Source organism: Callithrix jacchus, chromosome X (assembly GCF_049354715.1).
Source record: "Callithrix jacchus isolate 240 chromosome X, calJac240_pri, whole genome shotgun sequence".
NCBI lineage: Eukaryota > Metazoa > Chordata > Mammalia > Primates > Cebidae > Callithrix > Callithrix jacchus.
Window position 1 is genome coordinate 48,317,506 of NC_133524.1, and position 68,404 is coordinate 48,385,909.

At 44.9% G+C, this 68,404-nt stretch overlaps 1 protein-coding gene, 1 non-coding gene and 1 pseudogene across 4 annotated transcripts; 2 read left to right on the top strand and 1 right to left on the bottom strand.

Moving 5' to 3' along the window:
* Positions 1-7,306: 7,306 nt before the first annotated feature.
* ZNF157 (zinc finger protein 157) lies at positions 7,307-50,700 on the top strand. Of its 2 annotated transcripts, none has more exons than XM_002762822.6 (5): positions 7,307-7,558; positions 12,308-12,494; positions 46,177-46,303; positions 46,577-46,672; positions 48,571-50,700. In XM_002762822.6, exons 1-5 carry the CDS (start codon positions 7,512-7,514, stop codon positions 49,794-49,796), a joined length of 1,683 nt encoding a protein of 560 aa, XP_002762868.2. In that variant the 5' UTR covers positions 7,307-7,511; the 3' UTR covers positions 49,797-50,700. The 2 variants fall into 2 exon arrangements, with proteins under 2 accessions (XP_002762868.2, XP_008987450.1); XM_008989202.5 differs by having other exon boundaries at positions 7,307-7,373.
* LOC118150834 (small nucleolar RNA SNORA11) lies at positions 28,071-28,199 on the top strand. Its single transcript, XR_004738965.1, has one exon. It is a non-coding gene; the product is annotated as a small nucleolar RNA SNORA11 (small nucleolar RNA).
* Positions 50,701-53,948: 3,248 nt separating the features above from the next.
* Positions 53,949-55,186, bottom strand: LOC100393041 (transcription initiation factor TFIID subunit 9-like; annotated as a pseudogene). The gene is made up of 2 exons (XR_013531608.1): positions 54,761-55,186; positions 53,949-54,444 (listed from the first exon to the last, which is right to left on the bottom strand). The product of XR_013531608.1 is annotated as a transcription initiation factor TFIID subunit 9-like (transcript).
* Between the last annotated feature and the right edge of the window lie 13,218 nt (positions 55,187-68,404).

Below are 68,404 nucleotides of genomic sequence, written 5' to 3' on the forward strand. Positions count from 1 at the left end.
CCTCCCATAGTGCTGGGATTACAGGGGTGAGCCACCGCACCTGGCCACAAAAGACACTCTTTAAATATATATATATATATATATATATGTTTTTAAGATGGGGTTTCACCATGTTGGTCAGGCTGGTCATGAACTCCCGACCTCAGGCGACCCGCCTGCCTTGGCCTCCAAAGTGCTTGGATTACAGATGTGAGCCACCACGCCTGGCCAAGACACTCTTATCATTCCGGATAGTCCAAGGGTTTTTGGAGCCATTTGTCCAGAAACTGGGGCAAAACCAAATATATGTACCACAATATCACTCAGTTCCAGCACCGTTAATGGCATGTTGTTGAGGCTGAGCATGGTGGCTCACCCCTGTAATTCTAACACTTTGGGAGGCTGAGACAGGAGGATTGCTTGAGCCCAGAAATTTGAGACAAGCCTGGGCAATGTGGCAAAACCCTGTCTCTATAAAAATTAGCTGGGGCGTGGTGACTTGCTCCGGTAGTAGCAGCTACTCAGGAGGCCGAGATGGGAGGATCACCTGAGCCTGGGAGGTCAGGGCTGCAGTGAGCTTTGGTCATGCCACTGCACTGCAGCCTGGGACACAGAGTAAAACCCTGTCTCAAAAAAATAGCATGTTGTCTACAACTGTGCCATCACATAAGGAGACCAAAATAGCCACATGGTTATTGAGTGCTTGAGGTTAACGAGGCCAGGTGCAGTGGTCATGCCTGTAATCTCAGCATTTTGGGAGATTGAAGCAGAAGGATTACTTGAATCCGGGAGATTGAGGCTGCAGTGAGCTATGATTGCACCACTGTCCTGCAGCCTGGGCGACAGAGCAAGACACTGTTTCAAAAATGAAAACAAAAAAACCCGAAAAACTATGAGGCTAATAAGATTGAGGAAGTGAATTTTTTTCCTTTCTTTTTTTTTTTTTTTTTAAGATGGGTTTTCACCATGTTGGTTAGGCTGGTCTTGAACTCCCGACCTCAGGTGATTCACCCGCTTTGGCCTCCAAAATGCTTGGATTACAGGTGTGAGCCCCCATGCCTGGCTGGAAGTGAATTTTAAGATGTATTCATTTTAGTTAATTTAACACTTAAATTAGATACATACCCACTATCTACCTACAAAAATAAAAAATGAAAAAATTAACACATACACACAATAAAATAGATTAATCAGTTATTGGAAAACTTTTAAAGTATATTTGGAATGACTTGTGAATTTGTCATTATTTGTTCACTTATTTATTTCTAGAGACAGGATCTTTCTTTGTTCCCCAGGCCAGAGTATGGTGGCACAATTATAACTCACTGCAGCCTGGAACCTCTGGCCATAAGCCATCTCCCCATCTCAGCCCCCTGAGTAGCTGGGACCACATGGGAACACCACAATGTGTTGGGGTCCGGCACGTCTGCCGGGGGGCTACCGACCTGTGGGAGTCCCCGAGACCTCCAACGTAGATGTCTCGTCCAACCTGAGGGAGAGAATGCATGGAAGTGAAAGAAAAAAGAAAAGCGGAGTCTGGAGGGCTGGCTTAGGCTATGTCCAAGCAGCAATTTTATTTTTGCAATATGTTCCATTATATACTTTTCTGAAGTTAATGTTGTTTATGCCAGATCAACATACTTAAGTTACAGTGAGCAAGTTACGCCCACTAAGTTACGCCCAGTAAGTAAGTTACGCCCAGCAAGCAAGTTATGCCCAGCAAGTACTTAACAATTGTAAATACTTAAGTCACAAGGTAAGCAAGTTACAGTTATGCCCAGTAAGTTATGGTAAGTTATAGTTACACCCAGTAAGTTATGGTAAGTTACCAAGTGTAAATACTTAAGTTAATATTTTACAATGGAGGTAACAAGGGTCCAAAATGAACACAATCAAGCAATAAACCATAAGGAGCCGAAAGTGGACACAATGCCTCCCAAGTCCTCATATCCATAAAGTAATGTCTGTTAATTATTTTGAATAGCGTAGTCCCTCTCTCAGTTCCTGCTTTCCCTCAGCTCGACTCCCCCAACCAGAGATCTGTGTCCGGGCTCAAGCTCACCGTATGGCAAGGCCCATTTCCTAGGGGCCTCACATGGGAGCGATCCCCACAGATCCCTCAACAATGACTAGCTAATTTAGTTTTTGTAGAGACAGGGTCTCACTATGTTGTCCAGGGTACTATGGAACTCCTAGCCTCAAGAAATCCTCCTTCCTTGGCCTTCCAAAATTCTAGGATTACAAGCATAAGCCACTGTGCCTAGCCACTTGTGAACATTTTTGGTTTTGTTTTTTGAGACGGAGTTTCACTTGCATTGCCCAGGTCGGAGTACAATGGCGCAATCTTGGCTCACTGTAACCTCTGCCTCCTGGGTTAAAGCGATTCTCCTGCCTCAGCCTCCTAAATAGCTGAGATTATAGGCATATGCCACTACGCCTGGCTAATTTTTGTATTTTTAGTAGACACAGGGTTTCTCCATGTTGGTCAGGCTAGTCTGGAACTCCTGACCTCAGGTGATCCAACCACCTTGGCCTCCCAAAATGCTGGGATTCCAGGTGTGTGCCACCGCACCCGGAATGTTAACCTGTTTTCAACTGTAAATTTTGTGAAATCTAAATACAAATCAAGTATTTCTGATAATTTAGCTTTCAAAATTGAGATGTGCTGTCAGTGTAAAATACACATCTGATTTCACAGTCTTATTACCACAAAAGAATGCTAAATATCTAGATAATTTTAAAAATTACGTTGAAATAAGAATGTTTGGATATGTAGTTCAAAGTATGTTATTAAAGTTAATTTAACTTATTATTTTTTCTTTTTGTGTCATCTCACTGCAGGCTTTCATGTTACATCTCCTCCCCGTCTTCCATCTGAGTTGGAAATTGAGGCTGCTGTTCTGTGTCAAAGTAATTTAGTCTCTCAGCCATTAAGATGTTTCATTCTTAATGATGTAATTTGAACCGCAAAATTATTTCGCCTAGTGATAGGAATGTTCGCATTTCATTGGCCATGGAGACTAAAGCCTGCCTCCCGAACAGAGCCATTGGCTAGCTGCGCCATCTGTCCAAAGCAACCTCGGGCTGTGCCCCCACCCACTTCCACTACCTCCAGCTGTGCCATCTACTTGCGCCCTTGTCACGCTATGTCCGTCCTGCCCCTTCCTTGCATTGGGCAATGGGGAATTCTGCTGATTTACGGATCAGGCAGCCTCATATTGACTGGGAGACCAGAGCCTGTTTCTTATATTCAGCCATTAGCTAAGTGCGCCTTCTGTCCACAGCTTTTCAAGCTAGGCTTTGACTGCCTCAGTTCACATGGCAACGGGGTTAGTTACTACCTAGTAACAGTTTACCATTACTGCCATAGGCTGAAGAGGCTAAAGCCCAACTTCTCGTGCAGTCATTGGCTAACTATTTGTAGCAACTCAGCTCCCTTCCACTCTGCACATAGCAAAAGGGGCTTCTCCCTAGTAACAGCCTGCTACTTCATCCCATTGGCCACCAGAAACCAGATCCCACCTCCCCGATGCAGCCACTGGTCAGCTGAACCATCTATCTACAACTCCCCCATTTGGTCTAGACAAGAAATCTCAAACTGCTGGTTTCTGTGAACTCTGCTGCCACCACTGCTCATCTGGCTGGACCTTGAACTTGGTCATCTGTTACCTAATCCACGTTAAGAATTCCCTTGTCAAAATCTAAAATCTGGGCCTCTGTTAACATTTTCATCACTTCTGGACCAACACGTCAAACCCCATCTTTTTTGTTTGTTTTGAGACAGAGTCTCCTTCTATTGCCTAGGCTGGATTGCAATAGTGAAATCTCGGGTCATTGCAACCTCCGCCTCCTGGGTTCAAGCGATTCTCCTGCCTCAGCCTCCCGAGTAGCTGGGGTTACAGGCGTGTGCCACCACACCCAGCTAATTTTTGTATTTTTGGTAGAGACGGGGTTTCATCATGTTGGCCTGGCTAGTCTCGAACTCCCGAGCTCAGGTGATCTGCCCACCTCGGCCTCCCAAAGTGCTGGGATTACAGGTGTGAGCCACCACGCCCGGCTTCCCAGTAGTATTAATTTAGTTTGACCTCAATCTAGTGCTCTGATAACTCTTCCACCATCAGTGCCTTTCTGGTATAGCTTAGCATTCAGCCTTTGACTATTCCTTCAGTGATGCCCTGCCGACCTGGAGCCTGAATCAGGGCTATTCATTTTTTCACCATCAATGCATACTAGGAGAGATCTGAAACTTCACCTCTGTGTACTCTTCCAACATTAATGACCTTGATAAAAACCACCAAGGTCACATCCATAGTCCAGAAAAAAATGGGTTTATTAACCTGCCGCAGCAAGGAAGACCACGCCCCATAGGAACTGTGCAGATGTCTCACCTAGGTAACTTAACTTGTTCCACTTTACCCAGGACTTTCCTGCTTTTAGCACTCAATGCTCTTGTCCCACTAAACCCCATTCCTGGGCAGTCAGGGATGGTTGATCACCTTAGTGTCAATGAACAAAGGAAGAAATGGCATTACTATAGGATATAGGAGTGGAGTTTAGGTAAAGTTTAAATGAAGCAGTGTTTTGACAAGCCCAAAGCAAAGGAGGTTGGTATGGAAAAGGATCAACATCAGGTTCAGGCTGTGAAGTAGGTCTAGGGTCCTTTATCTTTGGAAACAGAAAAAAAGCTGGGTGTGGTGACTCACACCTGTAATTCCAGCACTTTGGGAGGCCGAGGCGGGTGGATCACCTGAGGTTAGGAGTTCAAGACCAGCCTGGCCAACATGGTGAAACCCCATCACTACTAAAAGTACAAAAATTAGCCAAGTGTGGTGGCACATGCCTGTAATCCCAGCTACTTGGGAGGCTGAGGCAGGAAAGTCACATGAACACAGGAGGCGAGGTTGCAGTGAGCTGAGATCACACCATTGCACTCCAGCCTGGGTGACAGAGCAAGACTCCATCTCGAAAGAAGAAAAAGAAAGAAAGAAAGAGAGAAGAAAGAGGGAGGGAGGGAGGGAGGGAGGGAAGGAAGGAAAGAAGGAAGAGAAAGAAAGGCCATGTGCAGTGGCTCAGGACTGTAATCCTAGGACTTGAGGTGGGTGAATCCCTTGAGCCCAAGAGTTCAAGACAAGCCTGGGCAACATAGTAAGATCTTGTCTTTACAAAAAATGAACAAAGGTAGCTGGGCATGGTGGCGTGTGCCTGTAGTCTGTCAGCTATTTGGGAGGCTGAAGTGGGAGGATCACTTGAGACCAGGAGGTTGAGGCTGCAGTGAGCTGTGATCATGCCACTGCACTCTAGCCTGGGTGACAGAGTGAGATCCTATCTCAGAAAAAAAAGAAAAGAGAAAAGGAAGAAAAATAAACACTAAACACAGATGTGAAGTGTTGGCTCCAGATACCTATTAGCTGAAGCTCTGCACCTGGGTTAGAAATCAAGGCTATTTCTCTGTGTCAAAATAATTTAGATCCTTCAGGGAAGAGTAGAAGGTTTTATTCTTTTTTTTTTTGAGACAGAGTCTCGCTCTGTCACCCAAACTGGAGTGCTGCAGCACGATCTCAGCTCACTGCACTCTCTGCCTCCTGGGTTCAAGCGATTCTCCTGCCTCAGCCTCCCGGGCAGCTGGGATTACAGGCATGCACCACCATGCCCGGCTAATTTTTGTGTTTTTTAGTAGAGATGGAGTTTCACCATATTGGCTAGGCTGGTCTGGAACTCCTGACCTTGTGATCTGCCTGCCTCGGCCTCCCAAAGTGCTGGGATTACAGGCATGAGCCACCACCACCGATCTGGTTTTATTTTTATTGATATTATTTCAAACAGGAAAATTTCTGATAGTCTATGATTTTAGAGAACAAGGTTTCTCTGCAGGGCTAGGAGTAGGGTGAGGTGAGGGAGGCAATTGCCTCAAGTGTAAACTGTAGGGGTTACTAAAAAACTCAGTAATCAAGATCAACAACATTTTATTGATTGATTGATTGAGACAGTATCTCGCTCTGTTCCTCAGGCTGCAGTGCAGTGGTGTGATCGTGGCTCACTGCAGTCTGGACCTCCTAGGCTCAAGAGATCCTCTCACCTCCCCACCTCCTGAGTAGCTGGGACTACAGGCACGCGTCGCTGTGCGCAACTAATTTTGTTTATTTTTTGCAGTGATGAGGTCTCACTATGTTGCCCAGGCTGGTCTCAAGTGATCCGTCTACTTCGGCTTTCCGCAAAGTTCTGGGATTACAGGCGTGAACTATCACTTCCGGCCATGATCAATAACATTTTTTTGTCTGTTTGAGAGGGAGTCTCACTCCACCACCCAGGCTGGAGTGCAGTGATGTGATCTCGGCTCACTGCAACCTCCGCCTCCCAGGTTCAAGCTATTCTCCTGCCTCAGCCTCTTGAGTCGCTGGACTACAGGCGTGCGCCACTATGCCCAGCTAATTTTTATATTTTTTGTAGAGATGGGGGTTTCACCATGTTAGCCACGCTGGTCTCGAACTCCTGACCTCAGGTAGTCCACCCACTTCAGCCTCCCAAAGCATTGGGATTACAGATGTAAGCTACGGCACAAGGCTGTTTTCTTTTCTCTCTCTCTCCCTCTCTCTCTCTCTCTCTCTCTCTCTCTCTCTCTCTCTCTCTCTCTCTCTTCCCTCTCTCTCCTCTCTTTCTCTCTTTTTTGAGATGGAGTTTCGCTGTTGTTACCCAGACTGGAGTGCAATGGCGCAATCTCGGCTCACCGCAACATCCACCTCCTGGGTTCAAGCAATTCTCTGCCTCAGCCTCCTGAGTAGCTGGGATTACAGGCACACGCCACCGTGCCCAGCTAATTTTTGTATTGTTTTTTTTTTTGAGAGACGGGGGCTTCACCTTGTTGACCAGGATGGTCTCGATCTCTTGACCTCGTAATCCACCCGCCTCGGCCTCTTTCTTTTTTAAAGACAAGGTATCGTTCTGTTGTCACACTGACTCCTTTCCCCTCTTCTCCAGTGGTATCGCCCACGACGGGCACCTGTGCTAACCTGATTTCTCCCCCTCTTCCCAGTGGTATCGCCAAGGGGGGGATTGTACCACCCTGACTTCTTCCCCTCTTGCCCAGTGGTGTCTCCCTTGAACATCAGAACACGCCCTACTCTTCCCTGTGTAGGAGATGCACCTCTGCCACTTTAAACTTTGCCCAAAGTTAAAGAACTGAGTTCCAAAGATCAGCTTCTCCCAGAATCTTGCCCTCAGAAGGATTCTACCCGTGAACGTCCTCTCGCCCCCTCCTTCTGTGGAACAGCCCACTGTACGGAATGGGTGCTAAGATGGCGGCCCCCATGGAGATACGACTAGCGCAGCCATATTCTTCGTCTGACAACACCGCTGTTGGACCACGTCTCTGCCGATCCGTAACAGCGCTGTGTTCAGTGAGTAGACTACAACCTCTCAGTCCTAATGATCGTGTGCAAAATCAACAGCCCTAGAAGGTGCAGTGTCAGGGGTGAGGACAGGAAACGGAAATCCCCCTCAGAGGCCGTTTAAGTCTTCTTGGCGCGCGACGCTAAATGCAGTGCATGTTTTATGGCGTGATAGTCGCTCAGGTGATTTTAAGGTGATGGCTTTGTTGGCTTCGGGGGATGATGCACTGGCAGTTGTGGTGTCAATTGGTGGGGAAATACATAATCGAATGAATGGGAATCTATGAGTGTCAGGGATGAGGGCCTCTGGAGTAGTCAGGTTTTAGATTCCCTGCTGTGTCTTGATGTCCAGCCTTAATAGTGTGTGCTTTAGGTTTTTCCTTGATCAGGATTCCCAGAGGTTTGCTAATTTTATTAGCCTTCCCAAAAAAACAACTTTTCATCTTGTTGCTCCTCTGATCACAGGTCTCTTCTGATGTACCTTCGTTTTCTCTTTCTTTAATTTCTGCTCTTATCTGTACTATTTTCTCTTTAACTTCTTAAATTGGTTGTTAATTCGTTAATGCTCAGCCTTTGTTAAAAAAAATTAAGAGCATGCGTTTTCCCTTAACGATCTCTTTAGCTGCAATCAAGAATATTTTGCATACACCATCTTTTTAGTTTGTTTTTAATTTTTTTTTTTTCTTGAGACGGAGTTTTGCTCTGTCGCCCAGGCTGGAGTGCAGCGGTGCGATCTCAGCTCACTGCATCCTTCGCCTAACAATTTCAAGCGATTCTTGTTCCTGGGCCTCCCCAGTCACTGGGATTACAAGTGAGCGCCACCACACTCAACTAATTTTTATGTTTTTAGTGTAGACGGGATTTCGCCGTGTTGCCCAGTCTGGTCTCGAACTCCTGGGTTCAAGCTGTCTACCCGCCTCGGCCTCCCAAAGTGTTAGGATTACAGGTGTGAACCACTGCTCCAGGACGACTATTTTATATTAGTCAACATTTTTTTTCTTTTTGTAATCATATATATGCCCAACTCCTTAAAATGTTTATTCTGGCCTGGCGCGGTGGCTTACCCCTATAATCTCAGCACTTTGGGAGGCTGAGGCGGGCAATTGCTTGAGTCCAGGAGTTTGAGACCAGCCTGGGCAACACAGGGAGACCCCCCCGCATCTGTACCAATATAAAATAAAATAAAATAAAGGAAAAAAATTAGCTGGGCATGGTGGAGTGTGCCTGTAGTCACAGCTACTCTGGAAGCTGAGGTGGGAGGATCGCCTGATTCCGAAAGCCGTGATGTTAAACCACTTTACTCCATCTGGGTGACTGAGCGAGACCCTGTCTCAAAAACAAACACAAAAAAGATTATTCTTACAAACTTCATATAGTTTTTGCTATCATTATTTATGCAATTTTGTTTCCACTGGCTCACTGTTTGTTATTATAGAGAGAAACGATTTGCTTTTATAATCTTACCTTGTGTCCGGCCCCTTACATTATGTTATACCCGATTAATTTTAGTAGATTTTTAGCAGAGTCTGGTAGGTTTTCTTTTCTTTTTCTTTTTTGAGATGGAGTTTCACTCTTGTTGCCCATGCTGGAGTGCAATAGCGCGATCTTGGCTCACTGCAACCTCTGCCTCCCGGCTTCAAGTGATTCTCCTGCTTCAGCCTCCTGAGTAGCTGGGATCACAGGCAGGCATCACCACGCCTGACTAATGTTGTATTTTTAGTAGACGCGGGGTTTCACTATGTTGGTCAGGCTGGTCTCACACTCCTGACTTTAGATGATCTGCCCACCTCAGCCTCCCGAAGTGCTAGGATTACAGGTGTGAGCCACCACGCCCAGCCTCTGGTAGGTTTAAAATCATAAAATCATAAAAGATTTTTTACATTGGCAAGAAAGCTACATTTTTATTTTCATTTCTTTCCAATGTCCATGTTCACTCTAATTATTATTAGTTTTCTTTTTTCTTTCTGCCTTTTTTGTTTTGAAGCGAAGTCTGGCTCTGTCATCCAGGCTGACTACAATCTCCTTCTCCCAGGTTCAAGCAATTCTCCTGCCTCAGCCTCCCGAGTAGCTGGGATTACAGGTATGCACCACCACGCCTGGCTAATTTTTGTATTTTTAGTAGAGACGGGGTTTCACCATGTTGGCCAGGCTGGTCTTGGACTCCCGACCTCAGGTGATCTGCCTGCCTCGACCTCCCAAAGTGCTGGGATTACAAGCGTGAGCCACTGCACTGGCCTTTAAAAAAAAATACATACAGGGTGTCGCTCTGTTGCCTAGGCTGGAGTGTAGTGAAGTGATCTCCTCTCACTACAACTCCGTGTGTGTGTGTGGTTTGTTTTTTTTTTAGGGTAACAGATCTTGCCATGTTGTCTGGGTTAGTTTTGAATACCTGGGTCAAGTGATCCTCTTGCCATGCCCTCCTGAAGTGTTGAGATTAAAGGCATGAGCTACTGCGCCTAGGCTGATTATTTCTTTTCTTCTTCTTTGTTTTTTTTTGTTTTGTTTTGTTTTTTTTTTTTTTTGAGATGGAGTCTTGCTCTGTCACCAGTCTGGAATGCAGTGGCGCAATCTTGGCTCACTGCAACCTCCGCCTCCCGGGTTCAAACAATTCTTCCGCCTCAGCGTCCCAAGTAGCTGGGACCACAGGCGCGTGCCACCACACCCGGCTAATTTTTTTAGTATTTTTAATAGAGATGGGGTTTCACCGTGTTGGCCGGGATGGTCTCGATCTCTTGACCTCGTGATCCACCCACCTTGGCCTCCCAAAGTGCTGGGATTACAGGCGTGAGCCACCACGCCCGGCCTATTTATTTTCTTCTACTTCTTTTTCTTTTTTTTTTGACAAGGTCTTGCTTTGTCACTCAGGCTGGAGTGCAGTGGCACCATCAGAGGTCACTGCATCCTCGACCTTCCAGGCTCAAGCTATCCTTCTGCTTCAGCTTCCTTAGTAGCTGGCACTACAGGCACGGACCACCACACTCAGATCATTTTATTTTTTGTAAAGACAAGGTCTCACTTTGTTGCCAGGGCTGGTTTCCAGCTCCTTGACTAAAGCAACCCTCCTGCTTTGGCCTCTCAAAGTTCTGAGATTACAGGCATGAGCCACTGTGCCCAGCCCACATTGATGATTTCATCTTCTCTAATGTGTGCTAGAGCCCACAAAACAATTTTGGGTTATAGCAGACAGTACTAATTTTATGGCAATCGCTTCTTCATTTTACTTTTTAGCATGGCGTTTCAGGGTTATGTTTCATAATTGATTTTTGTGGCATTTAAGTGATTTGCATCTTCCCTAATTTTAGTTGGAGCTTTTATTAGTAATGGCTGCTGAATTGCATTGGATGCTTTTTTGGTGTAAGTTAATAGAAGAATGTTTCCCCTTGTAATTTGTTGATGTAATACATAACATTAGGCTGGGCACTGTGGCTCACAACTGTACTTTGGGAGGCTGAGGTGGGTGGATCACTTGAGGTCAGGAGTTCGAGACCAGCCTGATCAAGATGGTGAAATGTCTCTACTAAAAATACAAAAATTGCTGGGCGTGGTGGCTCACACCTGTAATCTTAGCACTTTGGGAGGCTGAGGTGGGTGGATCGCCTGAGGTCATGCGTCAAGACCAGCCTGGCCATCATGGTGAAACCCCATCTTAAAAAAAAAAAATTAGGCCGGGCGCGGTGGCTCACGCCTGTAATCCCAGCACTTTGGGAGGCCGAGGCGGGTGGATCACAAGGTCAAGAGATCGAGACCATCCTGGTCGAAATGGTGAAACCCTGTCTCTACTAAAGATACAAAAAATTAGCTGGGCATGGTGGCGCATGCCTGTAATCCCAGCTACTCGGGAGGCTGAGGCAGGAGAATTGCCTGAACCCAGGAGGCAGAAGTTGAGGTGAGCCGAGATCGTGCCATTGCACTCCAGCCTGGGTAACAAGAGCGAAACTCCATCTCAAAAAAACATTAAAAAATACAAAAATTAGCTGGGTGTGGTGCACGTGCCTGTAATTCTAGCCACTCAGGAGGCTGAGGCAGGAGAATCACTTGAGTAGCTGGGAGGTGGAGGTTGCAGTGAGCCGAAATCACGCCATTCCACTCTAGCCTGGGTGATAAGATCGAAACTCCATCTGAAAAAAAAACCACATAACATAATTAAGATTGAACCATTTTTCTTTTTTTCTGGAAAGAAGAGGCTAAAAGCTTCCCAGTAGAAGAATTTAAGAGGAATATTTCATCTAGGAGTGGAAAAATAACAAAAGATGGCAGAAGAAAGGACCAGCCGATTTCCTTTCATTTAGATTACCTGCTTTCCAGGTTTCTTGCCTTCACAGTCACCCACCAAGTCCCCTTGGACCTGCGCATCACCTGCCTACCCAATGGGCCTTAAGCACCATTCACTGCCCCAGATCTATTCCTCCTAAACCCAGATCTGCCTTGAACTTGAACTGATGTGTATCCTGGCTGAGTAGGGAGTGAAGCACCTGGTAGAACCACTCAAGAAGGGATCCCTAGCCTGGGTGCAGTGGCTCACACTTGTTATCCCAGCACTTTGGGAGGCCAAGGCTGGCGGATCACAAGGTCAAGAGATTGAGACCATCCTGGCCAACATGGTGAAACCCAGTCTCTACTAAAAATAGAAAAATTAGCTGGGCATGGTGGTGTGTGCCTGTAATCCCAGCTACTTGGGAGCCTGAGGCAGGAGAATTGCCTGAACCCGGAAGGGAGAGGTTGCAGTGAGCCGAGATCGTACCACTGCACTCCAGCCTGGCAGCAGAGTAAGACTTCGTCCCAAAAAAAAAAAAAAAAGGAAGGGACCCCAAGCTCATTAATTTGGCCCCAAATTTGATCATTTCCGTAGTCCACCTTGACTAATGCTCAGGGTGGGGATGCTGAACATTGTATTGTGGCATGAATGTGGGATGACACTGATGATATGGATACTGTCCTTTTAGGATTTCTTGGTGCCTCTGTGGAACCATTGAGTCTTACCCCTTACTGGAGGCTGCAGGACCCTCTGCACACAGAGAGCTGCCCAGCAAGGAAGGTGGGCCGAGACCCAGGGTGAACATGCCAGCTAATGGGACATCACCGCAGGCATTCCCTGCCCTGATTCCAGGAGAACATGGCAGATCCTTTGAGGTAAGGAAGAGGATCCTATTTTTTTCTTCTATATGTTCTTTTTTTTTAAAAACTATCTCCAGTAATGGGTATAAGCAATCTATATGTTCTTTATTTTATTTTTTAAGTTAAATTTATATTTTGAGATAATTGTAGATTCAAATGCAATGTACCATTTATGCAGTTTTTCTCCCCAGTAGTAACATCTTGTAACACCCAGGATATGGACATACAGAGCATTTCCATTCCCACAAGAATCTCCCATGTTGTCATTAAATAGGCACAACCACTTCATTCCCTTCATCAAATCCCCTCTTAACCCCAGGCACCACTAATCTATTCTCTAGTACTATAATTTTTTCATTTCAAGAATGTTGTGGCCAGGCAGTGGCTCACACCTGTCACCTGTAATCCCAGCACTTCGGGAGGCTGAGGCGGGTGGATCACTTGAGGCCAGGAGTTTGAGACCAGCCTGGCTAACATGGTGAAACCCTGTCTATACTAAAAATACAAAAATTAGCCAGGTGTTCTGGTGTGCCTTTGTACTCCCAGCTACTTGGGAGGTTGAGGCAGGAGAATCACTTGAATCCGGAGGTGGAGGTGGAGGCTGCAGTAAGCAAAGATCACACTACTGCACTCCAGCCTGGGTGACAGAGTGAGACCCTGTCTCAAAAAGAAAAATGTTGGCCAGGTGCAGTGGCTCATGCCTGTAACCCTAGCACTTTGGGAGGCCGAGGTGTGTGGATCACCTGAGGTTAGGAGTTCAAGACCAGCCTGGCCATCATGGTGAAACCCCATCTTAAAAAAAAAAAAAGAAAAAAAAAAGAAAAATGTTGTATTTGCCCAGCATGGTGGCTCATGACTGTAATCCCAGCTCTTAGGGAGGCAGAGGTGGGAGGATAGTTTGAGCCCAGGAGTTTGAGACCTGCCTGGGCAATATAGTGAGACACTGTTCTCCACAAAAAGAAAAAAAAAGGGCTGGGCGAGGTGGCTCATGTCCATAATCCCAGCACTTTGGGAGGCTGCGGTGGGTGGGTCACCTGAGGTTAGGAGGTTGAGACCAGCCTGGACAACCTTGTGAAACCTCCTCTTTACTAAAAATACAAAAATTAGCTGGGCGTGATGATGGACAGCTATAATCCCAGCTACTCCGGAGGCTGAGGCAAAAGAATCGCTTGAACCTGGGAGGCAGAGGTTGCAGTGAGCTGAGATTGCGCCATTGCACTCCAGCCTGGGTTACAGAGTGAGACTCCATTTCAAAAAAGAGGAGGAAGAAAGAGACTTGTATTAATCAAATTGTACAGTATGTACCTTTTGGGACTTGCTTTCTTCAGCAAAATTCTGTGTAGATACCAATAGCTAACACTATATCAATAGTTGATTCCTGTTTTTTTTTTTTTTTTTTTTGAGATGTGATCTCGTACTGTTGCCTGGGCTGGAGTGCAGTGGTGTGATCTTGATTCAGTGCAACCTCTGCCTCCTGGGTTCAAGTGATTCTCCTACCTCAGCCTCCCGAGTAGCTGAGATTACAGGTGCCCACCAGCACGCCTGGCTAATTTTTTTATATATTTAATAGAGCTGGGGTTTCACTATGTTGGCCAGGCTGGTCTCGAACTCCTGACCTTGTGATCTGCCTGCCTCGGCCTACTAAAGTGCTGGGATTACAGGCGTGAGCCACTGTGCCCGACCAATTCCTTTTTTTTTGTTGATAGTTTTCCATGGCATGGATATACCACACAGTGTAACCATTCACTAGTTGAAAGACATCTTGTTTGTTTCTAGTTGTTGAATATTATGAATAAAGATCCTATGATCGTTTGTGTATGGTTTTTGTAGGGGTGTGATACTGTGAAATATATAATTGGTCTTTCTTGGCAAACAACTCCTAATATCCTCAGACTCTCTAAAGTAGTAAAGTGTCTTTCTGTATGCTAATGAGTTGACTGATGACTGGCAGTCCCTAGGCAGCTTCCGAATGGGATTGGTCACCAGAAAGACTAAGGTAGAGGGTTGGGACCCTTCAACCTCCTGGGAGGGGAGAGGGTGCTGACAGTCAAGTTGATCCACAGGGGAAATCAATCATGCCTACATAATGAAGCCCTGCTGAGATCCCAAAAGGATAAAGTTTGGAGAGCTTCTGGGTAGCCGAACACAGGGGGTTCCTGGAGGGTGGTGCATCCAGAAAGGGCCTGAAGACTCCAAGCCCCTTCCCACATGCCTTGCCCTATATATCTCTTTATTTGGCTTTGGATTTATATTCTTTAAAATATCCTTTATTGGTGGAAAAGGTGGTTCATGCCTGTAATCCCAGAACTTTGGGAGGCTGAGGCTGGAGAATCGCTTGAGCCCAGGAATTCAAGACCAGCCTGGGCAACAAAGTGAGACCTCATTACTACAAAAAGTAAAACAGGTGGGATGTGGTGGCTCACGCCTGTAATCCCAACACTTTGGGAGGCTGAGGTGGGCGGATCACAAGGTCAGGAATTTGAGACCAGCCTGACCAACATGATGAAACCCCGTCTCTACTAAAAATATAAAAATTAGCCGGTTGTGTTGGCATGCACCTGTAATCCCAGCTACCGGGAGGCAGGAGAATCGCTTGGACCCGGGAGTGGGAGGTTGCAGTGAGCCGAGATCACGCCATTGCACTCCAGCCTGGGCGACAGAGTGAGAGTCCGTCTCAAAAAAACAAAACAAAAATTAGCTGGGTGGTGGCGGGTGCCTATAATCCCAACTTCTGGGGAGGCTGAGGCAAGAGAATCACTTGAACGATGAGGCAGAGGTTGCAGTGAGCTGAGATCGCACCACTGCTCTTTAGCCTGGGCAACAGAGTGAGACTCCATCTAAAATAAAATAAAATAAAAATAATACAAAATAGTTGGGTATGGTGGTGCATGCCTGTGGTCCCAAATACGTGGAAGGCTGAGACAGGAGGATCGCTTGGGCCTATGAGGTCAAGGCTGAAGTGAGCCATTATTGCACCACTGCACTCCAGCCTGGGTGACAGAACAAGACTGTCTTAAAAAACAAAACAAAACAGGCCAGGCGCGGTGGCTCACGCCTGTAATCCTAGCACTTTGGGAGGCCGAGGTGTATGGATCACCTGAGGTCAGAAGTTCAAGACCAGCCTGACCATCATGGTGAAACCCCATCTTAAAAAAAAAAAAAAAAAAAAAAAACCTTTATAAAAACCAGTAAACATAGTTTTGTGTTTTCTGTTGAGGGCGAGTGGCGACTGTCTGGGCTGGGCTGGTGGCTCACAGGTAAAAGATTTTACCACGGCAGTTGTAGGTAAAGAAAGGCATATTTATTAGAGAAAATAGAAAAATACATTGCAAGAGAGCAACGGGAAGAATCAGCAAAAGAGGAGCTGACTTTGAGGAAATGAAGGCTTGCTGGAGATTTTAGAAGATGGTTCTTGGGCTGTTTGATAATGCCAAGGTAGCAGGGAAGTAGCTTGCATTCCTCTGTCAGGCGAGGTGTTTCATGATGAATTGAAGCGTTTGGTGGTAAGCAGGAAGTTTGTGAGTTATGCACGTTATTCGCTCAGGAGGACTGTATGTCCTGGGCCATAAAGAAAGACAGATCCATAATTTATCTGCGTGTTCTTTTTGTTTATATGTCCTGGACCAACTTTTCTCCCCTAATTAGGACTCCACATTTCCCTGAGGTTTTCAGGGTCTTTGTCGCCCAGGCCAGAGTGCAGTGAAGGCTTACTGCAGCCTCAGCCCCCCGGGTTCAAGTGATCTTCCCAAGTAGCTGGGACCACAGGTGTGTGCCACTACGCCTGGCTAATTAAAAAAATTTTTTTTTTTTTACAGACGAGGTATCACTTTGCTTCCCAGGCTGGTCTTGAACTCCTGGCCTCAAGCAATCCTCCCTCCTTAGCCTCCCAAAGTGCTGGCTTTATAGGCATGAGCCACCACTCCTAACCTTTCCTTGAGTTCTAAGAGCCACTCTAGCAAATTAATTAAACCCAGGAGGGAATTGTGGGAACCCTGACTTGTAGCTGATCAGTAAAAAGTTCTGGAGTCTGAAGTGGGGGTAGTCCTTAGGACTGAGGTCTCAACCTGTGGGACCTGATGCTATATCCAGGCAGACAGTGTCAGAATGGGATTGAATTGGAGGACACCAGCTGTTGTCTGCTGCAGAATTGACCTCTTGTTCGATGTATGAGGAAAATCCCTCACATATCTGTTGTCATAGTGTGTTGTGCGAGTCTATTAGGAGAAACTGTGTATTCCTGCTCCTACATGGCGGGGTAAATGCATGCGAGGACAATTATGGGATTGTATGCCAAGTGCATATAGAGCAGAATTAATAGACAATTTTTTTTTTTGAGATGGAATCTCGCTCTGTCACCCAGGCTGGAGTGCAGAGCTGTAATCTTGGCTCACTGCAACCTCTGCCTCCCAGGCCCAAACGATTCTCCTGCCTCAGCCTTCTGAGTAGCTGGGATTATAGGCACCCACCATCATGCCCTGCTAATTTTTTGTGTTTTTAGTAGAGATAGGGTTTCGCCATGTTGGCCAGGCTGGTCTCCAACTCCTGACCTCAGATGATCCACCCAGCTTTGCCTCCCAAAGTGCTGGGATTACAGGTGTGAGTCACCATGCCTGACAATCTTTTTTTTTTTTTTTTTTGAGGTTGAGTCTCACTCTGTCCTTTAGGCTGGAATACAGTGGCGTGATCTCAGCTCACTGCAACCTCCGCCTCCCGGGTTCAAGCAATTCTCCTGCCTCAGCTTCTCAAGTAGCCAGGATTACAGGTGCCTGCCACCATGCCCGGCTAATTTTTTTGTATTTTTAGTAGAGATATAGTTTCACCATGTTGGCCAGGTTTGTCTCGAACTCCTGACTTCAGGTGATTCACCTGCCTCAGCCTCCCAGAATGCTGGGAGCCCCCTAGCCTGGCTGACAATCATTTTAAATACAGTTTTAGATTTACAGAAAAGTTAAGATAGTACAGATGATTCCATATACTCTCACCTCCTTAACCCGCCCACAACTGGCCCAGTTTTCCCTATTACTCACATCTTGCATTAGTGTGGCACATTTGTAAAAATTAATGAACTGATAGTGATACATTACTATTAATTATAATTATAGCCTACAGTTTACAGGAAGGCTCACCGTTTTGTGTTATACATGTGGGTTTTGGCAAATAGATAATGACATATATCCACCAATGCAGCTTCATACAGTTTCATTCTGTTTCACTTGTGCTTCAGCTATTCATCCTACCTTTCCCTCTTGCCGAACCTCTAGCAACCACTTATTTTTTACTGTCTTTATAGTTTTGCTTTTTTTTTTTCAGACAGGGTCTCACTCTGTTGCCCAGGCTGGAGTGCCATGGTGGGATCACTGCTCACTGCAACCCCCACCTCCCAGGCTCAGGTGATCCTCCCATCTCAGCTTCCCAGGTAGTTAGCACCACAGGCACATGCCACCATGTCTGGCTAATTTTTAGTATTTTTTGTAGAGACATGGTTTTACCATGTTGCCCAGTGTGGTCTTGAACTCCTGGGCTCAAGCAATTCACCTATCTCAGCCTCCCAAAGCGCTGGGATTTATAGGTGTGAGCTATCATGCCAGGCCGAGTTTTGCCTTTTCTAAAATGTCATATAGTTGGAATCATGTAGTATGTAGCCTTTTCAAACTGGCTTCTTTCACTTAGCAATTTGCATTTAAGGTTCCTCCCTGTTTTTTTTTTGTGGTTTGATGGTTCCATGGATTGGTGGTACCACAGTTTGCTCATTCCTTCACCTATTGAAGGGCACTTTCATTGTTTCTAGGTTTCAGCAATGATGAAGAAAGCTGCTATGAACATTTATGTACAGATTTTTGTGTGAACATGTTTTCAACTCAATTAGCTAAATAACTAGGAGCATAATTGCTATGTCATGTGGTAAGATTATGTTTAACTTTATGAGAAACTACCAAGGCTGGGTGCGGTAGCTCACAGCTGTAATCCCAGCACTTTGGGAGGCCGAGGTGGGTGGATCACCTGAGGTCAGGAGTTCGAGACCAGCCTGGCCAACATGGTGAAACCCTGTTTCTACTATAGATGCAAAAAATTAGCTAGGCGTGGTGGCAGGTGCTTGTGATCCCAGCTACTTGAGAGGCTGAGGCAGGAGAATCGCTTGAACCCTGGAGGCAGAGGTTACAGTGAGCCGAGATTGTGCCATTGCACTCCAGCCTGGGCAGCAAGAGTAAAACTCCATCTCAAAAAAAAAAAAAAAAAAGAAAAGAAAATAAAAAGAAGAGAAACTGCCCAACTGTCTTCCCAAGTTTGTTACCATTTTGCATTCCCACCAGCAATGAATGAGTGTTACTATTGCTCCACATCTTCACAAGTGAAACCGCGTTGCAAAACTGTAACCGAGACCGAGATCTGATCTAATCAACTCCATCTTGCTTCCAACCTCCAAGCTGTCCTTGTTCATTCCTAATTTAGGGAGGAATGTAGTTTATAGTTTATAGTTCAAAACAAAGATGGTAACAGGCCTTTCCCAAGGCAAATCTCCTGCTTGCCTGGGGACTAGATTGCCTTTGTAGGACTAACAAATTAGTCACTGGACTGGAAATTATGGTTTAGGAGTCATGCAGCCGGAGGCTACAAGATTCTGACCCTCCCTAAACTGCTCCTAAGATCAGTGCTTGAGGTATTTTGCAGACCCCGCACTTAATGGATCAGCTGGCAACACCCAGATCGATATACTGGCTCATCTGAGCTTGGGGTCCCCAGCCAGGAAATGACTCAGCACAAGAAGACAGCTTCGATTCCTTATGAATTCATCTCTGACCTGACCAATCAGCATTCCAGGCTTACACTGGCTCTCCCACTCTTCCCCCCCCGCCCCGCAAATTGTCATTTAAAAACTATAAATGCTCGAGGAGACTGATTTGAGTAGTAATAAAACTCCAGATCTTTGAATAGCTGGCTCTGTGTGAATTATTATTATTATTTTTTGAGATGGAGACTCGCTCTATGCAAGTGGCTGGAGTGCGGTGGCGAAATCTCGGCTCCCAGAAACCTCTGCCTCCCAGGTTCAAGTGATTCTCCTACCTTAGCCTCACAAGTAACTGGGATTATAGGCGCACCCCACCATGCCCGGCTGATTTTTGTATTTTTAGTAGAGATGGGTTTTACCATGCTGGCCAGGCTGGTCTCCAACTCCTGACCTTGTGATCCGCCCATCTCGGCTTCCCAAAGTGGCTGGGATTACAGGCATGATCCACCGTGCCTGGCCTGTGTTTTTAATATCAAATATCGATTGTTCATGTCCGGTGTATAGGAAAACAAAGGACTTTTATTAACTTTGTATCCTGTGACCTTACTATAATCACTTAATAGTGCCAGAAAATCCTTTACTGAAATGATTGTGAGAGTAACTAATTTATAGGGCTGGTATGTTTGGTTTTGAATGCTGTAGAGTGGAAGAGAGTGTCTGGGTTGAGGCAGGACCCACAGCATAGTGACCAATCACAGATGGCTCTACTTGAGCCAGACACACAAAAACACAAGAAGTTATTCATGAGGCAAGACCTAGCATGCCAGACTTGCTCAAAGCCGTTGTAAAGCGTGTTTACCCTGTCGGCGGAGTCACACTCTGTAAAATATGTGAAGAGATTTATTCTGAACCAAATATGAGTGACCAATGGCAAGTGACATAGCAGTCAGGAGATTCTGAGAACAGGTGCCCAGGGTGGTCAGGCCACAGTTTGATATACATTGTAGGGAGGCAGGAGACATCAATCAGTCTATGTAAGATGTCCATTGATTTGGTTTGGAAAAGTGGGACAACTTGAAGTGGGGGCTTCAAGGTCACAGGTAGATAAGAGACAAAAGATTGCATTCTCTTGGGTCTTTGATCAGCTTTTCACTGAATGCATAATTTACATGTGAGAAGGGGTAGAATAGTCACTTATGTTTTAGTCTGGCTTAATGGAACAATAGTAGGGCTGGGGAAACAATCAGATAGGCATTTGTCTCAGGTGAGCAGAGGAAAGACTTTGAGTTCTGTCTGTCTTTTCTCCTCCTGCACCTGTGAAGATAAGCTATCAGTTTACATTGCCGGAGTGAAATTCAACAGAATATCTTTTTTTTTTTTAAACGGAGTTTCGCTCTTGTTACCCAGGCTGGAGTGCAATGGCACCATCTTGGCTCACCGCAACCTCCGCCTCCTGGGTTCAGGCAATTCTCCTGCCTCAGCCTCCTGAGTAGCTGGCATTACAGGCATGCGCCACCACGCCCAGCTAATTTTTTGTATTTTTAGTAGAGACGGGGTTTCACCATGTTGACCAGGATGGTCTCGATCTCTTGACCTCGTGATCCACCCGCCTTGGCCTCCCAAAGTGCTGGGATTACAGGCTTGAGCCACCATGCCTGGCCTCAACAGAATATCTTAAGGTAAAGATCTTGAGGCCCATAAGAGGGAGGCCTGTAGCCTTTATCTTTGTAGTTATCTTATACGGGAATAAAATGTGAGGCAGGTTCGCCTAAAACCCTTTGGCTTAATGATTTTGGAGTCCCGAGATTTATTTTCCTTTCACAACCCTAAGTATGGGGTCTGTCTAACATATGCCAAGGGGAGTACCCGATGAAGCAGCTGATATGCTTCATATGCAGGCCATGTGGGACTGGCTTTATGGCGCCTATGATATTCACCTGCTGAATATGCCCATTACCCAGGCCATATTCAGCTATGGTTAAGGGGTCTTTTTGCATAGGCACCCCCTATAACCTTACAGCTGCAAAATACAGCAATAGTCCCAAAAGCCTCATTGAAATTGCTGCCTCAGCTTCCCTTCAGGGGTCCCACAGATGCTAATGAAAACATTAAGTTAACAAGAAATTGGGGAGAAGCCAAGGGAAGAGTCAAGTCTCGCAACAAAGTGGAAATCTCTCAGTGGCTATTAAGAAATGGGATGGCTGGGTGCGGTGGCTCACACCTGTAACCTCAGCACTTTGAGAGGCCCAGGTGGCTGGATCACCTGAGGTCAGGAGTTGGAAACCAGCCTGGCCAACATATTGTGAAATCCATCTCTACTAAAAAATACAAATTAGCTGGGCATGGTGGTACATGCCTATAGTCCCAGCTAGCATGCCAAACTTGCTCAAAGCCACTGTAAAGTGCATTTACCCTGTCCATGAAAAGAGTCAAACTCTGTATAATATTTGAAGAGATTTATTCAACAGAGGCTGAGGCAGGAGAATCACTTGAACCCAGGAAGCGGGGGTTGCAGTGAGCCGAGATCGTGCCACTGCACTCCAACATGGGTGACAGAGTGAGACTCTGTCTCACCAAAAAAAAAAAAAGGGGGATGAATAAAGAGTGGAAACTGATGTTGAAATAGAAGTCTTAAGACAGCACCGTCAAGGTTGGGTGGGGCAAAGGGGTCCCTCTAGGTACCCAAACATGAAAAGGCCCTCAACAAGTTGGCTCCATTTATCCCAGTGTGGGAGGAATTTAAAAAGCTGTAAGGCAAAGATTACAATGAGAACTCCACCATCAACTGCCTTGGGCATTAGCCAGGTGGATTAGTCAAGATAAACATTGACCAAGGTCAGTTCTGGAGGTGGTTCAGGCCCATAATCCCAGCATTTTGAAGGCTGAGACAGGTGGATCGCTTGAGCCCAGGAATTCAAAACCAGCCTGGACAACATAATGAAATCCCATCACTACAAAAAATTAAAAAAAAAATTAGCTGAGCATGGTGGCACACACCTGTAATTCCAGTACTTGGGAAGCTGAGGTGGGAGGATCACTTGAGCCGGAAGATCAAGCCTGCAGTGAGCCATGATCACGCCACTGCATTCCAGCCTGGGGGACAGAGTGAGACTGTATCTCAGAAAAAAACAAAACTAAACTAAACAAAAAACCCACCAAGGGCAAAGATTATTTGAATCCACCCTGAGATGGGGACCCAAAGCTTTTTGCACATAAAATGGGTGGGGAAGAGAAATCTATGGGTAAAATGGGAGGAAAAGAGAACTTCCTAGGAGTCCTTTACATGGAAGCCTCATACACTGTGGTACCAAAATCCATTAGTGAAGCTGTAACATGGGCTACAACTAGATTGGGAGAATATAGAAATGTTACAGTTGATAGTGGATAAGCACAGACTGACTAGAAAGTAAATAAAAAGGAATACAAGAAAAAAAGAAATGTAACAGTTGATAGGATTGAGGTGTACATTTGGGTGAAAATTGAAATGTGTTTAAATAGGCTTTGTGGCTGGGCATGGTGGCTCATGCCTGTAATCCCACCACTTTGGGAGGCCAAGACAGGTGGATCACTTGAGGTCAGGAGTTTGAGACCAGCCTGGCTAGCATGGTAAAACCCAGTAAAAATACAAAAAAATTAGCCCGTGTGGTGGCGTGCACCTGTAATCTCAGCTACCTGGGAGGCTGAGGCAGGAGAATTGCTTGAACCTGGAATGGGGAGGCTGCAGTGAGCCGAGATCATGCCACTGCACTCCAGCCTGGGTGACAGAGCAAGACTCAGTCTCAAGAATAAATAAATAAAAAGTTAAAAAAAATAAAAAGAAACAGGTTTTACCTGAATGTTTTATGGGAATGGATATGACAACTGACAGGGAACACTTCCTCTATCTAACTAGTATTGTGACACTCAAACCTGTTGATGAAATCCCAATGGAGGAATGTACGGGTTGATGGGATTGAGGTGAAAGTTTGGAAAATGTATAGATTTGAACAGGCTTTATGTGAAATGGTTGCATCTCTTTTACCTCAATGTATTACGGAGATTGGAATTATATCTGACCGTGGAATGTTTCCCCTCTCTAGTATTGTAAATCCACCCTTCAAGCAATATTACTTGGACATGCTAAATGGGAACCAGTAAGATTGCCCAAGCCCACGAAGTGTAGAATAGAACCTCAGGTGCTGACACAGACAGATTCTCTGTACAAGTCTTGTGGAGCAGAGACTGGCGCTTATGACAAAAGCCTAAGAGCGCCTCCCAGTGGTAAACTGGGACTTTGGACCAGAGACTTTCCAGTTAAGCTTGGATTAGACATTAATTGAAAGTGCCCTTATGATTGAAGGACATAAAAGAATTTTGAAACCCAAAATATCCATGATGTCTTGGGTGATGGTGTAATGGTCCGATAGGAAGAGCGGTACCCAGAGGAGTTCCATAATGACACGGAAATGGTTTGTAGAAGAATATGCTGCCAGGGGAGTGCGGAGTTAGTGGTTTTCACAACTAGGTAGACTCTTTTCCGCCAGGACTGATGGAGGAGGAGCTGGTCTTTTCTGCCATTGATTGGACAGTGCCCCAGATCTCAATTGACCAACAAAGAACTGGTTGGTTTATGGATGGCCTTTCCATGGTGAATGGACTGCATCATGTTTGGATGTCCCAATAGCGTCCATTATAGCAAAAGGATCCAGTTTACGATTATGTTTAACATTTATTTGTCATCACTTTAGTGTTCTTCAGTTGAGAAGGGTCCTTCTTTGCTTTTCATAACTCTTTGAAGATTTAATTAAATAATAGTATTTATTTGCAAATATATATTCTTTTCATCATATAAATTGGGATAACGATGATGAAGAATGAAGTACTGCAGCAGATCTGAATACCATACAAGTGAGTATATAGCATATATGTTAGTTGTCCCTGGACCATGAAGAGCAAAATTCTCTTGAGCTAAATATTCACATGATGGATTTTATGGCATCACTCTAAGAAGTCCACCTAGCATTTCCAGTTAAGCACATCCTTCCTAGGTGAAATGACAGAAAGAATAACAAACCCTTGAGTGCTAGCTGTCTTTCAGGTCCTGCCCTAAGCGATTCCACGTTTGTGTGTGTGTGTGTGTGTGTGTGTGTGTGTGTGTGTGTGTGTGTGTTTGAGACAGAGTCTTGCTCTTGTCGCCCAGGCTGTAGTGAAGTGCCTCGATCTTGGCTCACTGCAACCTCCACCTCCCAGGTTCAAGCGATTCTCCTGCCTTGACTTCCTGAGTAGCTGGGATTACAGGCTCCTGCCACCATGCCCAGCTAATTTTTGTATTTTTAGTAGAGATGGGATTTCACCATGTTGGTCAGGCTGGTTTTGAACTCTTGCACCCACCTCGGTCTCCCAAAGTGCTGGGATTACAGGCATGAGCCACTGCGCCCAGCTGTGATTCCACATATGAATTCACCCACATTTCACAGATGAGGACACCGAGTCTCAGAGGAAGGCAGTAACTTAGCCAGGGTCACAGCACGAGCATGAGTCAGATCCCAAGATTCATATCCCGGCAGTGTGGCTTCCACCACCATGTTCTTTTCTTTTCTTTTTTAAAAAAATTTTCAACTATTTGAGGGCACTAATCTGCCACCACCACCATGTTCTTGCTTGTTCTCTTCTGTGTCCAGGAGAGTCCCTCCTACCCCACCTTGTTCTGCCCACTCTCTGGTTACTACTATGTAGCCACGGTCTAAACCAGTTGCATACACAACAATCATCCTAGGTGAGCTATGCATTTTTTAAAAATTAAACTTTGTAGGCCAGGCACAGTGGCTCACGCCTGTAATCCCAGCTCTTTGGGAGGCCGAGGTGGGCAGATCGCCTGAGGTCAGGATTTTGAGACCAGCCTGACCAACATGTAGAACCCCGTCTCTACTAAAAATACAAAATTAGCTTGGCGTGGTGGCACATGCCTGTAATCCCAGTTACTCAGGAGGCTGAGGCAGGAGAGTCACTTGAACCTGGGAGGAGGAGGTTGCGGTGAGCCAAGATTGCACCATTGCACTCCAGCCTGGGCAACAAGAATGAAACTCTCAGAAAAAAAAAAAATTAAACTTTGCTTTTGAGATCAGTATTGATTCCCATGCAATTGTAGGAATAATACAGAGAGATCCTATGTGCACCTTATCCAGTTTCCTCCAATGGTGACACCTTCTAGAACAACAGCACAATATCACAACCAGGATATGGCCAGTGGCACAACCCCGGGATGTCTCCTGCTGCCCTTTCACAACCACACCTGCTACCCTTGTGCCTGCCACCTATCCCGCCCCAGGTCCCCAACCCTGACACTAATCTGTTCTCTGTCTGTAGAATGTTATTATATAAATGAAATTATGCAGTATGTGATTTTTTTTTTTTTGAGATTGAGTCTGGCTTCATCACCCAGGCTGGAGTGCAGTGGCGCAATCTTGGGTTGTTGCAACCTCTGCCTCCCAGGTTCAAGCAATCTCCTGCCTCAGCCTCCTGAGTAGTGGGGAACAGACATGTGCACCATCACACCCGGATAATTTTTGTATTTTTAGTGGAGATGGAGTTTCACCATGTTGGCCAGGCTGGTCTTCAACTCTGGACCTCAAGTGATCCACCCATCTCGGACTCCCAAAGTGCTGGGACTATAGGCATGAGCCACCCCACCCGGCTCACAATCTGCCCTTTATTTATTCGTTATTTATTTACTTGTTGCCCTTGTTTCCTGTGTATTTTAGGACACTTCTATTATAAATAGATAAGTATTAGGATAAAAGGAAGTAAAAAAAAGAAGAAAATATCAATACAAGTTTTAGAAAGTAAGCATGGGTGTCAGCAATCCTATTGAACAAGAAAACTATGCAGTCTTTTGTTTTGAGATGGAGTCTCACTCTGTCAGCCAGGTTGTCAGCCAGACTGTCGCCCAGGCTGGTGCCCAGCCTTGAGTGCAGTGATGTGATCTCCGGCTCACTGAAATCTCTGTCCCCCAGGTTCAAGGGATTTTGTCCCTCAGCCTCCCTAGTAGCTGAGACTACAAGCATGCACCACCATGCCCTGCTAATTTTGGTGTTTTTATTAGAGATGAAGTTTCACCATGTTGGTCCGGGTGGTCTTGAACTCCTGAACTCAAGTGATCTGCCCGCCCTGGCCTCCCAAAGTCCTGGGATTACAGGCGTGAGCCACCATGCCTGGCTCTGAAGTCTTGCTTAATCTGTATATTCTAGGAAGACACAGCAGAGCAGGAGGTGCAATCAAGAATTACAATGCTTCGGTCTGGTGCGGTGGCTGACACCTGTAATCCCAGCACTTTGGGAGACCGAGGCGGGCAGATCACCTGAGGTCAGGAGTTCAAGACCAGCCTGGCCAACATGGTAAAACCCCATCTCTACTAAAAATACAAAAATTAGCCAGGTGTGGTGGTATATGCCTGTAATTCCAGCTACTCGGAAGGTTGAGGCAGGAGAATCGCTTGAACCCAGAAGGCAGAGGTTGCAGTGAGCTAAGATTGTGCCATTGCACTCCAGCCTGGGTGGCAGAGCAAGACTCTGTCTCAAAACAAAACAAGAATTGCAATGTTTCTTTTTCTTTTCGAAGTTTTACTCATTGCTCAGGCTGGAGTGCAGTGGCACAATCTCGGCTCACTGCAACCTCTGCCTCTTGGGTTCAAGCAATTCTCCTGTCTCAGCCTCCTGAATATCTGGGATTACAGGTGTGCACCAATGCTTGTATAGAGAAATCAATAATTCCTTTATAGTGGAGAGTTCCTGATACTTAAAAAAATTATTATTTTTTTGAGACGGAGTTTCACTCTTGTTACCCAGGCTGGAGTGCAATGGCTTGATCTCGGCTCACTGCAACCTCCGCCTCCTGGGTTCAGGCAATTCTCCTGAGTAGCTGGGATTACAGGCATGCGCCACCATGCCCAGCTAATTTTTTGTATTTTTAGTAGAGACGGGGTTTCACCATGTTGACCAGGATGGTCTCGATCTCTTGACCTCGTGATCCACCTGCCTTGGCCTCCCAAAGTGCTGGGATTTACAGGCGTGAGCCACTGCACCCGGCCGAATTACAGTGCTTGTATAGAGAAATCAATAATTCCTTTATAGTGGAGAGTTCCTGATACTTAAACATTTTTATTACTTTATTGTTATTATTTTCTTAGAGACAGGGTCTTGCTTCATCCCAGGCTAGAGTGCAGTGGCACAATCATAGCTCATTGCAGCCTTGAACTGCCATACTCAAGTGATCCTCCCACCTAAGCCTCCTGATTAGCAGGGACTACAGGTGCTTGTCACCCTGTCCAGCTAATTTTTTTGATTTTTAGTAGAGATGAGGTCTCACTATGTTGCCCAGGCTGGTCCTGAACTCCTTAGCTCAAGCCATCCTCCTGCCTCAGCCTCCCAAAGTGCTGGGATTCCAGCCTGAGCCACAGTGCTTGGCTATGGTTTTTTTTTGAGTCAAGGTCTTCCACCTGAGTCTCCTGAATAGCTGGGACCACAGGCACACACCAACATGCCTGGCTAATTTTTTAGTTTTTATTTTTGTGAAGCTAGTTTTTTTTTTTCTTTTTTTTTTTTTTTTTTTAAGACAGGGTTTCACCATGTTGGTCAGGCTGGTCTTGAACTCCCGACCTCAGGGGATCCATCCGCCTTGGCCTCCAAAGTGCTTGGATTACAGGCATGAGACACTACGCCAGGCCTAATTTTTATTTTTGTAGAGACAGTCTCACTATGTTGTCCAAGCTAGTTTTGAACTCCTGGCCTCAAGCACTCCTCCTGCCTCAGCCTCCTCAGTTGGTGGGATTACAGGTATGACCCACTGCATGCGGCAGTTCCTAATACTTGAATGTCAAGAAATCTTCTGGGGTGTGCTCAGAGCAGGGGACCTGAAGAATGCTTCCTCTGTTTACAATACACCGAACAGGAATCTGGGGTCATTGTGATGAGGGGCACAAAACTTATGACCTCTCTATGAACAAATGCCCCACATGCAAAAAAAAAAAAAAAAACTTTGTTAAATCTTCTTCATATGGATGATGGAAACAATATTTTCTTTCTCTTTTGCTTTTTTTTTGAGATGGAGTTGCCCAGGCTGGAGTGCAGTGGTGCTATCGAAGCTCACTGCAACCTCCACCTCACAGGTTCAAGCAATTCTCCTGCCTCAGCCTCCTGAGTAGCTGGGATTATAGGTGTCTGCCACCACACCCAGCTATTTTTTGTATTTTTAGTAGAGGCGGTTTTACCATGTTGGCCAGGTTGGTCTTGAACTCCTGACCTCAAGCCATCCACCCACCTCGGCCTCCCAAAGTGCTGGAACTACAGGCATGACTCATCACATCTGGCCGGAAACAATATTTTCAATGACAACCTTGTCATAAGTGATATTACAGGTCTCCTGTAGCTGTTTGTCTTTTTGAAAATACTTTTTTTTTTTTATCAATTTTTTTCTTTTTTCTTTCTTTTTTTTTTTTTTTTGAGACAGAATCTTGCTCTGTTGCCCAGGCTGGAGTACAATGGTGTGATCTTGGTTCACTGAAACCTCCGACTCCTGGGTTCTAGCAATTCTCTTGCTTCAGCCTTCCAAGTAGCTATTATAGGCGTGTGCCCCCACACTTGGCTTTTTAAAAAATATATATTTATTTTATTTTATTCCTTGAGACAGAATCTTGCTATGTTGCCCAGGCTGGAGTGCAGTAGTGCAATCTTGGCTCACTGCAACCTCTGCCTCCTGGGTTCAAGTGATTCTCCTGCATCACCCTCCCTAGTAGCTGGGATTACAGGCACCCACCATCGTGCCCGGCTAATTTTTGTAGACAGGGTTTCACCCTGATGACCAAGCTGGTCTTGGACTACTGGTCTCAAGTGATCTGCCTGCCTCAGCGTCTGAAAGTGCTGGATTACAGGTGTGAGCCATTAATATTTTTTTCCGAGAGAGTCTTGCTCTGCTGGCCAGGCATGAGTGCAGTGGCCTGATCACAGCTAACCGCAGCCTCAATCTCCCAGGCTCAAGCAGATCTTCCCATCTCAGCCTCTTGACTAGCTGGGACTACAGGCACACACCACCATGCCTGACTAATTTTTTAATTTCTTGTAGATATGAGGTCTCCCTATGCTCCCCACTCTGGTCTCGAGCTCCTGGGCTTAAGTGATCCTCCCTCCTTGGTCTCATTCAGTTTTGTTTTGTTTTTGTTTTTGAGATGGCGTTTCACTCTTGTTGCCCAGGCTGGAGTGCAATGATGTGATCTCAGCTCACTGCAATCTCCGCCTCCCGGGTTCAAGTGATTCTCCTCTCTCAGCCTGCCAAGTAGCTGGGACTACGGGAGCATGTCACCACACCCGGCTAATTTTTATATTTTCAGTAGAGACGGGGTTTCATCATATTGGTCAGGCTGGTCTTGAACTCCTGACTTCAGGTAATCTGCCTGCCTCGGCCTTCCAAAGTGCTGGGATTATAGGCATGAGCCAGCGCGCCTGGCCAATCTCCTTCAGTTTATAAGCAATACTTAAAAACTACAAGATGGAAGGCCGGGCACAGTGTCTCACACCTGTAATCCCAGCACTTGGGAAGCTGAGGCAGGCGGATCACTTGAGGTCAGGGGTTCAAGACCAGCCTGGCCAACTTGGCAAAACCCCGTGTCTACTAAAAATACAAAAATTAGCTAGGTGTGGTGGCAGATGCCTGTAGTACCCGCTACTTGGGAGGTTGAGGTGGGAGTATTGCTTGAGTCCAGAAGGTTGGGGCTGCAGTGAGTCAAGATCATGCCACTGCACTCCATCTTGGGTGACAGAGCGAGACCCTGTCTGAAAGAAAAATAACAGGAAGCAGTGGTTATTGGAGACTGTACTGTACTTGTCTTGCTACATCTGCTACATTTGTATTCTACGTGTTTTCCTCTTTGAAATCTTCAGTCTGTCCTCTTGAATCTTCAGTCTATCTTCCCTTCCTTTTTGATGTCTTCATGCTTCTGCAGCACTCTTTTTCTGGCTGGTTCTATTTTTTTCTGAGTTGGTAGATGATGTACAATTTGAGTTTTCTGATGATTTTGTTCTCAAAGAAGTCTGTGTGGGAGGGGCATTACTGAATAAGGAAGTGCTAGTCAATATCCAGATGACTAGGAATGGATAAAACATTGTCCCCAACAGGGACCAAATGTCCCCACGGGAAGAGCATACCTTGGATGTAGTCAGTCTTCCTGCCTGTGCCTCAAACTGCTGTGCTGCTTCTTAAGGAACTTCCAAAGAGAAACTGATTTGTGAAGGGAGAATCATCAAAAAGACAGAATTGAATGATTGCATTAGTGATTCCTTTTCCTGCATAATTTTGTATTTTTAGTAGAGATAGGGTTTCACCATGTTGGCCTGGCTGGTCTTGACCTCCTGACCTCAAGTGATCACACCATTGCACTCCAGCCTGGGCAACAAGAGCGAAACTCTGTCTCAAAAAATAAAATTAAAAAAAATTTTTCTCTAGAATTCCATTTCTACCTGTTTTTAGCAGAAGCTTTGGCAGCTTCTCTCCCTCTCTCTCTCTCTTTTCTGGTCTTTGTGAAATGAGCAGCAGTCTGCATGATCCCATGCAGTTGTCTGTTTCATATGTCTTTCAGCTGCCTTATATTCTGCCTTTCCTGTTCCTTCGCTCTTACATTCTTTTTTGTCAATTGTTCTTGTTTTTTTTTTTTTTTTTTGATAGCCAGCATTTCTCTTTCAGTTTTCCTTCTCAATTTCCCTCTTGATCTCTTTGTTCTTCCACTTACCTTTTCAAGTATTTTGGTTAGTCTGTTCACTCTGACGGTGAGGTTCTCGGTAGGTCTTTGATTTGACCTTTGGTTAGGCTCCTTCTGAGGCAATGACATGCCCTGATCTGTCTCCTCTTGTTTAATAGATATGACCCTGTGCCAGGAGAGGTAGGTGGTGTATCACAAAACTCAACATTTCTTCACTGAAAGTTTTCCAAAGTGTTTTTGGGTTCAAATGAGTGATGAAACAGTGACTAAACTTTCTGACTAGCTCCCATTTGCGACTGATGTTTCAGTTTTTAGTTAGTGCATCTTTTGGTTTGCTCTCTTATCTGAAATACTTGGGACCAGAAGTGTTTTGGATTTTTTTTTCTTATTTTGGAACGTTTGAGTTGTATTTACTGGTTCGGCATCCCTAATTTGAAAATCTGAATTCCAAATGCTATAATGAGCATTTCCTTTGAGCATCATGTTGGCACTCAAAAGATTTTGGATTTTGGAGCATTTCAGATTTTAATTTTTTTTTTTTTAGATGGAATCTTGCTCTGTCTCACCCAGGCTGGAGTGCAGTGGCACAAGCTCGGCTCACTGCAACCTCCACCTCCAGGGTTCAAGCAGTTCTCCTGCTTCAGCCTCCTGAGTAGCTGGGACTACAGGTGTGTGCCACCACACCCGGCTAATTTTGTATTTTTAGTAGAGACAGGGTTTCACTATGTTGGCCAGGCTGGTCTCAAACTCCTGACCTCAGGTGATCCACCCGCCCCAGTCTTCCAAGTCCTGGGATTACAGGCATGAACCACTGTGCCTGGCCAAGATTTTGGATTTTTGGATTGGCGATACTGAACCTGTATTGATTTTAATACACCTGAGCTTCTTCTTTACCCAGTGGGGTGACCCCAACCTTTATTATGCAGACTCTGGTGTATTAGTCTGTTCTCACACTGCTGATAAAGACATACTCAATTTATAAAGGAAAGAGGTCTAATTGACTCATAGTTCCACATGGCTGGGGAGGCCTCACAATGATGGCGGAAGGCGAAAGAGGAGCAAAGTCACATCTTACATGGTGGCAGGCTAGAGAGCATGAGCAGGGGAACTCTCCATAAAATCATCCATTCTTGTGAGACTTATTCACTATCATGAGAACAGCACAGGAAAGACCTGCCTCCACGATTTAATTACCTCCCACTGGGTTCCTCTCACAACATGTGGGAATTATGGGAGCAACCATTCAAGATGAGATTTGGGTGGGTCCACAGCCAAACCATATCAGTCGACTACTGTTAGTCCTGCCTGAATTGGTTTGTTGTAGTTTTCTTTCTTTCTTTTCTTTTTTTTTTTTTTTTTGAGACGGAGTCTCGCTATTGTTACCCAGGCTGGAGTGCAATGGCGTGATCTCAGCTCACCGCAACCTCCGCCTCCTGGGTTCAGGCAATTCTCCTGCCTCAGCCTCCTGAGTAGCTGGGATTACAGGCACGCGCCATCATGCCCAGCTAATTTTTTGTATTTTTAGTAGAGACAGGGTTTCACCATGTTGACCAAGATGGTCTCGATCTCTTGACCTGGTGATCCACCCGCCTCGGCCTCCCAAAGTGCTGGGATTATAGGTGTGAGCCACTGCGCCCGGCCTGTTGTAGTTTTCAATTGACTTTAATCACAGGGCATGGTAGTGTGCTTTAAGGGGTCCTCTGTGTTCCAGGCCTACTCTTCTTTATCTTTATTGCAGTTGTGCAATCTCAGCTCACTACAACCTCTGCCTCCTGGGTCCAAGCGATTCTCCTGCCTCAGCCTCCCAAGTAGCTGGGATTACAGGCACCGGCCACCATGCCAGGTTAATTTTTGTATTTTTAGTAGAGATGGGGTTTTACCATGTTGGCCAAGCTGGTCTCCAACTCCTGACCTCAGGCGATCCGCCTGCCTCAGCCTCCAAAGTGCTGGGATTACAGGCATGAACCACTGTCCTAAGCCTGTATTTTTTAGTAGAGACGGGGTTTTGTCATGTTGGCCAGGCTGGTCTCAAACTGGTGACCTTGTTGCTATGTTTAATAGCAACCCAGTTTCTTTTTTTTCGTTTTTGAGATGGAGTCTTGCTCTTGCTCAGACTGGAGTGCAGTGATGTGATCTTAGTTCACTGCACCCTCCGCCTCCCAGGTTCAAGCAATTCTCCTGCCTCAGCCTCCTGAATAGCTGGGATTACAGGTGTGCATCACCACCACACCCAGCTAATTTTTGTATTTTTAGTAGAGGCGGGGTTTCACCATGTTGGCCAGGCTAGTCTTGAACTCCTGACCTCAAGTGATCTGCCCACCTCGGCCTCCCAAAGTGCTGGGATTACAGGTGTGAGCCATTGGGCCCTGCCGCAAGCCAATTTCATCTTGGTAATTAGGTTCAGATGCTCCAGCCAACACAGCAACTCCCTTCTTTCCCTGTTGCTTCAGAGGCATGAGAAGCCTCAAGTGGCTGAGTGGAGGTCTTAGCTTCCAGTTCAATGAAATCACTGTTGTGTCTCCTGGTGGAAGCATTCCTCTTCTTGGAAAAAAGACCCCTACACCAGCGGAGCATAAGATCATGAGGGTAGGAAATAAAAATTTTGCTAGTTGGTTACTAGGGGTAATAGTGAATAGTGCCATTTGCATTTCTACTTCCTTGATTCCTGGACCTGTGAATCCTGGCTGTGGGAGAAATCACACCATATATTAAATGCAGATTCAGAGAATATTCAGACTCCTTCAGGACATTGCCCCAGCCCGACAAGCTATTGTTGGCAAGTTATAGTTGACACTGTAACTGAGTCTTCAAAAAGCCATTCCACAGTTACATCAAGCCAGCTGCCTGATGATGGTGAGGAACATGGTAAGACTTGCGAACATGGTGAGACTTGTGAATTCCATGAGTATGAGCCCATTACCCCACTCCTTTTGCTGTGAAATAAATTCCTTGGTCAGAAGCAATGCTTTGTGGAATACCATAACGGTGGATTTCCTTTGTTGCATAGCCCATATATTCATTCCTTTACTTTCAGCTATTCTTCTCTTTTTTGAGGGAGAATCTCGCTCTCTCTCTCAGGCTAGAGGCTGGAGTGCAGTGGCACAATCTCGACTCACTGCAACCTCCACCTCCTGGGTTCAAGTGATTCTCCTGCATCAGCCTCCCGAGGCGCTGGGATTACAGGCTTGTGCCACCATGCCCAGCTAATTTTTGTGTTTTATTTATTTATTTTTAGACGAAGTCTTGCTCTTTTTGCCCAGGCTGGAGTGCAGTTGTGCAATCTCAGCTCACTATAACCTCTGCCTCCTGGGTCCAAGTGATTCTCCTGCCTCAGCCTCCCAAGTAGCTGGGATTACAGGCACCGGCCACCATGCCTGGTTAATTTTTGTGTTTTTAGTAGAGATGGGGTTTCACCATGTTGGCCAAGCTGGTCTCCAACTCCTGACCTCAGGCGATCCGCCTGCCTCAGCCTCCGAAGTGCTGGGATTACAGGCATGAACCACTGTGCTAAGTCTGTATTTTTTAGTAGAGACGGGGTTTTGTCATGTTGGCCAGGCTGGTCTCAAACTCATGACCTCAGGTGATCCACCTGCCTTGGGCTCCCAGAGTGCTGGGATTACAGGCATGAGCCACCACATCTGGCCTATTATTTCTATTTCTCCCTATTTGTCACTGATTTCTACCCACACACTGTTCTGGTCCAGGTTGCTTGCAGCAATATTGGTCTAGCAAATCTCCCCATTAGTCTTTTCCCATTCATGTAGCATATGGTTATATTGGTACTGAACTCATGGGGTATCTCAACCACTACACAGTGCATCTGCATTCACTGTCAACCCCAATTTTGTCAGATGGGGTGAAGGTACAATCTATCTCAATGGGCCCATAGGAATTTTGGCATATATATATAATTTTAAAGTATAGTTACAGATTCTTGCTAAGGATCATCTCTGCTTCCAGCACCTGCAGTTGTAACCCTGGTCCTGGGACCACTGCAGCAAGCAGGAAAAAAGACAGTTTAGGTAATATAGGGGAGAACTGTGTAGTAATATTAGCATCCGCCCCATCGCCTTTACACATCATCTCTTGGAAAAGTGGAGGAATCTCGTAATCTATCTAGCAAGAACATTCCATTGATTGTGTTCATGTTGATTGTGAGCACATGTTTGGGAAGGTGTGTAAGCCAGCTCTTTAGGCCCATTTTTTGAGACAGAGTCTGGATCTGTTTCCCAGGCTGCAGTGTAGTGGTGTGACCTTGGCTCACTGCAGCCTGAAGCAGTTCTCCCACTTCAGCCTCCTGAGTAGCTGGGACTAAAGGTATGCACCATGACGGCTAGTTAATTGTTGTATTTTTTGTAGAGATGTGGTCTCCCTATGTTGCCCATTCTGGCCTCAGATTCTTGAGTTCAAGTGATCTTCCCACCTCAGACCCCCAAAGTGTTGATATTACAGGCATGAGCCACGTTGCCCACTTTCTGTTCTCTATTTTTTTTGATACAGAGTCTCATTCTGTTGCCCAGGCTGGATTGCAGTGGTGCGATTTTGGCTTACCACAGCCTTCACCTCCCGGGTTCCAATGCCATCACGCCCAGCTAATTTTTATATTTTTAGTAGAGACAGTGTTTCGCCATGTTGGTCAGGCTGGTCTTGATCACCTCAGGTGATCTGCCTGCCTTGGCCTCCCAAATTGCTGGGATTACAGACATGAGCCACCATGCTCGGCCTTTCCTGTCTCTCTCTCTCTCTCTCATTATTATTAATATTTTAGTGACAGGATCCTGCTATGTTGCCAAGGCTAATCTTAAACTCTTAAGCTCAAGGGATCATCCCAAGTCAGCCTCCCAAAGTGCTGAGATTATAGGCGTGAGCTACTGCATCCGGCCTTTGACAAATGTTTCAATTGTTCATTCCAATTCTCTGTCAGACTACCACTCTGAGGAAGATACACAAGATAATATGTCCATTTGGTGTTTTATCTTTTTGCCCATTGTTGTATTCTATGTGCTATAAGGCGTGCTCCTTGGTCTGAAGAAATATAACATGACAGTCTAAATGGGTATAGTATCTTCTGTTCTGTTTCTTTTCTTTTCCCTTCTTTTCTTTCTTTTTCGAGACAGAGTCTTGCTCTGTAACCAAGGTGGAGAGCAGTGGTGCTATTAGGGCTCACTGCAGCCTTGACCTGAACTACAGGCACGTGCCACCATGCCTAGCTAATTCTTTATAGTTTTTGTAGAGATGGACCCTCCCTATGTTCTCCAGGCTGGTCTTGAACTCCTAGCCTCAAGCAGTCCTCCCTTCTTGGCCTCCCAAAGTGCTGGGACTACAGGCATGAGACCCTGTGCTCGGTCATGAGAGCTGTTCATAGGGTACCGTCCTTGCAGCAGTAGGATCTGTCAGTTCCTCTGGTGGTTCCAGAGTTGGCCGTAGAGGAAATGCTGGTACGATGAGTACTGCCTTACAAGCCTCCAGTATGCTATCGTATGAACGGTTTCCATTATATTATGGAACTCTTCTGGGCATTGCCTTCTTTATTAGAATGTTTCTCTAACATCACCTAAGACATTATGGGTATTGCAGCTTTCAAGATTATTTTATATCTTTCATTCACAAAAAAATCACCATACCACCACATCTGGAAATTCTCTGGTCCAAAACCTCAGCTACTGCTGCTGGGTAGCACTCACAGGATTTTGCCACAATCTCCAGTCTTCATAAATAAAGTTGCAGTTATTTTCAAAATCATGTCTGAGTGTGGATCTTATATAAGGGCTCAAAAGCATCAAGAGAGCTTCTGCTATTTGCAATTCGGACATAGCCTGCTTAAATATGGCCTTCCCTTGTGTTGTTGAATGGAGGGAAGCTAACAATATTCTCACGTGTGGAACATGCATCCTGCAAATTACAAGTAACCTGATTAGGTACTGTGTTTCTCGCATAGTACCAGGGATAGTGGGCAGTGATGGCGGTTCATTTTTTTTGTTGTTTGGGGAATGTTAGCAGTGGATCTTGCCCAGGTTATTCCTAAGAATTTCACCATTTGAGTGGGCCCTTGACTTTTTGTTGCATTTATCAACCACCTCTGTCGATGATGTATGGCACTATTGCATTTAAGTCGGTCCTAGCTTGCTCTTCAGTTTTTTGTTTTTTGAGCCAGAGTCTCACTGTGTTGCCCAGATTGGAGTACAGTGGCACAATCACAGCTCACTGCAGCCTCCACATCCCTGCCCCAAGTGATCCTCCCACCTCAGCCTCCCAGGTAGCTAGGATCACAGGTGTGTGCCACCACACCCACTAATTTTTTATCTTTGGAGAGACAGGGTCTCACTATGTTGCCCAGGCTGGTCTTGAACTCCTGGGCTCAAGCAACCCTCCTGCTTCTGCCTCTCAAAGTGCTGAGATTACAGGCAAGAGCCACCATGCCTGACTGAGAACCGTAGCTTTGTAGTAAGTGTTGAAATTAGGCACTATAAATCCTCTAGCTTTTTTCTTCCTTTTCAGAATTGCTTTGGCTGTTCTAGGCTCTTTACATTTCCATATGAATTTTAGAAGCAACTTGTCAATTTCTTTCTTGATTTCTTTCTTTCTTTTTTTTTTTGCGACAGAGTTTCACTCTTGTTGCCCACGCTAGAGTGCAATGGCGTGATCTCGCTCACCACAACCCCTGCCTCCCAGGTTCAAGTGATTTTTCTGTCTTAGCTTCCCGAGTAGCTGGGATTACAGACATGTGCCACCACGCCTGACTAATTTTTATTTTTAGTAGAGACTGGGTTTCTCCATTTTGGTCAGGCTGGTCTCAAACTCCTGACCTCAGGTGATCCACCCGCCTCAGCCTCCCAAAGTGCTGGGATTACAGGTGTGAGCCACCATGCCCAGCCGTGAATTTCTAATTATTAAATTTGTTTTGTTGTGATCAGTGTTGTTTGTAATTTATGTATCTTAAGGAACCTACTGAGGTTGGCTTTTTGGGACCTAGTATTTGACCAAGTTTTGTGAATATTTTATGTGCATTTGAGAAAAAGTATATTCTATATGATCAGGGTGTGGTGTTCAATATATATATGTATATCCAAAAGGTCAACCTTACTGATTATGTGGTTTAGGTCTTTTATATTATTACTTATTTTTTGTCCATTTAATCTGTCTCATTCTGTGAATGGTATGTTAAAATCTCCCATTAGAGAATATTTCTATTTCTTTTTGCATTCTTGTGGTTTTTGACTTATGTAGGCTGTTGCTGTTACTTCATTGTTTGCATTTGGTAATTTTTTTTTTTTGAGATGGAGTCTCACACTACTGTCTGGGCTGGAGTGCAGTGGTGTGATCTCGGCTCACTGCAACCTTAGCTTCCAAGGTTCAAGTGATTCTCCTGCCTCAGCCTGGATTACAGGCGCCCACCACCATACCCGCTAATTTTTTGTATTTTTAGTAAACATGGGGTTTCACTGTGTTGGCCAGGCTGGTCTCAAACTCCTGACCTCATGATCCGCCCACCTCGGCCTCCCAAAGTGCTGGGATTATAGGCGTGAGCCACCGTGCCCGGCTGGTAAATTTTTAAAAAATGTTTTTGGCTGGGCACGGTGACTCAAGCCTGTAATCCCAGCACTTTGGGAGGCCGAGGCGGGTGGATCACGAGGTCAAGAGATCGAGACCATCCTGGTCAACATGGTGAAACCCCGTCTCTACTGAAAATACAAAAAATTAGCTGGGCATGGTGGTGCGTGCCTGTAATCCCAGCTACTCGGGAGGCTGAGGCAGGAGAATTGCCTGAACCCAGGAGGCGGAGGTTGCAGTGAGCCGAGATCGCACCACTGCACTCCAGCCTGGGTAACAAGAGCGAAACTCTGTCTCAAAAAAAAAAAAAAAGTTTTTATGGATTTAGAGGATACAAGTACAGCTTTATTCCATGCATATATTGTAGAGTGGTGAAGTCTGGGCTTTTAGTGTCACCACCACCTGAATAGGGTACATTAAATCAGATGATTAAATAAAGCTCCAGGCTGGGCTTGGTGGCTCACACCTGTAATCCCAGCACTTTGGGAGGCTGAGGTGGGTGGAACACCTGAGGTCAGGAGTTCGAGACCAGCCTGGCCAACATGGTGAATCCCTGTCTCTCTCTACTAAAAATACAAAAAAAAAAAAAAAAATTAGCCAAATGTGGTGGCGAGTGCCTGTAATCCAAGCTACTAGAGAGGCTGAGGCAGGAGAATCGCTTGAACCCAGGAGTTGGAGGTTGCAGTGAGCTGAGATCACACCACTGCACTCCAGCCTGGGCAAGAAGAGTGAAACTTTGTCTTGAAAAACAAAAACAAAAACAAAACTCCAGAGTCTTGTACTATAATACCTCAATGTCTAGTTACTATATATTTTTTGAGACAGGGTCTCACTCTTGTCACCCAGGTTAGAGTGCAGTGGCAGGAAGTCGGCTCACTGGAGCCTTGACTGCTCGGGCCAAGGTGCTTCTCCCACCTCAGCCTCCCAAGTAGCTGGGACCACAAGTGTATGCCACCACACCCGGCTAATATTTTGTATTTTTAGTAGACACGGGGTTTTGCCATGTTGCCGAGGCTTGTCTTAAACTTCTAGGCTCAAGTGATCTGCCTGCCTCGCCTCCTGAATTGCTGGGATACAGGAGTGAGCTACATCGCCCAACCAAGTTACTGTTTACTCATTATACAAAGATCCAAAAGTTATATGTTATATCAAGAACCAGGAATATTTCAATTTGAATGAGAAAAGCAATCAATGGGTGCCAGCACTGAGGTAATACAGAGTTTAGAATTACCTGACAAGGATTTTAAAGTAGCCATCATAAAAATACTTCAACAATTATGAACACACTCACATTTTTTTAGAAAGTTTCCATAAATAAATCCTCAGCGAAGAAATAAAAGACATAAAAATAAAAGACATGTGCCACATGTTGAGCTGGGTGGATCATTTGAAGTCAGGAGTTCAAGACCAACCTGGGCAACATGGTGAAACCCCATGCATCTGGCAGACAGAGGGAGAATCTGTCTGAAACAAACACAAGCAAAAAGACATAAAAAGTAACCAAATTGAAATTTTAGAGCTTAAAAATACAATAATCAAATGGAAACTCAGAAATGGACTTGACAGCAGAATGTGGATGACAAAGGAATCAGGGAACTTGAGCATAGAAAAAAACCCTGCATTATCTATATATAAATGAGTGACTGAATATGATGTTGTGAACCATGACACTAGTCTAGATATCTAGACTTGGGTTCCAGGTATGGCTTTCTCTAATTCCAAACCAAGTGCCCTGGATATTATTCTTATTCTCTATTCTCTTGACTTTGTTTATTTGTTATTATTATTATTATTATTTTTTTAATTAATTTATTTTTTTTTTTTGAGACGGAGTTTCGCTCTTGTTACCCAGGCTAGAGTGCAATGGCGCAATCTCGGCTCACCGCAACCTCCGCCCCCTGGGTTCAGGCAATTCTCCTGCCTCAGCCTCCCGAGTAACTGGGACTACAGGCACGCGCCACCGTGCCCAGCTAATTTTTTGTAATTTTTAGTAGAGACGGGGTTTCACCATGTTGACCAGGATGGTCTCGATCTGTTGACCTCGTGATCCACCCGCCTCGGCCTCCCAAAGTGCTGGGATTACAGGTGTTATTATTTTTAAAACTTTTATTTTAGGTTTGGGGTACTGTATTAGTCTGTTCTCACACTCCTATAAGGAACTATGTGGGTAATTTTATAAAGAAACGAGGTTTAATTGGCTCATGGTTCTGCAGGCTGGACAGGCTTCTGCTTCTGGGGAAGACTCAGGAAACTTACAATCGTGGCAGAAGGTGAGGGGAAGCCAGACATGTCTCGCATGGCAGCAGGAGAGAGAGAGCAAAGGGGAAGTGCCACATGCTAAACAACCAGATCTTGTGAGAACTCAATCACTATCACAAGAATAAGGGGGAGGCTGGGCGCGGTGGCTCACACCTGTAATCCCAGCACTTTGGGACACTGAGGCCGGTGGATCACCTGAGGTCGGGAGCTTGAGACCAGCCTGGCCAACATGGTGAAACCTTGTTTTTACTAAAAATACAAAAAAATAGCCAGGTGTGGTGGTGTGCGCCTGTAATCCCAGCTGCTTAGGAGGCTGAGGCAGGAGAACCGCTTGAACCCCCGAAGCGGAGGTTGCAGTGAGCCGAGATCATGCCACTGCACTCCAGCCTTGGCAACAAAAGCAAAACTGTGTCTCACACACAAAAAACAAGAGCAAGGGGGAAATCCACCCCCATGTTCCAGTCACTTCCTATCAGGCCCCTCCTCCAATGCTGAAGATCATAATTCAACATGAGATTTGGATGGGGACACAGAGCCAAGCCATATCAGGAACATGTGCAGATTTATTAGACATTTGGTAAATTTTTGTCCAACCCTTTAATTTTAGGCTATTGCATGACTGTTTTACATGACATGTCTCTTGTTTGCAGCATAGTGCTGGGCTTTGCTTTATGTGGCAATGTTAGGCCCTTTTTATTTTATTTATGTGTTATTTGTGTGTATTTTTATTTCATTACTCATCTAAATATTGCTGACCTATCAGTAGAACCGCCAGACATAGGTACTAGTAATTAAATGCGGTTGTCTTTGATACTTTGCTGACTTTACATGGAAAACATAGCTTTTACATATTTTTAGTTTTTAAAATTTTTATTTTTCAGTTTATGTTTTATTTCAGTAGGTTTTGGGGAACAGTTGGTGTTCGGTTACATGAATAAGTTCTGTAGCGATGATTTCTGCATTTTGGTGTACCCATCACCCAAGCAATAGACCCAATATGTAGTCTTTTATCCCTCACCCCCCACCCTTTCTTCTCAGTCCCCAAAGTCCATTGTATCATTCTTTTTTTGTCTTTTTGTCCCGCCCCCAATTGTATCATTCTTATGCCTTTGTGTTCTCATAGCTTAGCTTTAATATTTTATTTAAAATATTATTGTTTCTGTACTATTATTTTAAATAAATAGAGATGGTGTCTTCCTATGTTGGCCAGGGTGGTCTTGAACTCTTGGCCTCAAGCAGTCCTCCAGACTCAGCTTCCCAAAGTACTAGGATTATAGGTGTGAGCTACCACATTTGGCCCCCTTTTTCGTTTAATAAGTGAATTAAGCCCATTCATATTTATTCGCATTACTGTTAGCTTGATCTCAATTCTCTCATTATTTTATGTTGTAATTATTGTGTGTATATATTACATTTACTGTATCTCTCTCTCTCTCTCTCTCTCTCTCTCTCTTTCTCTCCCCCCCCACCTCTCTTTCTTCTTTTTGAGACAGAGTCTCACTCTGTCACCCAGGCTGGAGTGTAGTAGCATGATCTTGGCTCAATGCAACCTTGGCCTCCCCAGTTGAAGTCATTCTCCTGCCTTAGCCTCCCAAGTAGCTGGGATTACAGGCACACACCACTACACCTGGCTAATTTTTTAAATTTTTAGTAGAGACAGGGTTTCGCCATATTGGCTGGGCTGGTCTCAAACTCCCGACCTCAGGCGATCTGCCTGTCTGGGCCTCCCAAAGTGCTGGGATTACAGGTGTGAGCCACCACACCCGGCCAAAACATGATTGACTTTGATGAGTTGACTTTGTGTCCTGAAGTCATGCTAAGAGCTTCTTTGTAGATTGGGATTTTCTACATGGACAATCATGTTGTGTGAGAACAGAGACAGTTTTATTTATTCTTTCCAACTGGTTATATGGCTTTTATTTCCTTTTTCTTGCCTGATTTCACTAAAGTAGGACTTTGAATAGGATTTTGATTTTGAATAGGATTCAAAAAGTGGCCATCTCTTGCCTTTTTCCTGATCTTCTGGGGAAAGCATTTAGTCTCTTTCATTACATATGATGTTAGCTGTAGGTTTTTGGTAGATGATCTTTATCAGTTAAGGAAGTTTCCTTCTATTCCTAGTTTGATGAGAGTTTTTGTCAGGATGAATGTTGAATTTTGTCAAATGACTTTTCTCTATCAGTTGAGGATTGTGTGGTTTTTCTGTTGTAGTTTCTTAATATGGGGATTATATTGATTGATTTGAAAATGCTCAGCCAGCCTTGCATTCTCTGGATAAACACCAACTCATCGTGCTATGTGTTTACATATGTTGCTTGATTCGATTTGCTTATACTTGTTGAGGCTTTTTACTTCTCTGTTTATGAGGGATATTGGACTGCAATTTTCTTTTCTTGTCATGTCTTTGTCTGATTTTGTAATCAGGATAATGGTGGCTTCATAAAATGAGAAGTGTCCTTGTCTAGAAAATGGAAGAGGAAGAATTGTTTAGAATTGATGTATTCATTAAATATTTGGTGGAATTTACTAGTGAAACTATCAAGGACTGGGAATTTCTTTTTTGGAAGGTTTTAAATTACAAATTCAGTTTCTTTTTTTTTTCTTCTATTCATTCACCTAATACACTTAAGAAATTCAGTTTCTTTAATTGATATTCCATTAAGTCGTCTCTTTTTCTTTGGTAAGTTTTGGTATTTTGTATATTTCATGGAATTGGTCCATTTCATCTGAGTTGGTGAATTTATGTGAATAAAGGTGTTCATGGTATTCTCTTACTCTCATTTTAATGTCTTTGGGGATAGATAGTAATATCTCTTCCATTTCTTTTTTTTTTTTTTTGAGATGGAGTTTTGCTCTTGTTACCCAGGCTGGAGTGTGCTGGTGCAATTTTGGCTCACTACAACCTCTGCTTCCTGGGTTCAAGCAATTCTCCTGCCTTAGCTTCCTAAGTAGCTGGAATTACAGGCCCGCACCACCACACTGGGCTAATTTCTTACCTATCACTTTAAACTAGAAATGGCACTGTTACTTGAAACTGACTCCCTTCCTACATTCCAAGACTCTACACTTCCCTGGTTTTATTTCTACCCTTTATTTATTTATTTATATTTTTGAGACAGAGTTTTGCTCTTGTTGCCTGGGCTGGAGTGCAATAGCGTGATCTTGGCTCATCGCAACCTGTGCCTCCCAGGTTCAAGCAATTCTTCTGCCTCAGCCTCATGGGTAGCTGGGATTACAGGCATGCACCACCATGCCAGGCTAATTTTGTATTTTTAGTAGAGATGGAGTTTCTCCATGTTGGCCAGGCTGGTCTGTAATGCCTGACCTCAGGTGATCCGCCTGCCTTGGCCTCCCAAAGTGCTGGGATTACAGGCGTGAGCCACCACGACTGTCCCAGAAGCACATTTAAAATAAAGAGACTAGATGGGCAGGGTGGCTCACGCCTGTAATTCCAGTACTTTGGGAGGCTGAGGTGGGGGGATCACAAGGTCAGGACCTCAAGACCAGCCTTGCCAACACGATGAAACCCTGTCTCTACTAAAAATACAAAAATTAGCTGGTTGTGGTGGCAGGCGCCTGTAATTCCAGCTACTTGGGAGACTGAGGCAGGAGAATCGCTTGAACCCAGGTGGTGGAGGTTGCAGGGAGCTGAGATCGTGCCACTGCACTCCAGCCTGGGCAACAGATCAAGACTCTATCTAAAAAAAAAATTATTAGTCTGTTCTTGCATTGCTATAAAGAAATACCTGAGACTGGGTAATTTATAAAGAAAGGAGGTTTAATTGGCTCATGGTTCTGCAGGCTGTACAGAAAGCATAATGGCTTCTGCTTTGGGGGAGGCATCAGGAAACTTCCAATCATGGCAGCAGGGAAGGAAGAAGCAGGAACTTTTTTTTTTTGAGACAGAGTTTCACTCTTGTTGCCCAGGCTGGAGTGCAATGTCATGATCTCAGCTCACTGCAACCTCCGCCTCCCGGGTTCAAGCGATTCTCATGCCTCGGCCTCCCGAGTAGCTGGGACTACAGGTATGCACCACCACGACCTGCTAATTTTTGTATTTTTAGTAGAGACGGGGTTTCCCCATGTTGGCCAGGCTGGTCTTGAACTCCTGACCTCAGGTGATCCACCCTCCTCAGCCTCCCAAAGTGCTGGGATTACAGGCGTGAGTCACCGCGCCCAGAGAGCAGGCACATCTTACATGGCCAGAGCAAGAGGAATTGGGGTGCAGGCGCCACACACTTTTAAACAACCAGATCTCACGAGAACTCACTATGGGGATGACAGCACCAAGGGAGGATGGTGTTAAACCATAGAAACCACTCCTATGATCCAGTACCCTCCCACCAGGCTCCACCTCCAACATGGGGATTATATGAGATTTGGGTGGGGACACAGATCCAAGCCATATCAGTAATTTACTTTGCAACCTTCATAGCATATAGGTGTCCCCTCAAACTCTGTACTTGGTGCTTCTCTCAAACTGTGCTCTTTCTTAGCTATCCACTTTATTCTAGTCGCTTCAGCTAGTACTGAAGTGATCTTACCCCCAAACTTTGGCCTCTGCTAGCCTTCTCTCCTCAGCTCCAGCTGGACATCTCTGACAGTATGTTCCATAAACACTCAAAAATCTATGTCAGTTTTTCTTCCATCAACTCATTGTCTCTCCTGTTTTGATAATGTCTATATATGGCTCCAGCCTCATCCCAGCTGAAAATGCAGTTACCTGGGAGCAATACTGTCTCCCTTTCTCCCACAGAACAGCACTTCTGTATCGTTTATAACTATAAATATATTTCATTTGTTTTGAGACTGGGCCTCTCTGTTGCTCAGGCTGGAGTGCAATGGTGCAATCTCAGCTCACTGCAACCTCCACCACCCAGATTCAAGCAATTCTCCTGCCTCAGCCTCCCTAGTAGCTGGGATTGCAGGTGCCTGCCACCATGCCTGGCTAATTTTCTTTCTTTTTTTTTTTTTTTTTGGTATTTTTAGTATAGATGGAGTTTTACCATGTTGGCCAGGCTGATCTTGAAATCTGACTTCAAGTGATCCACCTGCCTTGGCCTCCCAAAGTGCTAGGATTACAGACGTGAGCCACCACGCCTGACCAGCTTCTCCATTTTTTAACCTAGCAGTTTGCACACGTCCAGGCACATCGTGTTTGTCTTTTTATTAGTTTTACAGAAAAATGCTTACCCAGACACATAGTATTAACTCAGGAGTGTAGTGGTCTTTTCTTAATGCATTAATAAATTACACAGTAATAGAGCTGTTCAGGGTCCCCCTCCCCACCCCAAAAGTATATCAAGCAAGACACGAAATCAGGTATCCGGTGTAGCTCTTTTCGGTCAACTCTCAACAGGGCTCCACTGAGAAGATTAGTTCCTGCTCATCTTTTTCATGCATCCCATTCTGATCATTGGAGATTGTTATTACAGGGATCCGTGTCATTCGAGGATGTGGCTGTGGATTTCACCCGACAAGAGTGGCACAGACTGGACCCTGCTCAGAGGACCATGCACAAGGATGTGATGCTGGAGACCTACAGCAACCTGGCATCTGTGGGTGAGGATGACTGTGTGACTCCTGGGAGCGTGTGTTTCCTTTCTTGGTTGCTGTAACATGTGCGGCCTTGCGAGGGTTTAACGATATCGAGAGTCACAGATGAGTGATCAGTTTAGGGCACCAGGAAGAATGTGTGTGTTCTTACTTCCCCAGTGAAAGGTTTAAATGGGCCCCCTTCCTTGTGCAGCTCATGAAGATGCACCTTCCTCCTCCATCAGAGGCCCTAGAACTCAGACAACTTGGCCCACGTCCTGTGCCATTTCCCATTAACAGGCCTCTGCGTGGCCAAACCAGAGATGATCTTCAAGTTGGAGCGAGGAGAAGAGCTGTGGATATTAGAGGAGGAATCCTCAGGCCATGGTTACTCAGGTAAGTGAGCAAGAACTGGACATATGGAAAATAGGGGAAATAAGAGCACAGGAATTCAGGTCAAATGGTATCCTTGTGCAACATTTTCTATGAATATCTTTTTAGAGGTCCCCGCTGTTTGAAAATAAGAGGGACAGAAGGTCTACATGCTTCAGATACCAAAATTACACAGCGTAATATTGCACTCAAACTTCAGTGCTTTCTCCTGTTTTATCTTGATTTTTTTTTTTTTTTGTTCTGATGGAGTCTTACTCTGTCACCCAGGCTGGAGTGCAGTGGTACGATCTCAGCTCACTGCAACCTCTGCCTCCCAGGTTCAAGTGATTCTCCTGCCTCAACCTCCCGAGTAGCTGGGATTACAGGCATGTGCCACCATGCCCGGCTAATTTTTGTACTCTTAATAGAGACAGGATTTCACCACGTTGGCCAGGCTGGGCACAAACTCCTGACCTCAGGCAATCCGCTCACCTTGGTCTCCCAAAGTACTGGGATTACAGGCATAAGACACCACACCCAGCCTTTATCTTGATTTTTAAAAGTTATTTACCACTCCTATTTATCTCTGCCTCATCTTAAACATTTATTCTTTTATTTTTTTGAGACAGAGTCTTGCTCTGTTGCCCAGGCTGGAGTGCAGTGGTGCAATCATGGCTCACTGCAGCCTCATTGCCCGTTTTTTGGTTTTTGTTTTTGTTTTGAGACGGAGTCTTGCTCTATTACCAGACTGGAGTGCAGTGGCACGATCTTGGCTCACTGCAGCCTCCGCCTCCTGGGTTCAAGTGATTCTACTGCCTCAGCCTCCCAAGTAGCTGGGACTACAGATGCATACCACCACATCCAGCTAATATTTGTATTTTTTCGTAGAGATGAGGTTTCACCATGTTGGCCAGGATGGTCTCAATCTCTTGACCTTGTGATCTGCCTGCCTCTGCCTCACAAAGTGCTGGGATTACAGGTGTGAGTCACTGCTCCTGGACCCTCACTGCCCAGTTTTAAGCAATCTTTGCACTGCAGCCTCCCTAGTAGCTGGAACTACAGGTGCACACAACCACGCCTGTCTGATTTTTGTATTTATTTTATTTTATTTTTTTGTAGAGACAGAGTATCTCACCATGTTGCCCAGGCTGGTCTTGAACTCCTGGGCTTAAGTGATCCACCTGCCTTGGCCTCCCAAAGTGCTAGGATCAGAGGCATGAGCCACCACACTTGGCAACATTTATTCCTCCTTCCCTCCATTGCCTTGGATGCTTTCTGTTGTCAGGCATTTATTCATATATTCATTTAGTCATCTGCGAAACTTTAAATGAGTATCAGTTATATGCTGGGTATGTTCTAGGTATGGGAAACTGGTAGTGAATAAAATAGTATCTCTGTTCTCTTGGAACTTACAATATAGTAGGGGAAAGTGACCAGAAACAAACAAATACATCATATGTTTGATGGTGAAAAGGAAATCAGTGCAAGGTAAGAAGGACAGATACTGATATGTGCTTTTAGGAAATAGAGTTTTTTGTTTGTTTTGTTTTTTCAGACAGAGTCTCACTCTGTCAACCAGGCTAGAGTGCAGTGGCACAATTTCAGCTCACTGCAATCTCTGCTTCCTGAGTTCAAGCAATTCTCTTGCCTCAGCCTCCTGAGTAGCTGGGATTACAGGTGGGCACTGCCATACCCAGCTAATTCTTATATTTTTGGTAGAGACAGAGTTTCACCATGTTGGGCAGGCTGGTCTCAAACTCCTGACTTCAAGTGATCCACCTGCCTTGGCCTCCCAAAGTGCTTGGATTACAGGTGTGAACCACCATGCCTGGCTGGAATAGAGTTTAATTTTATACTGTGATAAGAGAAGCCAGTTTGGGGTTTTACATAAAAGAGTGACATGCTGTGGTTTGTTTTTAAAGGATCTCTCTCACTGCTGTGTGGCAATGGTTCTGTTGGGGATAATGCCCTCAGGCATGATAATGACCTTCTTTACCATCAGAAGATTCAAACATTGGATCAAAATGTTGAATATAATGGATGTAGGAAAGGCTTTCATGAGAAAACAGGCCTTGTTAGACATAAAAGAACACCCACAGGAGATAAAAACTTTGAATGTCATGAATGTGGGAAAGCTTACTGCAGGAAATCAAACCTTGTTGAACATCTGAGAATACACACAGGAGAGAGACCTTATGAATGCAGTGAATGTGCAAAAACCTTCAGTGCAAGATCATACCTCATTGCCCATCAGAAAACCCACACAGGAGAGAGGCCTTTTGAGTGTAATGAATGTGGGAAATCTTTCGGCAGGAAGTCACAACTCATCCTACATATGAGAACACACACTGGAGAGAGACCCTATGAATGCACTGAATGTGGGAAAACCTTTTCTGAGAAAGCAACCCTCACAATTCATCAAAGAACTCACACAGGGGAGAAACCCTATGAATGTAGTGAATGTGGAAAAACATTTCGTGTAAAGATATCCCTTACCCAACACCACAGAACTCACACAGGGGAAAAACCTTATGAATGTAGGGAGTGTGGGAAAAATTTCCGTGCCAAGAAATCCCTAAATCAGCATCAAAGAATTCACACAGGTGAGAAACCTTATGAGTGTGGTGAATGTGGGAAATTCTTCCGAATGAAGATGACTCTCAATAATCATCAGAGAACTCACACAGGTGAAAAGCCCTATCAGTGTAATGAATGTGGAAAATCTTTTAGGGTGCACTCATCTCTTGGGATCCATCAGAGAATTCACACAGGAGAGAAACCTTATGAATGTAACGAGTGTGGTAATGCTTTCTATGTGAAAGCACGCCTCATTGAACATCAGAGGATGCATTCAGGAGAGAAACCCTATGAATGTAGTGAATGTGGGAAAATCTTCAGTATGAAAAAATCCCTCTGTCAACACCGGAGAACTCACACAGGAGAGAAACCTTATGAATGTAGTGAATGTGGAAATGCCTTCTATGTGAAAGTACGCCTCATTGAACATCAGCGAATTCACACAGGAGAGAGACCCTTCGAGTGTCAAGAATGTGGGAAAGCTTTCTGCCGGAAAGCACACCTCACAGAACATCAAAGAACTCACATAGGCTGGTCCTGGCATTGTGCAATGGAAAAAGCCTCTCCCTGAAGACTTCCCTCACCATTGGATCAAGCTCCTTGGGGCATATGATCACCAGGGCACACAGAGTGTGCCTGTAAAAATTTGGCACGTATATTGTATCAAAATATGTCCTGATCCCCTGAGGGGTTAGCTCATTGTTTTTATTTGGATTTCCCTAATTAGCGGTGTGTGAACATCTTATCTGTTGATTGGCTATTTGAGTTTTTTCTTCTGTGCATTGACTGTTCATGTCCTCTGCTCATTGTTTTCAAATGGGCATTGTTTTCAAATGTTTTCATCTCTTACTTTTTGGTTTAAATGTTGTTGTTTTTTAACATATGAGAATATAAAAATCCTTTTTTTTTCCATCATGTGTGTTGCAAATATCTTCTCCCAGACTGAGATTGGTTCTTTAATTTTGTCATCTCTTTTCTTCTGCTGAAGTTTTATTTATTTATTTATTTGAAATGGAGTCTCACTCTGTTGCCCAGGCTGGAGTGCAATGGCCTGACCTCAGCTCACTGCAACTTCTGCCTCCTGGGTTCATGTGATTCTCCTGCTTCAGCCTCCCAAGTAGCTGGGATTACAGGCACGCACCACCATGCCCTGCTAATTTTTGTAATTTTAGTAGAAACAGGGTTTCACCATGTTGGCCAGGCTGGTCTTGAACTCCTGACCTCAAGTGATCCACCCACTGTGGCCTCCAAAAGTGTTGGGATTGCAGGCGTGAGCCACCATGCCCGGCTAGTTTTATATATTAATATTATCAGTTTCAAGGTGATAATATTCTCCTATACTTTCCTCTAGAGGTTTTCCTTTCAACATTTAGAATTTCAATATCCTGTGAGATTTTTTGGTATAACATGAAGTGTGCAATACTATACTACTATATTGTCTTTATATAATTTGACATAAATGAGATCACACTGTATTTAAAGTTCTGCAGCTTGCTTTTCTCATGTAATGTTACCTTTCCAAGATCTGTCCTTGTTGATAAGTGTGGTTCTGGCTAGTAAATAACTCTCTCCATTCCCCCAGTAAAAGACATTTGTATCTTTTCCGAGCTTAGTGTCTAAATCTAGAAATGGAACTGATTGGTCATAGGATTTAGGCAATGTGCAGGTTATTAAGCGATTGTGTCCTAGCTTCAAACCCACCCTTCTTTACTGTACTTTGTGACTCTACAAACCACATTTTGGCCTTGCTAACTGCTCCCTGTTGGGCCTTGCTAATAAGAGATACTAGATATAAGCTTTGGGGCTGGAGAGGGAAGAAGGGACTTGCTTCTTTTTTTCTGTTCCTATTGGCTTCTTGGTCATTGGAGTGTCTGCTCAGCAGTGCTTCTTCACTCGGGCAACAGCAGTTCATTGTCATAGCAGCACTTTAATATAGTTTGCAGTCTTCCAGCACTCACAGAACCAGCTTTATGGAAGCCCATCCCCTCTGAGACACAAGCATCAGCTGGCTGGCGTCACCTCCTTAAAGATGTGAATTCTAGTCATGTGGGACCCCTCCTCCATTCTTTTAAGTTTTAGTAATTTCAATTTATGGCTGTTTGCAGTGGATCATGCCTGTAATCCCAGCACTTTGGGAGGCCAAGGTGGGTAAATTGCTTGAGCCCAGGAGTCAAGACCAGCCTGGGAAATATGGTGAAACTCGATATCTCTGCAAAAAAATTCAAAACTCAGTTGGGCATGGGAGCACACCTGTGGTCCCAGCTACTTGAGAGTCTGAGGCAGGAGGTTGAGGCTGCAGTAAGCTGTGATTGTGACACTGCACTCCAGCCTGGGTGACAGAGCAAGACCCTGTCTCCAAAAGAAATTTTCAACTTCTTCCCTTTGTTATGCCAGCCCAGCTGTTTCCTGCAGTTGCTATTTCTCTGATAATTTGAATGTTCTCTTTTTGTCTCTTCAGTTACTTGGTTTACAACCTCATAACTAGTTAAGATTGTTTATAAGTTCTTTCTGTTAAAATAACTAGTGTGGTTTTTGTCTCCTAGTTGGGCTCTGATTGATACACAGGTTTTTTTATTTTTTTATTTTTTAAAATTTATTTTATTATTATTTTTAAGACGGGGTCTCAGGCTGGGCGCGGTGGCTCAAGCCTGTAATCCCAGCACTTTGGGAGGTCGAGGCGGGTGGATCACGAGGTCAAGAGATCAAGACCATCCTGGTCAACATGGTGAAACCCCGTCTCTACTAAAAATACAAAAAATTAGCTGGGCATGGTGGCGGGTGCCTGTAATCCCAGCTACTCAGGAGGCTGAGGCGGGAGAATTGCCTGAACCCAGGAGGCGGAGGTTGCGGTGAGCCGAGATCGCGCCATTGCACTCCAGCCCGGGTAACAAGAGCGAAACTCCGTCTCAAAAAAAAAAAAAAAAAAGACGGAGTCTCACCATGTTGGTCAGGCTGGTCTTAAACTCCCAACCTCAGGTGATCCGCCTGCCTTGGCCTCCAAAGTGCTTGGATTACAGGCATGAGCCACCATGCCCGGCCCGATAGGGAGGTTTTTTAAACTTTATTAAGTATTGACATTTTCCCTTCCAAATTGTATATACTCTCATGAGTTATTTGAGAACATTTTCATTTTGCCATTCAGCAGCAGTTACTATCAGTCCTTTAAATTATTGCCAATCTGAAAGGTATGAAATGGCTTTGAGCCTTTGCTTCCATGAATGTGGTTTGTCTTTATTTATTTTATTTTATTTTTACATTTTGAGACAGAGTTTCACTCTTGTTGCCCAGGCTGGAGTGCAATGGCACAATCTCGGCTCACTGCAATCTCTGCCTCCCTGGATCCAGTGATTCTCCTGCCTCAGCCTTCGGAGTAGCTGGGGCTACAGGGGTGCATGACCACACCCAGCTAATTTTTGTATTTTTAGTAAAGATGGGGTTTCTCCATGTTGGCCAGGCTGGTATCAAACTCCGGACCTCAGGTGACCCACCTGCCTTGGCCTCCCAAAGTGCTGGGATTACAGGTGTGAGCCACCGTGCCCAGCCTATTTATTTATTTATTTATTTGAGACACAGTCTCTCTCCATCACTCAGGCTGCAGTGCAGTGGTGCAATCTTGTCTCACTGCAACCTCTGCCTCCTGGGTTCAAATGATTCTCATACCTTAGCCTCCCAAGTAGCTGGGACTATAGGTGCACGCCACCACGCCCAACTAATTTTTATATTTTTACTAGAGATGGGGTTTTGCTATGTTGGCTAGGCTTGTCTCGAATTCTTGACCTCAAATGATTCGCCTGCCTTGGCCTCCCAAAGTGTTGGGATTTTAGGCGTGAGCCACTGCACCCAGCCTATTTATTTTTTAACTTGTCTTTCTTAACCTTCAATAGTATTTTATAGTTTTCTCCAAGAAATTGTCTATGAAAGTTAATCTTTTAGTAGCAGCTTTGCATTTATACAAGTATATACATATATGTTTCAAAATATAATGATGTTATGGGGTTTACATATATACTTATATATAATATTTGTGTCTCTCTCTCACACACACGTCTCCCCACACAACATTTTTGTTTGAGGTGGGCAGTTTTCATTTCATTTTATCCAAATATTTACCACCTTGCTTGTACTTCATTACTTTCTGCATTTCATCTAGAATCATTTTCTTTTTTGCCTGAAAAATACCCCATAGAGTTTCCTTTAGTAAGAGTCTGTTAGTGGTGAGCCTCTCAGTTCCCCTTTCAGGAGTTGGGTCTGGGCTGCCTGGGAGGAAAATGGGAATACTGACCACTAGAGCAAATAAAAGAGTGGTGGTGGGCAACTTGGTCCTCCTGAGGTTTTAGAAATTGTCTTGCCCCATGAAAACGACATGTTCTGAGGCCCCACTCAGGGGTACACTGACTTTCATTAGCTACTGTCACCATCTGTGGTGCTCCCTCACTTGCCAACACTGCAGTGTAGATTTGACTCCCAAGAGCCTATGCATAGTCTCTGCCAATCCTCCAGTAGCCACCATCATAGTAGTTTTTTTTTATGAATGACAACTTTATTTTTCTTACACTTTTAAGGCTGAACCTTCATTTAAATTGAAAAGTATGGTAATTGTATTTACTCATCAAATATTATTAAAGTTTTCTAAAACACAACTTGAAAACATCCAGCATGCAGTTTTAATATCAGTACAATAAATTCAAGACCAAGTACACATGTTACATGCAGCAAGGCTAGATTACAAATTATAGTCGTCATCGTCATCATCATCTTCATCTTCATGTTTTCTTTTCAATGCATTTGGTGATTCATTTGCAGTACTTTGTGATGACACCATATTAGTGGTAATAAGAATGTTTTTGGACCCAATTAATGATGGATTAATGAGAACATTCTGAACTGCTGACGTTGCAGGAATTGAAGCTTTTACAGCTGGAGACTGCAATGTAGGCATCTGTACTGTAAACCTTTGTCCCGTGAGGGACATGGGAGTCCCCACTTTAGTTGAAACAGACATGGTCTGTGGGGTTGGTGTTCCTAGTATGGGAGTACTTGGTCTGCTAGTAACCGAACCAACACTTAACCACGGGACTGTTATTCTTCCTGCAGAATTTGATGCCTTTTTCTGTAAAGATTTCAGCCTATAGTTTGGAGCTGTTAAGCAATACCTATCAGGTGGCAAACTAGGACCTGAATATGGCTTGATTAATGGCAAAAGCGTTTGATTTCTTTGCCTTGCAATATCTTTTTTTTTTTTTTTTTTTTGAGACGGAGTTTCGCTCTTGTTACCCAGGCTGGAGTGCAATGGCACGATCTCGGCTCACCTCAACCTCCGCCTCCTGGGTTCAGGCAATTCTCCTGCCTCAGCCTCCTGAGTAGCTGGTACTACAGGCACCCGCCACCATGCCCAGCTAATTTTTTGTATTTTTAGTAGAGATGGGGTTTCACCATGTTGACCAGGATGGTCTCGATCTCTTGACCTCGTGATCCACCCGCTTTGGCCTCCCAAAGTGCTGGGATTACAGGCATGAGCCACCGCGCCCAGCCTGCCTTGCAATATCTAATAAAAAATCTCTCAGGGGAGGAGAGGTAAAAGAATGGTCAGCGCGGCACTGGATTGCCAATCACACAGCATCTGCATCAACAGTAGCTTTCTTAGCATGGCTTGAATAAATTTTTGCATCATGTAGAATTGTGGTCACATATCGGAAGGCAAACTCCAACATCTGATTTATAACTCTTGGCTCATATTCTGTAATCCCCACATCCTTCAGGATTTGTGCCATCATCTGTGCATCTTTCGGCATGCTCTTGGGAGAAGCCATCTTGCCAGACTCCATGATATCTGATGATCAGACTTCTCGAGCTAAATCAACCACATTAATGTATTTCAGTCCTGATTTTGATGCAAGTTCTTTGCCTAGTGTGGTTTTTCCAATCCCTGGTGTACTGGTGAGCAGGATGTTTGGAAGCAACATGGTCCTCGCTGCGACTGCTCCAATCACCTCGCTCAAGTGCCCTTTGCACTACTCATCATAGTAGTTTTTACTCCCATGAGTCAGCAGTCCAGTGTCTACTAACCCCTCCATTAATTCACGGCAGTTCTTACCACCCCTTTAGGCCAGAGCACAATGTCTGATCACCCACCATTAGCTCACATCATGTCTTATCACCCACTTCACCCTCACTTAGTGTCTGATGATCTTCCATTAGTCAGTATCATGTCTTACTTCCCCCCTTTAGACTTAGCATGGTGACAGCAGCTGACTCCCATTAGCTCACAGCCCCGTGTTTTCTCTTCCTGTTGACCTAATGTAGTGTCTGTTGACTCCATGTTAGTGCTTACCATTTTGTTTGCTAATTCCCCACTGGCTACAGCCTCCCAAGTAGCTGGGACTACAGACACATGCCTCCATGCCTTGCTAATTTTTAAATTTCTTTGTGGAGGCAGGCTCTTGCTTTGTTGCCTAGGCTGGTCTCAAACTCCTGGACTCAAGTGATCCTCCTGTCTCAGCCACCCAGAGTGCTGGGTTCACAAGTGTGAACCACTGTGCCGGGCCTGTCTGCTGATTTTTATTAGCTATTGGGTACAGTGTCTTTGCCCACTTGAGCCCACAGCATGGTGGGCTCAGCACAGCACAATGGCACCCATCTGTCGGCTGTTCCCCAATTAGCTACCAATATGGTGACTTTGGTCTTCTTGGGCCTCAGCACACTGTCTGTGGAACTTCCATGACTATGTCTCTGTCTTTTGATCCCCCCTTACCGGGTCACAAGATTTTTACGCTTGAAGACCCAGTGGTGTCTGCTTCCCCTAAAATAGCCCCTAACTGTGTGTCAGCTGCCCATATATTACAGCCCATCAGCATATCTGCTGACCATACATGAATGTCTTCTGATGTTCTTGCCACCAGCACAGATGCCCCACTTTTGGGCTCATCACCATATTTTTGTCTTTACCATAGTTCAATCATTGTGTCTGCTGAATCCCCCCATTAACCACTAGTATTGTGTTATTGGCCCGTTGAGCCCTCATTGGAGTCTACTGACCCCAGATTAGCCCTTATCACTGTTTGTTGCTCCTGCATTAGCCAACAGTACAGTTTCCTCAGCACCCATGACGCCCCAGCAATGTCTTTGCTGACTCTACTTTAGCTACTATCACTTTGCTGATCCCCACTTAGTCACAAAAGTGGAGACTTTAATCTCCATGAGGTCCCAGTACAGTATCTGCTGGTTCCACATTACCTCCGGTTTTCTGGTCACCCATTGGCCATGAATATAGTGTCTTTGGCTCTCATAAGACCCAATTGCTGACCCCATATTGATTGCCATCACTGCCTGGTGATCCTCCATCAGCCATGCATAGAACGTCTTTGAATGAAATGATGCCCCATCACAGCACACACTGCCCTGCATTGGAGCCCATCACTATGTCTGCTAATCTGATTATATGAGCCTCAACACTGTGTCTGCCGACTCCTAGACACCACTAGGGAGGCTGCCTCATGTTTCTCACAGTATCTACCCACCCTATATTGGTGTCATCACTGTCTGCTGGTTTTTTCTTTTTTTAGACAGAGTTTCACTCTTGTCACCCAGGCTGGAGTGCAACGGTGCGATTGTGGCTCACTGCAACCTCCACCTACCAGATTCAAGCAATTCTCCTGCCTCAGCCTCCCTAGTAGCTGGGATTACAGGTGCCTGCCACTACGCCCGGCTATGTGTCTGCTGATCTTGGTCACAAGTACAGTGTGTTCAATCTTCATAAAAAAATCAACCTATTGTCTGCTCACCCCACATTAGCCCTTAGTCACTCTTTGCTGATTAGCCACCACTTAAGTGGTTTTGTCTCCATCACAGTATCAGCCCCATCCCTGCCATGCTGATGTGTCATTGTGTCTTAGTACAGTGTGCTGACCTCATGAGCCCCGGCATAATGCCTGGGGTTCATTAGAGCACACCCTTCATGACAGCACGTCATGGTTTCCGATGATCCTGTGTTAGCCACTGGTACAGTGTCTTTGACCTTCATGAGTTCCCACAGCCATGTCTGCTGATGCTATAGTAGCTCCCAACACTGTGTCTGTTGAATCCTCATTGGTCATCAATATAGTGGCTTTGATCTCTGTGGTGACACCATACAGTTTCTGATGTATGAGGTACAATTATTGTTCCCTGATCTCTGTATGCTGGTTTGTTGGCTGTTCTTATGATCTCAGCAATGCTTCCTTCAACTCTGGCAGTTCTCCAGGCCTTCAGGCTGTTTTCTTATTTTTCTGACTTTACTGAGCATCAGGGATTGTCCCTTGATCTTTTTGGCTGTGGAGTCTTATCCCCTTTTCCTCTGACTGTCTTCCAAACGCAACGACTGTGGTCTCTAGATGTTCAACAGTCCTGCTGTTCCTCAAGGCCACTTTTCCCTTAAGCCTCTGGCTGTTTCCAAGGTAGTTCTCACTGTTGCATGACATGTGACAATTTCCTTTTCTGTTTGACTATTGTAGATTCTTTGCCTGTCCCAACTACAAGGACTGTACTCTGGCTGTTTGCTGCTTACTCTGGCTGTTCATGTCACTGCAAGACTGTTTCTCGGTCTCTGTGGCTGTTTTCTAGTGTCCTGGAATGTTCACTCAGCCTTGGGCTATTGTCTGGAATCAGACTGTTCGAGTTGCTTCTAGTAACTCCACTATGCCTGGAATAGGCTACCTTACCCTCCCTTTTGCTACCTCAATCCTAGGTATGTTCAGGCTTCCTTTTGCCTCTTTTCTAGTCTCCAACTGTTTCTCCATCCCAAGGACTGTTGTATACCCTGGATGCAGCTGGGGGGCATTAAACAGCAAGCAGGAATGGCAGGCCACAGGGGGAGCACCTTCCTTCCAGGTAGACCTCTTTAGCTGTGGCTGCTCTGGGGAAACAGTCCCTGCAGAGAGGCTGCCCGCTTCAGAGCCCTGGTGTGGCCTCCTGGCAGGAAATCAATAGCCCTAGAGTCCCTAGATTTGCTTCCATCACCCTGCTAGAAAATCCATTAAAGTAAACACTTCCCAGAATTCAGGGTGTCTGTGTGTGAATTTCTGTTTGGGAGAGACCATGATGGCCGAGAGGAAGCACATGGAGACCACAGCTGTGTGCAGTGTGCAACATGGGAACCAGCCCTACTCTCACCCAAGCCTCATTCCTTCTCCCTAATACATGGACATCACAGTTCCGGCCCAGAATCCTTCAGAGTCCCGTGCTGATGTTGGGGGATGAATATAGGGTGTCTGCCCCATGGGTATATTTCAGCTCAAAACATGAAACCCTTATAACTGAATTTGCAATATTACTAACAGACATTTAGTTTCTAGACAGGCAGTGTAGTGTAATGGTTAAGAAAATGAATGCTGGAGCTAGATGTGTGTTCAAATCCTACCCCTTACTGGTTTCTTAAATATGGCACAGAAAGCACACATAAAGAATTCTTACACTTTACTTAAAAAAAAAAACCATAAATAACCCAGCTAAAAAATGGGCAAAGGCTGGGTGCACTGGTTTACCTCTGTAATCCCAGCACTTTGGGAGGCCAGCATGGGCGGTTCACTTGAGGTCAGGAGTTTGAGACCATCCTGGCCAACATGGTGAAAACCCCATCTCTACTAAAAATACAAAAATTAGTCAGGTGTGACGGTACGCACCTGTAATCCCAGCTACTTGGGAGGCTGAGGCAGGAGAATTGATTGAACCCAGGAGATGGAGGTTGTAGTGAGCTGAGATCACGCCACTGCACTCCAGTCTGGGTGACAAAGCGAGACTCCATCATAAAAAAATAAATAAATAGGCAAAGGACTCAAATAGACGTTTCTCTACGGATGATATACAAATGCCCAGTAAGCACATGAAAAACTGCTCAATGTCATTAGCCATCAGGGAAATGGAAACCGAAACCACAATGAGATAACACTATACACCCATACGGTGGCTAGAATCTAAAAGACAGATAATAACAAGTGTTGGAAAGCATGTGGACAAATTGGAACACTCTACATTGCTGGTAGGACATCAAATGGTGCAGCTGTTTTGTAAAACAGCTCGACAATGTCTGAAAATGTTAAAAATAAATGTACCATGTGATTCAACAATTCCATTCTTGAGTATCTACCTGGGAGAAATGACAACATATGTCTACACAAAAATCTGAACACAGATGTTCACAGCAGTGCTATTCCTTACTAGCCAAAAAGTGGAAACAATCCAAATGTCCATCAGCCAATGAAATGATACACAAAACGTGGTATGTTCATAAAATGAAATAATCAGTAAGAAAAAGAAATGAGGTGCCGATACATTCTGCCAATGTGGATGAATTTTGAAAACATGTTAAATGAAAGAAGTCAGTCAGGAAAGACCACATATTGTATTAATTCCATTTATCTGAAATGTCTGGAATAAGCAAAACTGGGGAAACTAAAAGTAGGTTAGTGGTTGTCTAGGACTGGGGTGGGGGTAGGTGGTAGAAATGGAGAGTGACTCCTCACAGGTACTGGGTTTCTTTTGGGGGTGATGAAAATATTCTAAAATTCTATTGTGATGGTTGCACAAGTCTGAATGTACTAAAGCTAATTTAATTGTCATGTTAAACGAATGAATTGTGTTGTATGTGTGTGAATTACACCTCAATAAAGTTGTTTAGAAAATGGGAAACCGTAAAAATAAAGATTTGAACTAAGTCAGTATTTTTAAAAGTTGAGTCTTTGTAATATTATTTTTAATAAAAAATTGATTGATTGATTTACTTTTATTTTTAGTTTTTGGAATGGAGTTTTGCTCTGTCACCCATGCTGGAGTGCAGTGGCATGATCTTGACTCACTGCAACCTCTGCCTCCTGGATTCAAGTGATTCTGTCTCAGCCTCCCTAGTAGCTGGGATTACAGGCACGTGCCACCACTGCTGGCTAATTTTTGTATTTTTTTTTAGTAGAGACGGAGTTTCGCCATGTTGGCCAAGCTGGTCTCCAACTTCTGAGCTCAGTTGATCCGTTCACTTCGAGGCTGGGCGTGGCAGCTCATGCCTGTAATCCCAGCACTTTGGGAGGCTGAGGCAAGTAGATCACGAAGTCAAGAGATCAAGACCATCTTACTTCAGGTTTTCTAGTTCCAGAATAAAAAAAAAAAGAAAATAAAAGACCATCCTGGCCAACATGGTGAAACTTCGTCTCTACTAAAAATACAAAAATTATCTAGGCATGGTGGTGTGCCCCTATAGTCCCAGCTACTCGGGAGGCCGAGGCAGAGAGTCACTTGAACCCAGGAGGTGGAGGTTGCAGTGAGCTGAGATCGTGCCACTGGACTCCAGCCTGGCAACAGATCGAGACTCCATCTAAAAAAAAAAAAATTAATTAGTGCCTGCCTAAAATTTTAGGGAAAATAATTTCTGCTTCTGCCTTGTCTTAGCTATGTGTCCCTGGAGAAATCATATTTACCTCTCTATGCCTCAGTTTCTGCACCTGTAAAATGGGGATAAAAACAATGCCTAACTCTGAGGGACAATGAAGTCATATATGTAAAGTGCTTAGAATAGTGCTAGGCATATATCCAGCTCTCTGTAAGTATTAATTATTATTAGTAGTAGTGATGGCCTCCCGAAGTGCTGGGATTGCAGGCGTGAGCCACTACACCTGGCCTAATTTTTGTATTTTTAATAGAGATGGGGTTTCACCATGTTGTCCAGGCTGGTCTCAAACTCCTGGCCTCAAGTGATTTGCCTGCCTCAGCCTCCCAAAGTTCAGGGATTACAGGTGTGAGCCACCGGGCCAGGCCTGTAATGTTTTCATTCTTATTATGATGCGTGTACAGTAATTTTTAGTGTGCACATCTCCCCACTGACAAGTACCAACATTTCAGAGATTTCTGAGGACACTTATTTTCCCAGTGATAATGTGCCTGTTTCCACATTCTAAAGTATTGGGGGTTAGGACTTGAACACATCTTTTGGGGAGACACAATTCAACCCATAACAGTTCCCCAGTATGCAGTCCTCACTTGCTAAATCTCCAGGTTTAAAAATCTCTACTGGGTGGCTGGTTGTGGTGGCTCACGTCTGTAATCCCAGCACTTTGGGAGGCTGAGGCAGGCAGATCACAAGGTCTGGAGTTCGAGACCAGCCTGGCCAACATGGTGAAACCCTGTCTCTACTAAAAATACAAAAATTAGCTGAGCATGGTGGCGGGCACCTGTAGTCCCAGCCACTTGGGAGGCTGAGGCAGGACAATCGCTTGAACCTGGGAGAGGGAGGTTGCAGTGAGCTGAGATCATGCCAATGCACTCCAGCCTGGGAGACAGAGCGAGACTCCATCTCCAAAAAAAAAAAAAAACCAAATCTCTACTGGGTGGGGCACAGTCTAATCCCACCACTTTGGGAGGCCGAGGTGGGAGGATTGCTTGAGGTGAGGAGTTGGAAACCAGCCTGGGCAACATAGGGAGATCCCCATCTCTACAAAAATTAAATGAAGATATGTACTATTGCTAACTATTGCCGAGACTATAACTTGCAAATCCCTAAGCCCTTGGTAAACGATTTCCTTGAAGAGAGCCCCCTCTCCTCAGTGTGATGACATATGTCCTCTTTTACAAATAGCCAACTGGCAAATACTTACTGTATTAGTTTTCTTTTTCTTTTTCTTTTTCTTTTGAGACAGAGTCTTGTCTGTCACCCAGACTGGTGTGGACTAGCACAATTTCGGGTCACTGCAACCTCTGCCTCCCAGGTTCAAGTGATTCTCATGTCTCAGCCTCCAGAGTAGCTGGGATTACAGGCTGGTGCCACCACACCTGGCTAATTTTTGTATTTTTAGCAGAGATGGGATTTTGGTATGTTGGCCAGGCCGGTCTCAAACTCCTGGCCTCAAGTGATCTACCCACCTCAGCCTCCCGAAGTACTGGAATTACAGACATGAGCCACCGCACCTGACCAACTGTATTAGTTTTCTATTGATGTAGAACAACTTACTACAAACTTAGCAGCTAAAACAATACCCATTTATTTATTTTTTTTTTCATTTGACTTTCAGCTTACGTTGTTGTGTTTTCTTTTTTTTTTTTTTAATTTTTTATTGGAGTTTAGGTTTTGGGGTACATGAGCAGAGCATGCAAGACAGTTGCGTAGGAACACACATGGCAGTGTGCTTTTCTTTCCTTCTCCCCTTCACCCACATTTGGCATTTCTCCCCAGGCTATCCCTCCCCACGTCCCCCTCCCACTGGCCCTCCCCTTTTCCCCCCAATAGACCCCAGTGTTTAGTACTCCCCTTTCTGTGTCCATGTGTTCTCATTTTTCATCACCCACCTATGAGTGAGAATATGCGGTGTTTCATTTTCTGTTCCTGTGTCAGTTTGCTGAGGATGATGTTCTCCAGATTCATCCATGTCCCTACAAACGACACGAACTCATCATTTCTGATTGCTGCATAATATTCCATGGTGAACAATACCCATTTATTATCTCACTGTTCTGCAGCTCAGAAGTCCAGGCAAGTTTTGTTAGGTTCTCTCCTTAATGGTCTCACAAGGCCAGGGTCAAAGTATTTGCTACACTGGACTCTAATCTGCAGGTTCTCAGGAAGAACCCACCTTTAACCTTGTTCAGGTCATTGTCAGACTTCAGCTCCTTGCAGTGTGTAGGACTGATGTTCCCATCTCCCTGCTGGCTGTCAGCCAGTGGCTGCTTTCTGCTCCTAGAGGCTGACTGAGTTCCTCACCATGTGGGCCTCTTCATCTTCAAAGCCAGCTAGGATGTGTCAAATGCTTCTCATGCTTCCAATCTCTCTGATTTCCTCTTCTGCCACCAGCAGGAGGAAATTCTGCTTTTATGATGGGCTTATGTGCTTAGATTAGGCTCACCTGAATAATCTCCCTATTTTAAGGTCAACTGATGAGTAACCTTAATTACATCTGCCAGATCCCTTTTTTTCTTCTTTTTTTTGAGATGGAGTTTCGCTCTTGTCGTTCAGGCTGGAGTGCAATGGTGCAATCTTGGCTTGCCGCAACCTCCACCTCCTGGGTTCAAGCTATTCTCCTGACTCAGCCTCTTGAGTAGGTGGGATTACAGGCACATGCCACAACGCCTGGCTAACTTTTTTATTTTTAGTAGAGACAGGGTTTCTCCATGTTGGTCAGGCTGGTCTCCCAACTTCAGGTGATCTGCCTGTCTTGGCCTACCAAAGTGCTGGAATTACAGGTGTGAGCCACCGCAGCTGGTCTGATCCTTTTTATATGATGTAATATGACCATAAGTGAGATCTCATCATATTCACAGATTCTACCTACATTCAAGGAGTTTATACAGGGGTGAGGGATATGGGGGCACGTTCTTAGAATTCTGCCTACTGTGACAACTTTTGAGCTATCCTCCTTTTCATGAATATCCCACCAACATATCCCCATAGATGACACCCTGACTGGCAAATCTCCCCTTTCACAAATATCTACCCATTGGCAAATCTTTCATTCATGAACTTGTTGGGGAAAAAATATCACCCCATTCAAAAACACCTATCAAAATATCCCGTTCATGACCCCTCTTAACAAATCTTCCCATTTAGAAATAAACACATTGACATATCACACATAGATGACTCCCACTGAAAACTCTAGTTCATAAATGCCCATGGCATATTTCCCTCCCTCCCTCCCTCCCTCCCTCCCTCCCTCCCTCCCTTCCTTCCTTCTTTCCTCCTTCCTTCCTTCCTTCCTTCCATTTTTGAGATACAGTCTCAGTCTGTCACCCAGGCTGGAGTGCAGTGGCACAGTCACAGCTCACTGAAGCCTTGACCTCCTGAACTCAAGTGATCCTCCTGCCTCAGTCCTTCAAGTAGGAAACAGGACACAATTGAGAATAATCTATCAATCAATAAAGTGACCCAGAGCTGACACAATGTTAGAATTAGCAGAGAAGGATATTAAAAGTTATTGTAACTATTGCATATGCTCACAAAGGTAGTAGAGACATGGGAAACGTTTTTTTAAAAGACCCAAATCAACTTTATAAGACTTCTACTTTTGGGAAAATGAGGTAGATGCACTTTTCCCTATTCCTCCCACTAAGTACAACTAAAAATCCTGGAGTGATGTTTCTAAAACAAACAAGATTCTGGGCTGAGCATGGTAGCTCATGCCTGTAATCCCAGCACCTTGGGAGGTTGAGGCAGGCGGATCATCAGGTCAGGAGTTCAAGACCACCCTGGCCAATATGGTGAAACCCTGTCTCTACTAAAAATACAAAAAAATTAGCCAGGCGTGGTGGCGGACGCCTGTAATCCTAGCTACTTGGGAGGCTGAGGCAAGGAGAATTGCTTGAACCTGGGAGGCGGAGGTTGCAGTGAGCCGAGATCACACCACTGCACTCCAGCTCAAACAACAGTGTGAGACTCTGTTTTTTTTTTTTTTTTTTTTTAAAGAGATTCTGGGCTGAGTGTGGTGGCTCATGCCTGTAATCCCACCCCTTTGGGAGGCTGAGCCCGGTGGATCACCTGAGGTCAGGAGTTCGAGACCAGGCTGGCCAAAATGGCGAAACTCTGTCTCTACTAAATATACAAAAATTAGCCAGGCATTGTGGCAGGTGCCTGTAATCCGAGATACTTAGGAGGCTGAGGCAGGGAGAAGTGCTTGAACCCGGGAGGCAGAGGTTGCAGTGAGCCGAGATCACACCACTATACTCCAGCCTGGGCGACAGAGAGAGACTCCATCTCAAAAAAAAAAAAAGTAAAATAAAATAAAAATGGCACTTCCCCTCACCTGGCTCCTATTCTGGCTGTGATGCACCAGCTCCCCCTTTGCCTTCTGTCAGGATTGTAAGTTTCCTGAGGCCTCCCCAGAAGCTGAGCAGATGCAGGCACCATGCTTTCTGTACAGCCTGCAGAACTGTGAGCCAGTTAAACTTCCTTTCTTTTTTTTTTTTCAGACAGGGTCTTGCTTCGTCACCCAAGCTGGAGTGCTGTGTTATGAACACAGCTTACTGCAGCCTCAACCTCCTGTGCTCAAGCAATCCTCCTGCCTCAGCCTCCCAAGTAGCTGGGGTTACGGCATGCACCAGCATGACCCAGCTAATTTCCACATTTTTTTGTAGAGACAGGATTTTGCCATGTTGTCCAGGCTGGTCTTGAATGCCTGAGCTCAAGCAATCTGCCAGCCTTGGTCTCCCAAAGTGCTGGGATTACAGTTGTGAGCCACTGCCACCCAGCTTAAACTTATTTTCTCTATAAATTACCCAGTCTCAGGTGTTTCTTCATAGTGATGCGAGAATGGCCTAACATACACACTCATGGGAATGGTCTCTTCCTCTTTTTTTTTTTTTTTTGAGACAGAGTTTTGCTCTTGTTGCCCAGGTTGGAGTGCAATGATTCGATCTCAGCTCACTGCAACCTCCCCCTTCCGGGTTCAAGCAATTCTCCTGCCTCAGCCTCCCAAGTAGCTGGTTATTGGTATGCGCCATCACTTCCAGCTAATTTTGTGTTTTTAGTAGAGATGGGGTTCCACCATGTTTGTCAGGCTGATCTCGAACTCCTGACCTCAAGTGATCCACCTATCTTGGCCTCCCAAAGAGTTGGGATTACAGGTGGGAGCCACCTCTCCTGGCCTTCCTCCTCTTTTTATCTTTTTTAAAAATAATTTTTTTATTCTTTTTAAAAATAACTGAATGCTTGTAACAATCTTCCTCTTAGAAGGACATCACTCCTATTGGATTAGGGCCCCACCCTTTTAACCTCATTTAACCTTTATTTCCTCTTTAAAAGCCCTGTCTCATTCAGTCACTTTGAGGGTTAGGGCTTCAACATATGGATTTGCTAGGACACAACTCAGTCTGTATAAACAACTCTCGGATAGGTGCAATGGCTCTTGCTTGTAATCTTAGCACTTTGGGAGGCTGAGGCAAGTGGATTGCTTGAGTCCAAGAGTTTGAGACCAGCCTGGGCAACATGGCACACCCCTGTCTCTACTAAAAAGACAAATAATTAGCTGGGTGTGGTTGCATGCACCTGTAGTCCCAGCTACTCTGGAGGCTGAGGTGGGAGGATCATTTGTCCCCGGAGGTTGAGACAGAGGTTGCAGTGAGCTGTGGCTGCACCACTGTAGTCCAACCTGGGTGACAGAGAGACCCTGTCTCAAAAAAACAAAACTCAAAACCCAAAAAACAAAAACACAAAAAATAAAATTAGTACAGAAATAGGAAGATGTATATAATGGCTGGAATAGTATGAATTAGTTTTTTACTATTACTACACGTCATATAAATGCTATACTAAAAGTAGATGCCCAGACAAATATGATGATTTTGCTTTGAATGAGCCTTGGCCAAAGGCTAGGGGTCACCTGTGTATTAAAGAATTTAACTTTATGGGAAGATAGATCTGGCCTTTGCCGTCAGATTCCAGTTGGTAATCTCTCTCCCTTTTTTCTTCTTTTTAACTTTTTTTTTCTCCTTTTTAACTAAAGATCTCATTACTGACCAGTTGGTAATCTAAGCTCTTGGACCGTTGTGTCTAATAGGAGTCTGTCTCTTTGTTTGTCTGGGGGTCTTGAGCCAGCCAGACTGAAGCAGTGTGATTTAGGGTGGGGGATTTCATCCAGCCAGATAATAGCCGTGTGATTTAGGGTAGGGGCTTGACCTCCTGAGGGCTGGAAATTGAAATCAACCACGTGGACAGTCAACCGTTCCTACATGATGGAGCCCTGTACACCAAGGCTTGGGTGAGTTTCCCTGGCCTGCTATTATCACACATCAATGCTGGGACAGTATTGCTGTTTTGCTTCTGAGGAAGAGGACAACTGGAGGCTCTGCATTTCTGCCTTTCCTGGACTCTGCCCTATGTGTTCCACCCCTTGGCTGATTTTAATCTGTACCCTTTCACTGTAATAAAATGGAACCATGGGTAGAATGGAATGGCTTTCAGTGAGTTCCGTGAGTCCCAGTGAATCCTTTTTTTTTTTTTTTTTTTTTGGGAGAGAGTCTTCCCTCTGTAGCCAAGGCTGGAGTGCAGTGGCACAATCTTAGCTCACTGAACCTCTGCCTACTGGGTTCAAGCGATTTTCATGCCTCAACCTCCCTAGCAGGTGGGATTACAGGCACCCACCACCACGCTGGCTAATTTTTGTATTTTTAGTAGACACGGGGTTTCACCATGTTGGTCAGGCTGGTCTTGAACTCCTGACTTCAGGTGATCCACCCACCTCGGCCTCCCAAAGTGCTGGGATTACAGGCGTGAGCCACCATCCTAGGCTCTAGTAAATTGTTGCACCTGAGGGTCTTGGAGACCTTTGACTTGTAATTGGTGTCAGAGGTGGATACAGTCTCATATGATGATCATTCCCTTTAACTTTTACACAAGATAAACATACAAACATCCATGTATTGTCCATGGACTAGCAATTAACAATAAGAAATTGAACTTAAAAACCAATACCACACAATAAAGTGGAAATAGAACAATATTAAGTAAAACAGTATAAAAAATATAAAATACTTAGGGAATAATTTGTCAAAATATGTGAAAGACCTGTACGCTGAAAACCACAAAATATTACTGAGAGAAATTAAAGAAATGGAGAGAGGGCTGGGCATGGTGGCTGTCACCTGTAAGCCCAGTGCTTTGGGAGGCTGAGGTGGGAGAATCACTTGAGGCCAGGATTTTGAGACCAGCCTAGGCAATATAGTGAGATGCCCATCTCCACAAAAAATAATTTTAAAAAAATTAGCCAGGTGTAGTGGCACATGCCTGTAGTCCCAACTACTCTTGAGGCTGAGGCAGGAGAATTGCTTGAGCACAGGAGTTGGAGGCTGCAGTGAGCTATGATCATGCCACTGTACTCCAGCCTGAATGATGGTGTGAAACCCTATTTCAAAAAAAAAAGAAATGAAGAGGTATATTGATTTATGAGTCAGAAAACAATATTGGCTGAGTGGGGTGGCTCACGCCTGTAATCCCAGCACTTTGGGAGGCCGAAGTGGGTGGATCACCTGGGGTCAGGAGTTTGAGACCGGCCTGGCCAACATGGTGAAACATTGGCCAGGCGTGATGGCAGGTGCCTGTAATCCTAGCTGCTCGGGAGGCTGAGGTAGGAGAATAGGGAGGCTGAGGTAGGAGAATTGCTTGAACCCTGGAGGTGGAGGTTGCAGTGAGCTGAGATCGCACCATTGCACTCCAGCCTGGGGCAATAAGAGTGGAAC

Bases quoted from the DNA above. Each gene is read 5' to 3' on its own strand.
- ZNF157 (XM_002762822.6), top strand. From the start codon at position 7,512: ATGCAGTGCATGTTTTATGGCGTGATAGTCGCTCAGGTGATTTTAAG. The intron at 7,559-12,307 runs GTGATGGCTTTG...CTGTCCTTTTAG, and splicing joins GTCGCTCAGGTGATTTTAAG to GATTTCTTGGTGCCTCTGTG. The intron at 46,673-48,570 runs GTAAGTGAGCAA...TTGTTTTTAAAG, and splicing joins CTCAGGCCATGGTTACTCAG to GATCTCTCTCACTGCTGTGT.